The 71,946-nt window shown below is 40.7% G+C and overlaps 2 protein-coding genes across 2 annotated transcripts in view; one reads left to right on the plus strand and one right to left on the minus strand.

Annotated features, from left to right (window-relative positions):
* Window positions 1–3,006: 3,006 nt before the first annotated feature.
* Window positions 3,007–25,920, plus strand: LOC136838848 (RNA-binding protein 48). The gene is made up of 2 exons (XM_067104493.1): window positions 3,007–3,364; window positions 24,674–25,920. The coding sequence occupies exon 2, from the start codon at window positions 24,677–24,679 to the stop codon at window positions 25,541–25,543; it is 867 nt and encodes a 288-aa protein (XP_066960594.1). The 5' UTR covers window positions 3,007–3,364; window positions 24,674–24,676; the 3' UTR covers window positions 25,544–25,920.
* Window positions 25,921–48,256: 22,336 nt separating this feature from the next.
* LOC136838944 (FHIP family protein GI14169-like) overlaps window positions 48,257–71,946 on the minus strand; it is a 152,156-nt gene continuing 128,466 nt past the window's right edge. The window contains exons 11-14 of the mRNA XM_067104639.1: window positions 69,966–70,892; window positions 63,224–63,362; window positions 56,470–56,648; window positions 48,257–48,385 (exon numbers count right to left, since the gene is read on the minus strand). Coding sequence (XP_066960740.1) covers window positions 48,257–48,385; window positions 56,470–56,648; window positions 63,224–63,362; window positions 69,966–70,892 — 1,374 coding nt within the window. The remainder of the gene's footprint in view (window positions 48,386–56,469; window positions 56,649–63,223; window positions 63,363–69,965; window positions 70,893–71,946) is intronic.

Here is a 71,946-nt window from a genome sequence, read left to right on the forward strand (position 1 = left end):
CTAGTTGTGTACCGTTGTTGAAAAACTTTAATTTTTAAAATTTCATGGGTTGTACAATGAAGCTTCCTTAATTCTGACATTTTTTGTGATAAATTTAATCTATTTTAATCTTTTCTTTGTAAATATGTCTTATAGCATTTAATTACTAAATACTTGCTTTTGAAACAGGCAGTATTAAATAGGGAGTAGACTAGTTGGATGAACTTTTGTGATAATTTATTTTCACACTGATTTTAATAATTTTGGGATTGTTTATCATTGTTTGCAAGTGTGGCCAATGTACTAAGTATTTTAATGTGCCCTAGGATTTTGGCAGTTTTAACTGTTACAATTTGGTAATATTTGTCTTGTAAATACCTACTAAAACTAAGCTAATATTTCTGTTACAGAAAGATAGTAATGTATAATTTTTATTGTTGATATTATTGTGCTAATTTTTCCTGAAAATTATTTTTAATTTTCTGCCAACATTGCATTAAACTTCAGAAAACTCTTTCAACATATTGCCTTTGTCTCTCTTTGATGAATAATAAATTGTTGTGACTTTTGCTGAATTTTATTCTTTGAAGAATATATGTGAAGTTAAACAAAGACAATTTTGTATATATAATATTTTGAAGAAACTGTGCAGTCTGCAATATTCTGTTTATTGTCTGGTCTTATCAGATACCATTTGCCACACAGACTGATATATGCAATTTCATGTCATTTTCATTTGCATCTGGTGTATTGTAGATTATAACATTTAAAAATGATATTGTACAGTATATGATTTATGGAATTAGATATATTCTTGGCAGTGTTTTTTCATTAGCCTAACACTATTCATAGATTACAAATTCGTATCTATTCAAAACTGAGGTTGCTTGGATGGTGCAGAACTGTAGTGGTGAGTACTGTACTGTACCATGTCCAAATTTAAGTCATGGTCAAGTTTACAAAATCTTTATAGAACAAAAGAACTTTGATGTCCAAAATATATGAGACAAGCTAACAATGAAGAGAGGGAAGAGGAGACAATTTTGTTTCAAAATGGTTGGCCTTGGAAGAGGCAGAACTTTTGTTACTATGATGATTTACTGGATTGCAACATTCTGGATAGAGTATAAAGATTGCCAGGCACTTAGTAGATGTGACTGTCCCATTACTCAACAGAACAAAAGTGTGATGTGTACTGAAGGAAGTGACTACAATGAGGCAAGTTGTTTCAGCACAAAGCCAGATTCGTACACGGATGATTAATGAGCGTAAAATGTTTCAAGAGCAGTATGAAACGCATCTTTATCTGAAGAAGTGATTAAATGTCAATTATTAATATAATGATGAGATTTCATAAAAAAAACATGAAAATTTGTATACAAAACAGACAGCAGAGACTTCACAATTAGAATTCCTCAACCCAGATCCTTGATCAGTTGCCTTGGCTGGGTTCTTGGAGGATGGCAGCTGAGAAACAATGTCCCAGTTCCCTGATGATGTTAGACATAAAGGACCTGGAAGCCTTGCATCTCATGTTGACCTAACAGATTGCAGTCAGGCCTTTTTTTCTTCTGTTAAAACAGACTTTACATGGAAAATTCTGCTCTTGAAAATTTCATGGAGGATGGAATTGGGTGACGTGCCTCCCCAACAATAAAACTGTAGTACCTCAAGTTGCCAAGGAAGGGATACATGACTGTCAAACCTTACCCTCAGTGTTTTTCCCAATCTCTATAGAGACAATTTATCACTTCATAAAGGTAAGGCATATCTATTTTGGTGGGTCTTCCACAACAGTTCCCTTTTTAACAGGAACAATATTGCTACAATCCTAATTAATTTTATTTTGTATTATGAATGTAAATCCACAACCTTCAACCTCTTGAACATCAATGATTCTCCCTTTACAGTCTTCCTGCTAAACAAAAAATAAAGTTTTATGAGGTAACATAAAGAACGAGATAATTTAAAATAAGGCATGATCCAATCTTGAGAACTCATCAAGCTTCTTAATAATAGAAAGTGAAAATCAAATGGCATCAGGGAAACTACCCTATAAACAAACATTCAACAACTGAAGGGACTTAGACATTTAAAAATAAAACATGATTGATTAAAGCAACTACCAAAAATCAGTGTGGAAATTATCTTGCAACACAGGCTACAGATAACTAAAAATTAAGGAATGGAAGAGGGTACAATGAATGGTGTCCAAGGACCATTCATATTGCCCAATAATGATGAACCATTTAAAAAGATAATTTATCACAACATTGCGCAAGACTGAAAATCTATAATATTCCAAGTAGGAAATATAACGAAACCTCCTTGGTATAAATGTACAAGACTACGGGGAACCTAAACCCTTATGATGCAAAGAATTGCAATACATATGGACTGAAAAAAATAAAGCAACTCCATGGTGCATGCCGTTGTTCAAATGAATACATAACAAAGTGGAATTCTTGTGAACCAGTTTGTTTTAACTGTGGTCGGGATCATTGTGCAAGATCTAAGTGTGCTCACAGAACTAAAATATACTTCATGGAAGAACCAGAATGTCTGGAAGAGAAGTAAACTGAAATTGTGTACAAAACTATATCCCGAAAAAGTAACAGAATTTGTTAAAAAAATCATATAGAGACAAAATAATTACAACACTGAAATAATTTAAAACTATCTTCTTCTATCTGGTAGTTTTAATAATTTCTTAAAGTTCACCGTAGAATACGAAAATGATGATAGTTTAACTTTTTCAGCTGTACAGTATATGCCATAATTCAGATTCATTCACTTTCCTTCTCACTTGAAGTATATATGACGGATTCTGACAAATTAAAAAATGTACATTCATTATTTTCCCTGATATAATTATAAGGTAAAATCTAATGTAAGTTAAGTCCCAGGGAGGGGGTAATAATTAAGGTGATATTAAAATTGTAATCTTTTAGCGAAAGCAGTGTCATATCAAAGAAATTTACTACCAAATCCGTTTTATGTAACTAACAGTGTAGTGTGCCCGCAACTGTGTTTGTGGCGTATCCCCGAGGCCGAGGAATCTGGAAGGGCTAAGTTAAGGAAGACTGAGAGTAAAAATTAAAATAGCCATATTAAAAAAGTCGGAAACGTATCTTCGGAAACTTCTCGTTTGCAGAAGAAAGAATAGACGAGTCATACTGCACTGAATGTGGAAGAAGAGACACGAGAAACTAAAACAATTAAGAAACGAATACTAAAAACTAATAAGAGCTTAGGGGGTGCCGATGCAAAGGAACTAACTCCCTACATATATCCAGCCTCAAGTCAGACTCAGCCGACAGCCACGAATAGAAGTTTGCAGTATTGAGCTAAATTTTATTTCTCGTCTATTGGTAGTGGGTTTTAGGTAAGTTTTAACATTCTAACAATTATATTAAGTCTTATTCGATTTAACCCTAAATGTAGCATTGTTAACACGTTCTTAACTGTAGTCTGGAGTAGCGTATCATATAACGCCTGTAGCCTACTAGGCTAGGGAAGAAAAATGAGTGGATTGCCCAAGTGTAGCCTACTTGTTTACAACCTCAATGTCTTCAGGATTTTGAAATATGATTTTCAGGTCTGATATGTTTAGGCCTAGTGTTTTTGTTTGCTTCTGAGGGTAGGCTAATATCGGTATTTCTACGTAATAGCTCCGCATGAATTAGCCTGTTACCATGGAAATTGATTTTTCCTATACATTTAGTGTTGCTGGTGAAGGAGGTGGTGATGTTTATTGTCGGTCAACTATTATTAACAAACAACTCTACCCAATAATGTTGGGGACCCAGCGGGAACTTGGGGTTTTGGATGGGGAAATACTTTGGGAGAAAACCAGACTGTCATGTTCGTCGTATGGAACGGTTCTGCGCATTCGCAAGTCATTAGGGACCCATACCCCTGTCCAAGAAGGGAATGGATAAGGAAATTTGTTATAAAAGGAACCATACATACCCTAACCTAACCTAACCTAGTAGGCTGTGTTTTGTGGATCCCCCGGACCCCCCGGTGAAGGAGGCTCCACTTTTTACCAGAAGTTCCCCTGTAACTCAGCGCATGCGTGATAGCATTCCAGGCAATAACATATCAGTTCTGAGGTTAATTACAGTCGACCAACAAAAAATAAGGGTAAATTCTTGATAAGTAACCAGAATACTTTAGAAAAAGTCAATTTCCAAGATAATACCCCATGCGGAGTTGTATTCTACCCTAATATCAGTTGCAGATTAGTGGTTTTAGGGATAACAGGCCTAGTGACTATATTCTACCCTGATCCAACCTATGGCTCTGGATCCTGGTAAAACTGAAGGCCTATCACTGCATCCCTATGGCTTGGTAGGTCTAACTACCAGTTTACAGGTAAAACTGGCGCTGTTTTAGTTCTACCCCGTATTTAATACCATCCCCTTGGGGATGAACATAAAAACATAAAATAGATGGTAAATGTCATAAGCTTAAACAAAAGATATAAACATAATAAAAAGCATAACCAAATGCGATAAACATTTTGGGTATCTACTGGCATGAACTGGGCCATGGTAGCAGTCTTCAATTTTACCTGGATCCTTACCTGGACGGTCCTGGTCGTTTCGGCCATAAGTCATTTAGGCTGTAACATCCAAAACGATGTAAGACGTTATGTTTATGGAATTTACCATCATTATTTTATGTTTTACATACATCCCCAAGGGGCTGGTACTAAACATGATGCCCATTTTGCACGTAAACGTGCTTACGGCTGAAATGACCCGACAGTGAGCTTCATTCCCATAGATCCCCCTAACCTAACCTAAGGCACTGTTAATTAAAATAAGTAGCCTAGTAGGGTTAAGAACAAAGCAAAACACTTATTTTCAGGATATGACTCCAGCCAGTTATAAAAATTTTTAAGCTGGTTCTCAATCAAAACATTACTTGTTCCATAGGTTAGGTTAGGGATCCAGTGAGGTGAAGCCTCATCCAGGTAAGGGCCGGACACCTTGGGTTAAGTTAGGGGTAGTTTTTTTTCGTGTGATACCAATTCTGAAAGTTTGGTTATTTTACTTCTTAGGATTACTCAGTATTGTAGTTTTTATGTTGTAATCCTAAGTCTCTGTAACATGCTTAGTACAGTACAAAACTCATACTGTATTCTATTACAAATTTATTGTTGTCAAGATATTTTTCAGATGAAGATATTTTCTTGATTGGATTTGTGGTCATGGCTTCTTTGGTTCAGTTTTGTGCAGTCTTGTTCATTGGATTATATTGGCTGTATTGCAAAATTCCATGCAGAATTTTGTGCTTCTGAGAGAGAGGATATTATTTACCTTTGGGAACATTTAGTATTAAATAATTATTTAGTGTCCCAGGTGCAAGTTTTATGTAAGTAACTTACTAAGTAATTACAGTTTTGGCATCATCAATTGGATTATAACCTGTATTGCAAAATTTGAAAATTTGAGAGTAGTGATTTTTTGTTTTGTTTTTAGTGTTAAATAATTATTTGCCCACCCAGGGGAAGGAGAGAACAACACAGCATTAGAGGCTTAATTTATTTCTAATAACCTGACGAAGGTTGTGAGCAGCAGCTTAAATTTTAGATTTTGTAGGCTTTACCTGTACTGGTTGTTTTCCTGAAATTATCGGTGAAGTATTTTGGGTTCTTTTGGTTGCCTTTTGGCATTTATTTAGTCAGGATTACTTATTCTAGACGAATTTTCAGAATTTTAACTTGTTTTCCCTTTTTGAGACATGGCTTGCTTTTGACAATGTCCGACGCAAGTATGTCTAGCACTCATTATTGCAGTAAGGGCTGCAATACTGGGTTGATTTCTGCCAAATATGATTTGCATACAGTTTGTAGGAGTTGCAGGGATCAAGTGTGTTCATTAGATCTGACTTTTGCTGAATTTGTTGACTGGGACCTTAGACAATGGAAAATTTTGACTTTCACATATCCAAGTTGGAAAGAGATAGGAAAAGGAAAGCGACTGCTAGGAGTGACAAGTCATTAGCCAGCCAGGAATCTTTGGAGTCTTCCTCTGATGTTCCTGTTATTTCTGTCATGTCCCCAATTCCCAGTCCTTCAGCTATACCTGTTCATGTAAGCAGCTCTCATGCTTCCGACCCCAGTGCCATTGCCACCCTAGAAGCGAAATTTGATCATAAGTTTGAGTTGTTGGTGAATTCTATGGCCCAGTTAGGTGATTCAGTTTGTGCGCTTATGGACTGTGAAAAGAGTGCTCATAGTGAAGTGTTAGTGGAGGAGATGGCTGTTTGTCCTGCCAATTCTCGTAGGCGAAGGTCCCAGACACACACCCCACACATGGGAGAAGTCATACCGGAGGACCAAGGTAGGCTGGTAGGTCTACCTACAGGCAGTTTGCACCTCAGTTGCATGTGCAGTCGATTCCCAATGACAGAATGCTGTTGGAAAGGAGTTTTTTTGGATGCACACTGTCTTTCCTCCAGTTCTGAAGCATTGAGTCCTAAATGCAGGTGCCAATGGTGTTTTAAGGATAAATCCAGACCACTGAAAAGGTCTGCAGTGGATGTGTCTAGCACCCCACAGGTGCCTCATAGGAAAGTTAAGGAGACTGAACCCGTATGTAGCTTCTGGGACAACCCAGAGCATTTTTTGTCAGAAGTTTCTCCTGTGAAGTGTCTTATTTCAGAGCCTGAACAGTCTCTAAGTTTAAGCATGCTGTGTTAGAGCACCCATTGGCGCCCGAGCTTCCTTCCACTTCCAAGCACGCTTTAGTGACCGAACGCCGTTCAGCTCCTGCACGCTCCTCCAGACATTCTTTGGCATCTCGAAATGTAGCAGTGCCAATTATTCTTTCAACCTGTAAGACTTACGAAGTGCTGGGCGCCCAGTAGCACCCAGACGTTCAGTAGCGTCCAATCATTCAGTTGCTCCCGAGCACTGTATCTTCCGAGCACCCAGTGGCTCCTGAGCGCTCTGTATCTTCTGAGCGCCCAGTAGCTCCCAAGCGCTCAACTGTGCCTGATCTTCCAGTAGCTCCTGAGCACCCATCGGCGCCAGAACGTCCCTCTTCTCATCATTCAGCGACAGCTTTGTCTCTTGCAGCGCCAACTGTTGTAGATACAGCTCTGGCTCCCATCCAGTAATGACTGGATGACATCTGAGTTTTTTGAAGCCTCAGCCTCCTCCTGCTAGCACTGTAGATGCGCCCTTGTCTCCAGTTTTGTCGGCTGAAGAGGAGGTTCAGGATCCAGAGGAAGAAACTCCTGCTACGGAGTATTCAGCTCTCTTGCGTTTTCTGCTTCAAACTTTTCCTAATTTCTTCTCACCAGTGGCCTCTTCTTCTATGCTTCCACTTTCCAGATGAGTAGTCTGTTGCCAGATCCTCGCACTGCGAGCTGGTGCTTGACACAAGTCTGGCTCCCCAGCTATAGAGCTCCCAGAGCTTCGGGCTTGCCTGCCACCAGCTACAGTCTGGCACCAGCGATAGTTACACCAGCATCCATGAGCTACTACAGCTAGCCTGGCACCAACTCCAGACCGGCACCGGCTACATAGCATTTGAAGTTCTGCAGTACCACAGGACAGTGACTGGCATGTTATGGCAGGAGGAAGCATAGGATTTTCTCCTACTGTCTCTTCACCTTCTAGTGAGGTATAGATTTTTTAGGAGCCAGGAGGTACAAAGTACCTGGAGCACCCACCACTCTCAGATGGGTTGTGGTGTTATTTCAGTATAGGTGACAGTGTTTCTGGTTGTTTTTTACATTGGTACTGCGCCCAAGGCAAGGACACCTTTTAAAGTTTTGCTAGCTATCGGGTAACTCCTTAGCTGCATAACTTCCGCTGATGCTTTGGTAGCCATTGGAGTACTCCTTGGCTACAAAGCTCCCACTTAAGTAGAAGCTCTCCACGGTTTTACTGCCATGCCACTACAGGTTAAGTTGAACGACAACCAGATGCAGTTTTTTATTGCAGGCTCTCTTAACTGTTAAGGGAATGACAAGCATTGTATTCAATGCTAGCAACTTTTCTTTGTCAAATTCATTACGTGACTTAATGTTTTGGAGTAGAACTCTGTCTCCATATGTCCCACCTCCTGCCTATGTGGGATTCAGGTATGTAATTACTTGGTAAGTTACTTATATAAAAATGACATTTTTATAATAAAATAAAGTTGTATATATACTTACCAAGTAATTAAAGTTTTATATATACTTACCAAGTAATTACAGAATTGGAGCCCACCTTCCTCCCCTCTGATGGACATAAAGCATAAAACGAATGACGATTGTCTGCTGAGTTGTTCCTAATATTTCCGCTAGTGGGGCCGGCTGTACCACCTACACAAACTATCGAAGTGCTACCCGCGAAATTTTGAATATAAGCTGCTGTTCATAGTGGAACTATAGCTGTGCAATTACTTGGTAAATATATATAAAACTGTTATAAAAATGTCATATTGCAATACACTCCCTGAACACCTGAATTAGCTCCGTCACTGACCAGCCCAAACTACATCCCCATAGCTTTTACCCACTGGCGGTATTAACCGTCAGCGCACAACGCTAAGCAGGAAAATCTGTCAAATGAGTTACCTGAAGTACCGTTGGCAACACTGCTGCAAGTCCCGCCGAGTGAGGCCGAGATCCTCAATTGCTTTTTGTTCGCCATGCTGTGTGGGTGTGTCCCACATCAGGCGAACTTTTGGTCATTTAGCCCGACCCCCATTCAAGTTTTTGGACATCAGATCATGATTTGGACTGTTTTCAACGCATTTTCTCCTGGATGGATACTTTATTGATGGGATTTGGAACTTCTCTCCCGATTTTGACTTTGGGATCGTACTCGACTGATTGGATAGGTCAAACAAGAAGACGCCGCTGCTCGCTAGCGCCGATATCAACTTCGCGGCATCTTTCGGTTTACAGAGCTTCTCTACTGTTGGAGATGCTGACGCCATCGTCCTTACATCGCCCCGCAAGTTTAGGATGAGTACCCTCAAACACGATCGACATTCTGTTTGTGTTTTATGTAGGAAACAGTGTAGTAGTATCAGTCGATAGGTGGCAGTCTTGGCCGGTAGACTGATGGAAGAATTATTCTGTTAGAGGACAAGTTAGCTGAGTATGTCTAGTCTATTTTTCAAGCTTTATGAGGAAATTAACAGAAACTAGAGATAAGATAGTAGTAATAGTGTTGTAGGATATTTAATCGTTTCTTTTTCAGTCTTCTGCCTGTTCTTAGAACCAGCCCTAACGGTGCCGGGGATCATGGAGAACTGCAAACCTCAAGGTAGGATCTACCGTCCCGGCGTGGAGCAGGCAGTGTTGGTGGCAGATTTCCTTCCATCCAAAAAGCATAAGTTCTAAGGTGGATTAGAATTAGAATCACTAGAAGGGTGTAGGAATTTCTAAGTAGGTATTCAGGAAAGTAGTTGCTGCCTTTTGGTTTAGGTCTCATTCAGACCACCTGCTTTATTTCCTGCTTCGTGCTCTGTGCAAATGGTAAAGGTTCCAGATCCGTGAGGGTCGTTCAGATTTGGTTTCATGTATCTGGTTCTGTCTTTGTTTTTCCTCAATACTCCTCCTGAAGGTTCCTTTTCCTTTGGGGGTTTGTACTCGTCTGTCTCCATGCATGGTGGTAATTCTAAGCATCGAGTTTTACCAATATTCATGATCATGTCTTGTAAAGAATTTTCTGATTTGATAATGTCTATCAAGATTATCAGGGGTTGGGGAACAGGACCAGGCTATTTTCTTCTGACTTTCTGATTTGATAATGCTCATCAAGATTATCAGGTAAATGAAACCAGTCTATTTTCTGAAATCTATGTCCTCTTCGGTCACGGAAATTTCCCTGCTTTTCCCTTTTCTTCTGCCTTCTTCCATTGCCCTTCAACATTCTTTGGTCCGCTTGTTGGGGGCTCAGGGTCTCTCTGCTATGCATCCTTGTTTTCTTGGCTTTTAACTCAGCAGAGCAAGGCTTTCTCTTTGCTTCAACCCTGTATTTTAGAGTTCAGCTACCCCTCTTTCTTCAAGTTAAGGGCGTACTTTTACGGATCCGTCGCTTTATCACCTTTGCAAATCCGGTGGTTTCTCAGGCATCCGGCCCAGTTGTTTTGCTGTTTGCGGAGGCAAGTAACTCCTTATTTCATCTCTTTATGGTTCCTAACTGTAATGTATCCTCCGCATTTGCAGATGTTAATGGCAGTTGCCATTCAGCCACAGCTGCTCAGTGTATCAGCACCATTAGTTAACTCATTGTAATGTATCTCCATGACTTGTGGATGCTAATGCAGTCTGCTATCTCGCTCTGTGCCAGCTGCTCTCAGTGTATCAGCAACGAGTAGTTTCCGTAGCCTTTCCATTCTCCAGATAGTTGGTAAATTACCTCTTCTGTTACCTTCGGTTCGGTACTGTGAATCTCCCCTTCAATACTCCTTTGAGTTTCGGGTCCAGTTGGGACCTTTCTCCATCTGTCCAACATCGGCGCGTACGCCCGGTGGTTACTCCGAAAGTAGCTTTTCCTTCTTCCTCCTCGCTTCTTCTTTCTCAACTTTCCGGCAGGTTTTCTGTCCCTCCGTCTAGGCATCCATGTTGTTCCTGTCTTCAGTTCGGATTCCACTCTCATGCGTTTTTTGATACATCCGATTTGGAGGGTTCGGTGTTGGCGGCCTCTTCTCTCTCAGGAGTGGCGGTCTGCCCAGGTGTTGCTGCGTCATCCCTGTTGTGGTGGCGGGGTTTGCTCAACCTAGGACTTCTTTTGGTGCCCAGTGTGTTCACGCGATTGATACGCCAGGTGTCCTTCACGCACCCAGGTGTAGCAGTTCCCGGGTTTTCGAGTTCGGCGCTTGCTAGGGATCGCCTGCCTCTTCTCTTCTCCGGCTTGGTCGGACCAGAATCGACAATCTCTTCCGCCCGTCGAATCCAGTCCGACAAGGATTGTTCATTTGAAGAAGAGGATCCGTACCGATATTAGTTCTTCCTTCAGCCACGAGAATGAGTATAAGCGATGGTGTAGACTTATCCTCACGATCCTCAATCCAAGGTTCGGAGGAGCGACATCATCATCAAGCAACGATGTTCGAATCACTATATGCGACAGAACCGGTAGTTGTTCAAACAAGATGATATACTCCCTCCGGTCCGGTACTGTCTTACACCTCTTCACTTCGGTGTCAGTAAGGCTGGCATACCAGGTTAACATGTCGCCTGACTATATAACGCTCTTGGGCAGAAGATGTGAGGGGCTTTTGAAGCCCGCCTCACTATCTGACATTTGAGAGGGCCCTCGGTTGGCACCTTTGCGCCTGGGTAACAGTCTTTTTTAGGGAGGAGGATATCTCCTCCATGGCCCATTTCAGCCGCTTTCGCCAGCAGTAGCGCCACAGCAAGCTGCGATTATAGTGTGGCTGTCGTTCACAAGGGGATATGGCCAGTATAACGAACTTGTTGCTCTAACTCATGTTCTGGTTTCGCAAATATGCATCGTTGAAGTACAAAAATGTGGAAATAGAGGGTTCCTGTTTAACAGGGAACAGCTGGTACCCACTTGAAGAAGCCTTTTAGGGAATGTCTTCTCTCTCTCTCTCCCTCATTCCAGGGTCGTGTGTCTCCGCATGCTTTCTTTCATTCTCTTCAGCAGATATACCAGGAATCGCTTGGACTTCCACATCGAGAATGCAGGTATAATCTGAACGATTTTCGCTTGTCAGATCGTCTGTGATAGTCAGAAGAAGCATCTGGACATCCTGTTCTATAGTCTCCCTTCCCTGACGTGTTCATCTGTACTCAGGATGCCCCATATCAAGGTTGGGGAGCAACTTGGAGGAACCCAGCTTCGGGGCCCTGGAGGGATTGGGAACGAGAGGAGTTCATAACCTTCAGGAACCTCAGGGCTGGCAAATGGTGGCCATCAGACGTTTCAGTCCTAGCAACACACAATAGTGGGTCTGCTTTGGAGACATCGCATCCTGCCGTGGTCGTATCTGAGAACTCGGGGGGGAACAAGATCATTAGAACTTAGAGGTGTATACTTCTTCCGCTATCTGGTCTCATTCATTAGGTAATCAGGAACCATGGGTAGGCCAAGACGCCTGTGACTCTAGCCCTTGCTTTGCTCTAACACCCGGCCCGAATTCTAATGCTCCTTACGAAGTTGCGATTCTCCCTCATGCGGAAGATCTTTTAGACAAATGATACCCATTATCATCCAAACTCTGCGTGAGGAATCTTGTTGCGGTGACTCGCCGAAAGAACAGCTGACAGTCCAGACACCTAAAGTTATGTTCAGACAGTGTTTCCTTCCAGCTTCAGAAGTCAAACCGTAGCTTTATCAGGTCAATTTGACATGGGGAAGTCTGTAGTCGTAAGGAAGGTCATTCATCTTAGGCCTACCATAACTGAAATAGCTGGTTTTCTCTTTTATTCCTTCGGAAAGTCAAGATTCTTCCGCTGGTTGTTGCTGCCACTGGCTTCAGTACTTTTGCAGTACTTTTCATTTTCCAAATTTAGCAGTAAGATATTTGACTTGTTGTCTCTCGGCCCTCGTGAGATTTGTCGAAGTTCTAATGTTAAGATAATTGGCATAGGTGTTTTATCTCTGTCTTTCGGCTTAGCTGCAGATAAACAATGGCAGCTTCGGAAGTTTCCTAGGCCAGTTTCCTAGAGGAAATATGCGCTTCTCTTCCGGAAGTCGTGCTGGGCTAAACGATCGCTTCGCTCGCGAGGTTCTTGTCCGTGCGTTCGGTTCCGCATCAGCGGGATATCTTTTATGTCCCATGGTAATTGTAAGGTTGATAACCCGCCCACTCGTACACTTTTGTAAGCTCCGCCGAATACTTCGTCCGCTGTCGGCGAAGCGATTAGCGCTTTCGAGAATGGTTCCTGGTTCCTGGTTCATGTCGCTACTACACTAACAGAAGCTGCGGCACACTCTACCATTTTCGTGGTGCGAGGGTTTATCGCTCACTATTGTGCATTCGGAATATGTCCACTTATCTTCTTTCTAAGGAATGGTTCAGAGTCTTCCATTCTGAGGTAGTTGCTTATGAGTCCGTCTTTGTTTTCTTTCCTTCACTTAAGAGGACGCTCAATTCTCCCCACTGTGTATAGTGGCAAATCTCTCCGTCTAGGGTGCATTTAGTTAGCTGAGGTGGCATTCCTTCGTGCGAAGACTGAAGGTTATTCACTTAGTCCACGCTTAGCGTGCGAAGTCTATTATCTAGGTGCGCCATTTAGCTAAGGTAGTATTCACGTGAGTATGTGTGATTATTAGGTTAACCAGATAGAAAATCTTTTAGGGCTTTAGAATCTACAACAGTGATAGTATAATCACATGAACTTAAGTTCAGAGTATCTAATGATCTCAGTCTTTGATAGTTTTCACTGAAACTTAAGTTCAGAGTATCTTATATCTCTAGTCTTGATAGCTCTCACAAGAGTCCAAAGTGCTGCCCCATGTAGCCTAGGTTGTTTTGTCGGCGCTGGGATACTTCGCCACGCCATGGCCCTTTGCCTAGTCTCCGCAGGGCGTGGAGGGTCAATGCTTGGCACAGTCGCCTCATTCCTCCTTAATGGTGCAGGCTCTGAATACTCACTTGGGAGATGCATCGTTTCTCTTTACGCGAAAGTTATTCTCAGTCTGTGTGTAGCCGCTAACCTCTATCGTAAGCGCTCATTTAGCTAAGGGTACTCTAGTGCGATATCTCAGTTGCACACTTGGAAGTCGGTGTCGTTTTTCACGACTTCTACCTAAAGATGTTCAGTTTTCTTGGAAGAATTTCTCGCTTGTTCCCTTGGCGACGACCAGCTCGATCTTATAATTACATAGTAATGTTTAGGGTGGGGGGAACTATAGGTAATGAATGTAGTCAGGAAATTGGAATTTTAGACTCTCTGCAGTCAGGTTCATAGTGAGAATACAGGGTTTGACGTTAGTACTGTGAAGATAGGCAGATCCAGTGGACAGGTTTGGTATTTCTTAACCTCTTGCTGCGCAGACATCGGCGGCAACGGACGGCGAAGAACTTGAAGATCCTGCACACTCAACTTCTCCTCCATACATGAGAGGCTACAATAGCCACATGGGAGGTTCTTCACCTCCATACATGAGTGTTTGATTAGCCACATGAGGTTCATCGCACTTCCATACATGAGAGTGCTTTGATTAGCCACATGGGGTGTTCATCTGCACTCTCCACACATGAGAGTGCTTTGATTAGCCACATGGGAGGTTCATCGTTCTCCAATAATCATGGGAGGCTGTGATTAGCCACTTCAGTTGGTTTTTATTTTTTTGCTACTCTCTATCCATGAGGAGTTTCCAATACCACATGAGAGGTAGTTTGACTCAGACCCCTCCATAAATGACAGAGTGCTTTTGATTAGCCACATGGAGGTTCATTGTTCTCCACTAATCATGGGAGGCTGTGATTAGCCACATGGTAGGTTGGTTTTCAATTTGCTACTCTCTATCCATGAGGAGGTTTGAATACCACATGAGAGGTAGCTCGACTCAGACCCTCCATAAGTGAGAGTGCTTTGATTAGCTACATGGGAGGCTCCATCGCTCTCACTAATCATGGAGGCCGGGATTAGCCACATGGTAGGTTGGTTTTATTTTGGTTACTCTCTATCCACAGAGGTGATTTGAATACCACATGAGAGGTGTAGCTCAACTCAGACAGTACTCAGACACACTGACGTCGTACTCTCTACAGACATTCTCACCTGCTGAGTGGGATAACCAGGTGGAGGATACATTCATTTATACAGAGTAGGTGAATGAGTTACCTGCTTTCCTGATGCAGGTCATTGAATTAGATTGATCCCACCTCCACTAAATTTGTTAACGGGCTAATTCAGGTGTCTAGGAGTGTAATAGCGAGTTATAATAAATTGGCACACATTTACCCGAACACCTGAATGACTCCCACCCTCCTCCCCACTTCAATTCTTGAATAGCAGATAACGACTGGGGATCTCGGCCTCACTGCTGGGACTTGCAGCAGTGTTAGCCAACAGTACTTCAGGTAACTCATTTGACAAGATTTTCCTGTGCTTGGTAATGCTGATGAAGTTTGTTTACCCACTTAGTGGGTGTGCCATGGGGATGTAGTTCAGCTGGTCAGTGACCAGGCTAATCCAGGTTCAGGCATTACACATTAGTTTTATTATGAAAACTTCATTTTTCGGGACTGACATCAGGAGCACTGGCTGGGAGTGGTAGAGTCCTCCTGGCAACTTTCAGTCGCATGTCTCGGATTTTCGAGTTTTTCCAGCTGCCAAGAATATCTGCTTTTAAATATCTAACTTCCTGGTAGTTACATATATAGCTTTATCCCACTTATCTGCTGTACAAGACGCAGAAATTAAAATTGGCGTAATCACGTATAGATGGTCAGGTACTGGTACCTGAGCGCCTCTACCAGGTAATTTAGAACCATTCCCAATTGTATTGTCCTCAGAAATTCTCGCCGTCAAGTTTCTATCAACACGGAAAATTCGCTCTTACTTTGGTTTGCTTTACTACAATTGGTGAAGTACCCATTACTGCTTGGTTTTTATGATGGCTTTCGCTGATTTTGACGCCCCCTCGATTTTTCTTTTTTCTCATTGTTAGCCCATTTGGTCAGTTTCCGACTGAAACAATTGTTCTTTGTACTTGCTTTTCAAGATGGCTGACCCTAGCAGTTAGAATGTGTGCTAGGGGATGCAAGAACCGCTCTCTACATACTGCTCTTGATCCTCACACAGTTTGTAAGAAATGGTGATCATGTGTGTGCATTTGATGATAGATGCAAGGAGTGTGAAAGTTTGTCTGAGAAAGAGTGAGGAGAGTATGATCACTATGTGAGGCGATTGGAAAAGGACAGAATTAGGAGAGCTAGATCATCCAGTGTCCTTCAGCTAGGTCTTCTGATGTCAGTCCTTTCTAACTTTGTCTGATACTAATATTCTGATCCCACCCAAGGTTATAGTAATCTTGCATCCTCCTGCAGAGTCGGGAGTAGTAACTGGTTTTTAAAGGATATAATGGCTGCTATTTCTGGCCATAGGAGTTTCTGTGCAACCTTTCTTCGGATAGGGAAGTGATGTGGGGCAGTGCATAGTTTGCAACAAAAGTTCGGTGACAGTAGTGCAGTGGAGTGGTGCGTCTGCTCAGGTCTGTCACGCCCCAGCCTCTAGACCTTCCGCTCCCAACCCCTGGGAGAAGGGAACGCGACAGGCTAAGGGAGGTGAGACGTTGAACAACGAGCGGACGCCCTCGAGCGATCTTGTTGACGCATCCCAGGACGCCCTCTCGCTGCAGGAAAGGGCGAGATGAGGACGTGTTCGCTTTTCCTCGGATGACGCAAGACCCAGACGGGTTACGCCAATCACAAGAATCTAGATTTTATCAAGAGACGCAGGTCCCCTTCCCGCCCCAACCTCTTTGCAGCAAATGGAGTTTCAGAGAGATTCCTGTCGAAGAAGACGGGCGCTTTGGCGCCTAAACAGAGGCGTAAGACGATAACTCGTCGGAGGAAGAAGACGATAATATTACTCAGTTCACGCTTCCCGCCCCTCAGAATGGACGGTCGCAAGCCGCGCCACCACCTCTTCTCATCAAAAGATCCCAGCTAGAGTCTCCGGTTGTGGAAGCTCGCAGCCATCTGCCATCTCAAGAAGGAATCTATGATGTCAACAGACCCAAGAGGGTAAGGCAAGAATCAGGACAACAAGACGCTAACAGCCAGCAAGATGCAACCGGCAAGTTGCAGCGCCATAGACGCTTCCATCAACAAGTCAGACGAGTGACGAGGGGACAAGGATCGCGGAAGCCTTCGCAGGTTGACGTGAGCGCGCGACACGCAAGCAGCACTATACACACGCTTCCCCACTGCTCGACATCGAGAAATAGCGGATCCTTGGAAGAGATCTCAAGAGGAAACTCAAGAAATTTCATGCCGCTGACTGAAAAGACTTCTTACTTTTGGCGACTTATTTCCCTTAAATCGCATTTTCAACAGGCCTGCACTCTCGAGTCCTCCCTCAATATTTGATGGTAGACCCCAGAAGTCTTCCTCATTCAAGAAGCATGGAGTGTTGGCCAAATCAGTGAAGAGAGCCTGACACTGAATGATTGATTTTTGAAGAAGAAGAACAAGGAAAGAACTTCTTTCCTCTCCCCGACAAGATTGGCTTCTAGATCCAATGCGGTGGTACGAGACTGGGAAGCCTGTTTGGGAGTTCCTGCCTCCCAAGGACTTCTCCAGACCTCATGACTTCTTCACTTGAGCAGCAGCCACACAAAAGCCAAGTTTCTGTGGTCCACTGGAGTTGACTGGCTTCATGAAAGGCGCCTTCAGAACCATTAAAGTCTTCAGCTTTGATGGACTGGACTCTGGGTAGCTCTTGCAGAGTTTCAGATGAGAAGAATGACACGAATGTACCTTATTGCCTGTTTCTGACAAAGCTGTGAGGGACGGTCGGGCTCGAACTTCTGCCCTTTTCTTACAGCAGGTGTTATCAAGAAACGAAGCTATGCTGTGTCTGCTCTCGTGTCTTCAGGAGTGACTATAGCCTGTGAAATCTGAACTCTTGTGGCGTCTTTATCTAAACAGCCTTTCCTTCAGGCTGGTTAAGGATTTATCAGCAGCCCTTGCACATCAATCACAAGATCTGGATCAATACAAGGACTGCTAGGAAAGTTCCGCAAACCTTTTTTAGCCAGGAAGGACAAGGAAGCTCTCCCACGCATCAGCCCTTCGTGTGGGAGAGCCCTTTCGAGAGGAAGTCAGAGAATGGCTGCTGGAGGACAACTTCATAAGAAACCAAGCAGCAACCGAAATCCAAGAAATGATCATCACAATAACCTCCAGACACAAGTGTGGGAGCTAGGCGTCCCACCTGGCAAGAGTGAGCCAAAGGAAGTGACGGTGGACAGTCGGTTTTGAAGGAAGGATACAAGATTCCCTTCCTAAGGAAGCCCCCTCTTTCACAAGAACTGTTAGAGTTGACAGCTACTTACTGGGAGCAAAGCAGCAGCTCTCAAGAACAGGTGACCCAGATGCTATCAAAAGTAGCAACAGAAGAGGTGGAAGACCTGGCCAGGAGGGTTTTTGGCAACAGACTTTTTCTGTACCCAAGAATCCTCGGTTGAATCAGTTCCCACGTAAAGTCCACTGAACAAGTATCACGTAAAGCAAAGCCGTTTGCCATGGAGAGATTCATGTCAGTCCAGCAGGCACCAGACAGGAAGACTGATGGTTTCAATAGACCCACAGGACGCTGGGTGATTTTCACGTGACTCAATTCACCCAACTACAGAAAAACATTATCTGAGGTTTGTGCATCCTCGACAAACCTTATCAGTTCAGAGCACTTTGTTTTGGGACTAAGACTAAGCCCCTACGCTTTCTCGAGTGGTATCGAATATAGCTTCATTGTTGCATCTAAAAGGGATACGGATTTGATGTACTGACCATTGGCTAATCAGAGCCAGATCAAAGCAAAGTGTCTGAGGATCTACAAGTTAGCAATGAATTTTGACGCGAACAGTTAGGTCTGGTAGTAACGAATAAATCACAGCCAATGCCTTCACAGGACATCATCTACCTGTGATGAGGATTCAGGTCAGGTTTCGGCTTTTCCAGCTCCCAAAACGCATTCTAGATTGGCGAAAGGTGAAGCTCTTCAGGGAGATGGACCTGTCTTCGCGAGGAGTGATGAGTTCGTTAGACCCTCTCCTCGACGAACAATTCGTTTCCATGGGAAGACTACATCTACGTCCACTTCAGTTCCATCTGTCAAGCTATTGGAAAAGAGGCCAAGATCTGAGACGTGGATTCTGATCCTCTGGGAATCAAAAATCATTTGAGTTGCGGAACCCAAAAACTTCAATTAGGCTCTCAACTTCACCAGAAGAACCCCGACCTAGCGTTGTATTCAGGACGCATCGATATGGGATGGGGTGCAACCGCTGTGGAAGTGGCGTAGACTTCAGGCCCAGGAAAACGATCAGAAGAAATGGTATATAAATGTCAAGGAACTGTACATTCATCTTGCAATAGTCCACTTTGTGAGAAGGTTCAGAATAAGATTACAGGTCAACGAGACAACACTGGACAGCCGCTTGGCCTACATCAGGAAACAGGTGGCACTGCTCGATTCCTTACGAGGCAGCAAAAGATCTCCTCTTGTTGTGGCAAACTAACAACTTAACTCTGATCACCTGCTCATAGAGGGAGAGAAGAACGCCAGAGCGGATCTTCTCAGCAGATGGAAGACAGGTTCTCACGACAGAATGGACCTTGGCATCACGATGTGTGCAAAGGCTTTGGAATCTGTGGGGGAGAACCGCCACAGACCTCTTTGCGGCTGACAGAGAACGAAGAGTTACTAGCCTACTGCCTCCAGTCCCAGACCAGAAGCAGTGGCAGTGACGCTTTCCCTCATGAATTGGGAGGGACTATACTCCTTTCCAAAATGTACAGATCTCTCTGGCGTGGTTGTCTGGGTTCGGGAGAGGTATGCATATATGCCAAATGTATAACAACAACAGCGAGATAAAACTATTTCTCCCATTGCAGATATCAAATAAAAACCTTTTTCGCATACGCAGAATTCCAAGTCTATTACTTTAGGTTCACGGATTGATAATGTTTAAGCAATTACAAGAAACGGAATCAGAGTTTATCAATATGGCATCTCATTTGGTGGTGTTGCCAGTACTCACACACGGATCCACGTGGCGCTTAAATCCACGTGGTAAAGCAGCTTAGATTTTCTAGGAGCACCTTCTTCCTCGGTGGTCACGTCATCACGGTATTATTATGTCTGAGGCATTTCGTTTCTACATATACCTTGATTTCTTAACATCGAGGGTAAAGAATAAATTGGTAAGGTGAAATATGAAATAAAGCATAACAGTAAGTTTGGCGTAAGAGAAAATAAACATTCAGATACAGACAAGATCTCTGCCTCTCTCTCTTAAGAAGGTTGATGGGCTAAATTTCTCTTGGAAAGGCAAGATAAAACTGTAGCTCTCGGCCAAGATTTTTGAGAGAGATGAAGCGCTGCAAGGAGTCAGGGGCAGAAATCGGTATCTCGACGAAACTTAACAATCAAAATTACACTGGGCTCAAGTGAAGTCTTATATGGCTAAAAGTTAATACGTCTCAAATCCGGCAGACCTTAAAATTTTATGTGAAGCATCGTATCAATGTCACGAAGGAAATTGGAAGAATGCAGCTAGCACGTGATAGTAAATTCAAAAGAGGATGCCCGGCAAGATGTGGCTGCAGGTTGTTGGACAGTTTTGATTAATAACATAGCTGATAGCCTGATGACTAGTTTTCGAATAAATTATATATAAAAGAGAGTGATTAGGTCATGTGTGGGAAACCTCTCGAAAAACAAACGCACCTTGACTTTTACCTCAGTGGTGTGGAAAGTTTGATTGGAAAAAGTGTCTTTTAAAACCTTAAGATGATCAATGCATTCAAGTATAGATAATAGAGAAGGTAAAGAAGTTTATTTAATTCAGATTAAAAATGAATACAAGAAATATATCACCCATTTCATAGCATTAATTAAATACTTTTAAGTATCTAATTGTGCACAATGATAAATACATCTATACAAGTACTGACAAAATAGATAAGGTGATCATATGTAAAAAAAGCCAGAGATTTAGAAAGAGAGAGAGAGAGCAGTATGGAGAGGAAGGAGATTAAAGTACCTGGAAACAAAAGCCCCAAAAATCTTATAAGTATAGCCTCAGGGTTTTGTCTCGAAGACATTTAAAGGTCTGTCACACACGTGTCAGTAGCCTGTTCGTAAAACTGGCAACAACAGGGCAGATCTTTAAAAAGCCTCTGCCAGAGACTCCATCTGTCAGGGTGTGATGGTATATGCACGCTTTTCCTCCATTCAAGATCCTAGACAGAGCCAGCGAAGGTCTATAGAGTCGAACGACGCCCGCATGACCCCTGATAGTTCCATTTTGGGTCTATGAGACCATGGATCACCGAGATGGAGTGGCTAGTAGACACCCCAGATCGTTACCTTGTCGGAATGATCTACCAGACAGCCACATATAGAATTACCACGTACCTCGCCTCAACCCAACTGCCTTCGCGCGATCATCGAAAAACTGCAAGAGCTGGAAGGGTTTTTCAGGAAGCTGCAAGAGCCATCGCGAGATTTGAGGAGAACGCCCATACCACAAGGTGTACCAATCAAAGTGGGATTTATTCAGGGAATGGTGCAGAAAATAACATTTCCTCTTCCAGTACCTCTCTCTAACCTCAACTGGCAGGATTTTCTTCTTGCATTTGAAAACCATGAAACCTAGCAGTATCTACCATCAAGGGATACACCGCAGCATGCTTAAGCTCCGCTCTTCCGGCTATAGAAATAGCTTGACGTACTTTGCGACAAGACTCACGGATCTTCAAGTAAGGTCTTTTGAGACAGTTAAGAGGAAGGACAACCCAATTCCCTTCTTGGAATTTGGACGTAGTCCTAGTAATTTTTAACCTCGAGCCAGGTTTGAACCTCTCGCATACAAGGCTTTATGGAAGGATTCTACTAAGAAGACCCTTTTCCTGGCTGCTTTGGCTACAGCCAAGAGTGGTAGGAGAACCATGCCTTTAGGCAAGAAAGCAGGGCTTCAATGGGGAAAATGCAGTCTACCATTTCCAACTTGGTTTTCTCGCCAAAACGAAACCCTTTTTCTCAACCATGGCCTTAGATCCTTTTCCCATACCAGGGCTGTCTCATCAGGTGGACAGGAAAAAGAGAGAGGCCTTTGGTCCAGTTAGGCCTCTAAATTTCCATCTACAGAGGACCAGAAACATGAGAGAGGTCAGACAGATCACCTCTGGTGCTCAGTGAAGAAAACCTTCGTTACCCTTTATCAAAGAATGCACCATGCTTTATCAAGGACTTAATAAGGGAAGCTCACTAAGAATGTGGACGAGAAAGCTTCCCAACTCAAAGTCAAAGCACACTAAGTAAGAGAGCTGTGGCGATCATGGCTTATAAGAGACAAACAGGTCTATGAAATCGATTTTGGAAGGGACTTTTACGGGGCGTTTCATCTTCGTGATTTGCGTTACCTGAAAGAAGCATGACCCAATATGAGATCATGTCTTCTGGGTCCGCACGTTGCCTCCGCGCCGTAGCTGGAGAGGGTACTACTGCCTCTACCCTATAACCTTTTTTTTTTTTTGTATTATACTCCTTGCTTTTTCTTGATTTGAACCTGCAGGCTGTTCAGAATGTTGCTGCAACCTCTCCACAGTCTGGGGTTGCAAGTCTGCTAGGTTTTTATGGAGGTGTTATTTAGTGATTTTAGTGGGTCAGGTGGTCAGCTTCCTGTCCATGGCTATGCCAGGATAGCAAGGGTGGTGGTCTAGTCATGTTAAGGTTGAGGACCGTGACAGCCCCATAGAGACTTACAGCCCCCTGGGATGTGTTGCTGGGTCTCTCAAGGAATGCAGGCTATCGAGGCAGGATAATTATGAAGCCAGCTTCCTTATCAGTAAGAAACCAGAGCATGTTGACAGCCATTATTTAGTGTTTAGTAATTACACTAATTCCCAACGGTGTTTTGGTTCTCTAACCCACCACCAATGGTGTCAATAATCATTATATACATATGTAACTACCAGGAAGTTAGATTTTTAAAAATGGTATTTTCATTATAACAAGTTTTTAAATATAGTTACCTGGTAGTTACATATATAAAAGGTCCTCTCCTCCTCCTCTGAGAACAACAGGGGCATGAAATTTCTGAGACAATTGGGTATGGTTCTAAGTACTGGTAGAGGGCGCTCAGTATGGCCACCTGATTCATCTATATCGCGATTGCCACGAATTTTGAATTTCGTCGCGGCGCGCCACTTAATCGGGCGGGATGCTTCATATATGTAACTACCAGGTAAGTATATTTAAAAACTTATTTTATAATGAAAATACCATTTTTAGACACCTTGAGAGTTTTGCCCCCTTTCCCCGCTTTTTGCCTGGGACATCAGTAGTGAGCCTACTCTAGCTTTGGTGCCCACGAGTCATTAGCCAGATTGGCCCGCGTTCGAGTCTCTGGCTGGCCAATGAAGAATTAGAGGAATTTATTTCTGGTGATTGAAATTCATTTCTCGGTATAATGTGGTTGGGATTCCACAATAAGCTGTGTGTCCCGTTGCTAGTAACCAATTGGTTCTTAGCCACGTAAAATAAGTCTAATCCTTTGGGCCAGCCCTAGGAGAGCTGTTAATCAGCTCAGTGGTCTGGTTAAACTAAGGTATACATATTTTGGACAGACCCAATAGGACTTTTACAATGCGTCCTCCAATTTTCCTTCAATTCCAAGGTTTCGGGTATAAGCTTCTTGGCTCTTCACTCTGCTGAAGATTTACATGTTGATAGTTGCTGTTCTTTGCTTTCTGTCAACGGTAAAAGCTACCTTCTTCTCACGGTCTTCTTGCAGTTTTGTTCTTTGTTGAATGACCTTTCCTGTAAGGTGCCAATTCCTGTTTGCCTGGACTTCCGAGCTCCTGGCGTCACTTCCAGTGCCTGATGCATTCGGCTCCAAGCACCTGCACCACCTGGAGCCTTGTCATTCGCTCTAGACCGCTGGCTATTAATACATAAGTTCACACGGCCCAGGTTCTTACGGTTATGGAATTTTTTAAGCCGTTGTAACTTTTCAGAATTTTTCTCTGCGTACAGCTCTTCACATCTTTGTTCGGTACAAGGGTATCATTGAGTTCACGCTAAGCGTGATTAAGTTCAGTTTTTTGTCGAATCTGCATTGATTTTGACGTTTTCACTGGCCTGTCATAAACTCGGCAGAGTTGGCAGCTAGTTTGCAAGGTTGTCTGCGATTCTGCACTTCCTTCTACTAGTTTGCTCTTTTGGCTGGGAGTCTGCACGTCCATCAATGCGAGGCATGCCCACAACGGATAGAGGACGTACCAGGCAGCCTCTTCCTTCAATCTTCATGGCAAATGAATGGATTTTGGAGATACAGGAAGCATCTTTCTAACTCCTTGCCAGATGTTGGCCTCCTGACAGCACAAGTTTTCTGTGGAGTCCTTGTTCCTCTTGCATTTAAATACTTACAGTTGTCTGAACTTGGTCTTTTGGAAAGGAAGTTCCTTCATCCGTGAACCTAGTCCTGGATTTCTTTTCAGTGCTTTGGTTATGGGTTGGGGATCCTTGTTAGGAAATCAGGTTTTTTTCGGGTCGTGGTCCCTGAAAGACAGATCCTTCACTTCCTTCTCATAGAATTGGAACTTTCTTCACATAACTTCAATGCTGGATACTTCTACATGAAAGGCTCTGGTTTGTATGCATAGGAAAATTTTAGATTTTATAGACAAGGTGCATTATGCAGTGTCTTCCTCCCAACTCTGCTAATTGTTTTAAATTCATGTATGTTTCAGAGGTGGTATAAAGATATGAAAACTACACCTAATGACAAAGGGTGCTCCTTTAGTTGCTGGATGATTTTTTACAAACCTTTGTTGTGCAATTCATAACTTTATCTTTTCTTGTAGAAACATAAAATAACCCTGTGTAAAGAATTATGCCTGTATCATTGTAACAAGGAAAGTACACTAATAGGTTTAAATCAGTGTTCCAGGTATGTTTTACTCTTATTCTTACTCTGTATATTTGTTTTTGTGTAGTGAGTCATATTTCAACATTGCAGGACATGATTCGCCCTGATGCTGTGAAAAAGCTTCCTCATCATGAACAACTTGAATTTTGCTATACCAGAGCTAAATACCGTCAAGGGAGAAAGTTGACATCAGTCAAAGTGTACACTGTTAATGATGAGTCTAGATACTTAATTGTCACTGGTGTGCCTGCTGTAAAGATTCTTGAAGAACTGGAAAGGCTGTGCCTCAGATATGGAAATATAGAATTACTTGAAATTCTTCCAGATTATCCTCAACCAAACTTTGAAGAAGCATATCTTCTAAAGTACAAAAATATTAAGAATGCAAGGTTTGCCAAGGTGAAGTTAGATGGAACATCTTTTTATGGAGGAATTTTACATGTATGTTATGCACCAGAGTTGGAATCTTTGGAAGAAACAAGAGAAAAATTGGCAGATCGTCGAAAGAGCATAGCAGCCTTGACTAGATATAAGTTGAATGCTAGTGAAGTTAACAAAGCAAAACAAATGGATAATGTACAGATACATAGGGCTGCAACAAAGCGCTATCTATCCCAGATGAAAGAAGATGTGTCTTGTATGTATAAGAAGCATTTTGACACAGATAAAGCAAGTAAAAGTGTACCTTCTCAAAGTACATGTGAAACTGAAATGCCCTTGAAGTTGTCAGTCAAGACCTCTTGTGACTTAGTGGGAAATATGCATGATAATGACAAATTAATATCCACCAAAGATTCTAAGCAAACTGATACAGTTCCATCTAATGCAGGGAACAGTCCATGTGAACCACAGGCAACTGCCAAATCAGACACCTGTAAAGTGAATCCTACAAGTAAGAAGAAAATAAGAATGTTCAAAAATGCAAAAATATTGTCGTATTCCATTAAAGAGGACAACTGATCGTAGAGTTTGTATTTTAATAGGATTTTCAACCAACACATGAATTTGTTCATTCATTTAACAGTTTGCAATTATGATCTTTACTCAGTTCTGGGTAACTTAGCAGAGAGATGTAACAAATCTTATCCGTTAAGGTCCTGTTTTTATATGGAAAATTTCAGAATGTAAAAATTATACTTTTGGGCAGTACAGTATAACTAAATGTAAGCATGTAAACAGCAGAATCCATGTATGAAAGCTTTGCAAAATTTCTCAGCCCGCAGCCAGTTTACATTTTTGGTGACCCAACTCTGAAATATGATGTAAAATTGGAACTGCCTGTACTCTACTGTATGCAGAAACTCTTTTGCCTAATACATTTTTCTTTTTGTATTGTATTTGCAAATTTTTATTTTTCCCACTTAAAAATGAATTGTTATTGTAAGTTTCAATAGACTTCAGCAAAGTAAATCCCAGAATTTGAATTTGTTTGTGGACATGGGATGGGTAACCCAGTGCATATCTAACCTAAGAACACCAGAAATACAGGAACATGGAGGAGTGGCACTAAACAATAACTGTATGAAATTTAAAATCGTGTTTATATAGCTGTCATTTATGAATGTTTTTTTATGGAAATATAAACCAGAGCCTTATATGTGGAATTGGTTATTGAAATTTGATAATTAGGTAGTTAACTGGTGGTTAAAGGTGGGGGAACACCCTCGCTCACCTGCCATCACCAATCAATTTTTCTTCAGCTGCTGTCAAACGAGAACATCTTGCTGCACCTATGCTAATTGCTAAGTTGGTTACTGCTCTTGCAGAGAAGAGCAAGGCACAAGCTAGAGGCAAGAAAAGCATAGGTGTTTTCTTTCCTCCTCCTCCTCCTCTCTTTCCTACTCTCATCTTTATCTTCCTAATTTGCGCCTTCATCTTCCTCCAGTAGACTATGAGAAGAATTGTAAAGACCGCTGCCAGTCTCATATGGCTCAAGTACGCACCTTTCCCTGTTTGGGGAGGCAAATAATACACTCCACTTGCACATTTTTGCTGTAGGTAGTGTTGGACAGGGTCTCACTGAAAGTGAATTTAGTACACCAGGTTGACCTGTGCTTCTGACAAAAGAATGCTCTCTTTACCCTTGTTCCTCTGCTCCCTAAACACGTGGTAGAGCCAGTTACCGCTTCCCATGCTCAGGGTGTGGTGAGTTTAAGGGATCATCCACCTGCTCTTCTAAACGTGTCGGCCTCATTCTCTGTGTGTGTAAGATTCCCATACTGTAATTTGTATACACACAATGAAAACCATTTAAATTTTTAAAAGTATAAAAAAATATTTAAAACATAATAAATTTTGTTCGAATAAGTAGTGTTCTGTCTAAAGAAAGTTTATAGTGCTAATGCTCATAAGCTTGATGCTGTTCTGTTGGAAAGTAAGGAGGCTATGATTAAAGCATTACAAAAATGGGGAAAATGTGCTGCCTTGAGTTGTTCTCTAGGCTTGAGTCTGATGACAGTATATTGTATTGTCAATCATTCACGATAAGGCAAGGATTTTAGCTCTCACATCAAAGATAATGCTCCAGGATGAAGAATACTGGCCATCAACCACAGAAAAATGGTGCAAATCTACAAAGAAATGGAGGCTTTTCTCTTTGAATTGAACAGCAAAAGTCACCCTGTGTACCTCCATAAGCCACTTGAGATTTATATTCAGGCATTTGTAAGAAACTGTCTTCAATTTGTAATGATTTGCTTTGCCAGGGTGGATTCTGAACAAATCCTGGTGACATTGAGCACCTGTTTAAAATGGACTAGGAGTAGGAGGATTTTTTTTTATTATTTGAGGCAGACAAACTGCCACTGGTGAAAGAGAAATGGATGGAGCATCGTGAGCAGGAGTTGTACCAAGAGTAGCAAGCACAAGAACCTGGACGACAACGCTTCATGATCAAGAAGATGAAGCAGGCATTTGCGCATGTTGACAAAGCCCCATCACCTTTTGAGGAAATGGTTCCCAGTGCTGAATACTTTGCCTAGGCAATGGGGCAATACACATATTGAGTGAAAGAAGAGTAATAGAGTTCAGGACACTTTTGACCTGTCCTTGCTGCATGAAGAAGAAATTCAACCTTCAGTGTTATCTCTACATAGTCCCTTCCTCCTCCTCCTTAAACACTCTCCTCAGCCCATCAAGCACATCATTGTCACCCATCAGGTAGTAACAGTATAGTATGCATAGAATTTTTACATTCTTTAAAATTAATATGTACATTGTGGTTTTCTATAAGGGTTTGCAAAGGATGTCTATGTATTTTTTTATAGGCATTATTTGACTTAGGTTCTTTTTGACTTATGTCATGGGTCATGTGTCTTTGAGGAAACTATATTAATTGTTCATGTGTAAATATAGACCATTGCCTTTTAAATAGGAGTGTCATTAGTGCAAGCTGGACTGGTTGTTAAAATTGCTAACAATGTTGTTAGTGGTAATTATTTGAGGGGGAGAGCAAGGGAATACCCTTCACTCACCTTTTGTCACTAAAGGTCACTTTTTCTTTCCTGCCGGCTGGAAGTAATAAATATTGACATCTCGCGTGCACTATCTCTTCCTGTCATTAAATAATTGGATGAATATTTAGGTTGCTGTCCTTTTTGCTGTACAACCTGTTTTCCGAACCTGTATTTTCTTTGATGTGAAGAAAACATGAACAATGCCCTGCGGGACACATGGGCCATGTTTGTGGTGCTTATGTCTTCTTGTTGTGGTTGACCCCAATAGTACTGCCTATTTTGTAGGGAGAAGTTATTGGTGCATGTCTTCCCCTGCAAGGATGTGTTGGCTTGACTTTCCCTTGGTGGGAGAATTTCAGTTGGAATGGGAGGAAGGCTGAGAGGCATTCACCAGGCTCATCAGGGCTGAATGTACCCCCAATGACTATCATTGTAATTCCTTCTTTTCTCCCTCCTCCTTTCTTATACCACTGTCTACAGAGGTTATAATCTCCTCCCTCCGCCTTGGAAATTGGTGCTTAACTTGAAGTCCTTCACTTGGAGTTCTGTCACCTGCTCTCCTCAGAGGACTACACTGCTGTTGGGTATAGTGCCCCCTTAGTCAGGCTCCATCTCTAGCACCAGCCTCACCTCCTGCCTTAATAGCCTCTGATATTCCAGGTATGAGGCATACATCTGTTTGAGTACCCGCCGAAAAGTATTTCCTGTACTAAACATCCCTGGCAGTCTATCTTTTACTGCCCTTCTGGACATCCCAGCTGTGGAGAAGAAGGTGCTCTGTACTGCGCGTGCTGCTTCTTTCTTGGCTGATGTGAAGAGGGATCCTCCTTTAGTGGTAGTCATCCAAGTTGCTGCTTATATGTTGATGTTTTTAGTTTTTGCCTTGACCACCCAATTGGTGTGTAATACCAGCAAGACCTGAGAGAGGAAAGGGAAGAATTGTTCTAGACCTTCTTCCTTATCATCTTTCTCCTCCTTGGTGAATTCAGTGCTTGGAGTCCATGAAAAGGGGCAACTTCATGCTTTTGATAGGCTTGAAGGATGCATACCTTCAAGTACCCAGGACTCGCGTAAGTTTTTCCACTCTGTCTGCAGTGGGACCATATATAAGTTCAAAGTTTTTTGCTTCAGAAAGGCAACAGCCCACAGGTGTTTACTCAGGTTTTCACCTTGGTGCTGGCTTGGGCCCTCTCGTCAAGGGCTACATGCTGTTTGCATTACCTGGACCACTGGCTAGTCCTGGCACCTTCCAAGATGCACTTGCTCCAAAATAGAGATTGCGAGTTGGGGATTGTATGAGTTGGGAGAAGTCTGCTCTCATTTCCAAGCAGCTAGCAAAGTACCTGGGCATGCTCATAGACTCAGTAGTATTGAGACCCTTACCCTCGGACTCTTGAGTGAGAAAATTCAAGGCAGTAACAGAGCAGTTCTGGCATGGCAAGAACAACCAACTTGGCTTTGGCAGGTGGTCCTGGTCACCGATCATCCTTGAAGAAGCTTGCTCCTCAGAGCCGGATTCACCCACATTCCCTTCGTTGGCAAATGAAGCAAGACTAATCAGCTCTTTTGAACCTCCCTTATCATGTTCTGTTGGTCTGAGATATCAGGGGGGTCTAGAGTGATGGATGATTAACAGAATCATCTTAGCAGAAGTTGTGTTGAACTCTCCTCCTCTGGGAATATAGCTGTTTATGGATGCATCAAAGAAGGGTTGGGGCACACACCTGAAAAGAGTATTAATTTCAGGATTGTTGGCAAAGGACATACCTCTACTGCATATCAGTGTTCTGGAGATGCAGGTAGTGTGATTAGCAGTGCAAGCATTTCAAGATCAGTTGGTAGGTCACCAACTAGTGTTGAAGAGCAGCAACACAACTGTAAGGGTTTTTACATGTCAACAAACGAGGAAGGACAGTGTCTCCTTTCCTCTGTCAGTTAGTAGTGCAGAACCATAAGTGGGCAGTTTGCCACACTGTCAAGCTGTCAGTCAGGTACATGTCTGGCAGACCAGCTCATTTGTCAAAAGTCAGGTTGTGGGTATAGAATGCACTATATATCCCAGCATAGCAGAAAGGCTGTTCGGAGGTGTTTGATGCTTGACCTGTTGGCTACCATGATTGAACAGGAAACTCCCAGTACGTAATCTGTTTTCCAGTGCCTGATCCCTGGTTGGTGATGGGAGATACTTTCCAACACCCTTAAGGTGATTTGGATTTCCTCACTTTCTCACCTTTCAGTTTGATTTGCAGGATATCAACAGTGTTCATTACTCATGGTCTCAGGATGACCTTGATGGCTCCTTGTTGGCCTCAAACTTAGTTATACTAATATTTGCTGACTCTCTTGGCTGTGGCACCAAGAGAGATTCCACCTTGGTCCACTCTTCCATGTCATTCACATGTTTAGAGATGCTGATACCACCAAGCAGAATATTCCCTTCAGCTGCACACGTGGAGGTTATCCGGCATAACTAGCAAGAGAGGCTTTTCTTTTAGGGCTGTGAGAGAGATGGCTGGCTACCTCCATTATTCTTCCACAAATGTGTACCAAGGAAGGTGGACCTTCTTCTGTGATTGGTTTCGTAGAATGGATATCCCTCCAGTTGGAGCATCTGTTGAGCAGATTGCTGCCATCCTCATCCCTCTTCACCAAAACAAACTCCCTTAAATTGTCTCAGTGAAAGGCTATCACTCAGCTTGCTCCAGGTCTTCAGACTGAAGAGTCTAGCAGTTGCAGCATCCCATGTTTCCAGCAAGATAGAGGTGTGAGATTCCTTCCGTAGCTCTTCCAGACCAGGAAGGTACTCCCAGGTGGGCAGAACCAGTCAGTCGGTTCAGAGATTTGCCCAGACTCCCCCCACCAATGGCTAAGTCTCGTATATAAAGAATGAAGGTTTGTATTTATGTTGAAAGAAATAATTTTATATAAGTAAATTACCAAGTAATTACATAGCTCAGTCACCTTGTTTGGATCCTTCCCTTGCTCTGATTCAGCAGTGTCTGGATGAAATTTTTGGGTTTTTGAAGAAACCTCCTTTGTCTGTGAAACCTTCCTAGGAGTTGTCATTGTCACCGGACTCATCTGCGGAAGAGGAATTAGATGTGGAACCAGAAGAGGATTCGACTTCTTTGGCTTTCGCTGCACTGTTGCAGTATCTTTTGCTCAGTTTTCCAGCCTTCTTCTTTCCAGCTGCTCTGCCTTCGCCCCAATCAGCTTTTCAGATGAGTGGTCTCTCCAGTGAGTTGACTAAGTTACCAGAGAGATGGTTCTCTCCACTTCTGCAAAGAAGGCACTAAGCGAGGTTGAAATCTGGCTTTCAGACAAGAGGGAGAAAGGGAAAGCTTGCTTCAGTTATCCTCCTACCAGATTATTGAATAGAAGGTATCAGTGTTATGCTATCGGAGGAAGCTCCTTCCTGGGTGTTCCTGCCTTCTCCCAGGGAGATTTCTCCTGTCTCATTGACTCTTCCCGTAGATTAGCATTTTCTGCCGCCAAGATTATGTCCTCCGCAGCCGAATTACAGTGCACCACTTTATTAAAAATATGTTCAAAGTGTTTGAAGTGGTCAGTATTTTGGACTGGACAGTGGGTGCTCTAGCACGTAAAATTCAAGAATACCCAGTGGTACCTTCGGACTTGTCTATGGACCTGCTTGGAGTTTTCTCGTGCGCCGTTAAAGGGATTTGAGATAATTTCCAGTGAACTGGCCTACCTCTATGCCTTAGGTATTTTGAAAACGAGAGTTCTGCTGCTCTTTCACCTCAAAGGGAGTAACTATGGCTCAGAAATCTGCCCTACCCTTTTCCCCTCTGGTGTGAGAGTGTTTGTTCCCACAGTCTTTGGTGAATAATATTGCTACAGCTTTGCAAAAGAAGTCGACGCAAGATCTTTTAGTGCATTCTTCAAGGCACCCTAAGGAGCTTCCTTCTTTTACCTCTGAGTCATCCTCTCCTTTACAGCCCTTTCGCTTATGTGTGAGCAAGGGAAGGGCTCAGCCAAGAGGGCATGCATGCGAACATGCGTTTCAGAGTAAAGCATGTATGTTATACAGTTTTTCTTTGAAACTTCATTACTTATTCATCATCATGCGAATGACCTGTTTGGTCCCATATAGGCCTAGACCTGGCATTTCATCCTAATTCACAGTCTTCTATGAGAGCTGATTAGTCAGCTCAGTGGTCTGGTTAAACTATTTTAATAATAATAATAATAATACCCCTCGCTCAATCAAGAAGTCCTCTTCCAAGACATCAGCCAAGAAAAGATCCCAGTATCTTCCAAGCCCCAGTAGGTGCCAGGCTCCTTCTCTTTTGGGAGTTTTGGAAGGAGAAAGGGGAATCAGCTTGACTGCTTACCCATAGGCCTCCGGAGGTTTGCAGCTCCTCTCAGAGGAAGTACACTCCCTCCTCGAGACGAGGGCAATAGAAGTAGTCACAGATCCGACTTCAGAGGGGGTTTTACAATCGGCTATTTGTAGTCCCCAAAGCCACAGGAGGATGGAGACCGGTCCTAGATGTAAGCGCACTGAACAACTTTTTGCTAAAGACGAAGTTTCGCATGGAAATGAATCGGTCCATTCTGGCCTCGATTTGTCAGGGAGACTACAGGCAGTCCCCGGTTAACGACGGGCTCGGTTAATGACGATCTGGTTTCATGGCGCTTGTCTAGCGACGAAAATCGGCAATTTTCGGTGCTGAAAATCGCCGATTTCCACTTATCGGCGCCGATAATTGGGTGTTAGTGCCAATACATACCTAACAGAGGCGGCAATAACCGAAAATCAACAATTTTTGGCATTGATAAACCCGAAAATCGCTGAAGAAGCGCCGGAAATCGCCGATTTTCGGTTAGTGGCGATTTTCGGTTATCATCACACCCCCAGAATGGAACCCCCACCGATAACGGAGGACTGCCTGTATGTGGTCTCAATAGATATGCAGGATGTGTACTTCCACATCCTCGCATACTGGGAGTCAAGGTATAATTTAAGATTTGTATTTCAGACCAAATCGCCAGCGTTTCGAGCCTTATGTCGGATAAACCACAGCCCTCGCGTTAACTCAGGTTCTGGCCTCCGGCATCTTGTGGCTTCATCTCACGGGGATAAACATCTCACTTTACCTGGATGACTGGCTCCTTTACTCCCAGGCAAAGGAGCAATGCACAGAAGATCTTCAGAAAACAATTCTGTTAACCCAGGAATTGGGTCTGTTAATCAGTCGTCAGAAGTCCCAAATGACTCCCTCTCAAGAAATAGTATATTTGAGGATGACTCTGAACTCTCGTCTTTTTCAACCTCTTCCGGCCGCAAAGAGAGTAGAATCCTGTCTATGTACAATCAACGAATTTCTCTCCCTTCAGAGCTGCACGGCCAACAAATGGATGAGTCTCCTCGGAACATTGGCCTCGATAGAACAGTTCATTTCACTGGGGAGACTTCATATGAGGGTGCTTCAGTTTTTCCTCAAAGCCAGTTGGGACAGAAAGAAACATCCAGACTCTCATGTTTCCGGTGACCCAGAGCATCAAGGAACACCTGCTTTGGTGGAGATCTGAAAGCAGGTTATTACAAGGAAAGTCACTTTCCCCACAGAACCCAGACCTAAATCCTTTTCCAGACGCCGACATGAGTCATTGCCTCCTGAAGACAGGGAAGTCTCCAGGACATGGCCACAAGATCAGAAGAAATACATATAAATGTGAAAGAACCTGCTGCCATTCACTTGGCCCTGGTGTTTTTTGCCTCAGAGGTGTAATGCATAAACCATAGCAGTTCATTCGCTCAACACTACAAACTGTCATACATCAGCCTAGGGAGGAACTCATTGCTTCACTTTGCAAAGCAGTGAGGGATCTGCTTTTCTGGCCGACCAGAACAGAACAAGCACTTGACAAGATTTTTCCAGGGGAAACTAAATGTGCTGGTAGACCAGCTAATCCCCGAGGCAACCAAGTCATTTCTCACAGAGTGACTTCCTTCATCCTTAGCCTGCCTCGGCTCTTTGAGACTGTGGGAAGACCAAAGTTGGATCTTTTCACAATGTCCAAGAACAATCGCCTGCCTCTTTTTGTTCACAGTACTCAGATCCATTGGCATGAGCAATGGACACATGTTGCAGGACTGGTCTGACAAGGATCTTATGCCTTCCTCCTCTCAGAATGATACGGGAAGTATTGAACAACTCAGTCCCACAAGAATGTGTCAGTGATTCTGATTACCCTTTTGCCCTAAAGGAATGGTTCCTGACCTGTGGTCTTCTGGTAGATTTTCCAAGACTACTTCCTCAAAGACACAATCTTCAAACAATCCATGTCAGAAGATTTACCAAGGTTTGTCTACCTAGCTCTGACTGCTCAGACTGTCAAAAGACTCAGAGCTAAGTGGGTTTTCAGGAGCAGCTGCAGAAGTGATCTTGAGATGTAGACCCCAATCTTTCCTGCAACATTTGCCAGAATAAGTGGTTCATCTGCACTTCCTGGTGCAGAAAGAATGAAGTCTTCGACTAAAACCACTTGACAGAGATCGTAGATTTCATTGTACCTTAGATCTCCAGAGGCTTGGCCCTTCTGGACTATAAATGGCTACAGTGGCTACAGTATGCTTAGTTTGCCCTAGGCACAGAGGCCTTGACTTATCTTAGAATCAAGACATTTCTGATTTAATAGAATTTTTCGAGACTACTGTAGTAAGTGTGAAGGTAAGAGAACCGGTATCCTGGAACCTAGACGTGGTCCTAAAATGGTTGTCTCTTCCTCCTTTCGAGCCTATCAACTCCTCTTCACCAGAGATCTAAATCCAAGAAGATCCTCTTTTTGGTGGCTTTGGTAACAGCTAGGAGGGTTAATGAGCTACAAGCAATTGATAGAAGGATCGGTTTCTCTGGAGGAGACGTGATTTGTTCTTATACGCTAGGATTTCTGACAAAGAATGAGAATCCTTCCAAGCCCTGGCCTCGTTCTTTTAAGGTAAAAAATCTGAGTGAAATTCTAGGACCTAAGGAGGAAGAAAGAGTTTTTTGCCCTGTAAGGGCATTAAAGTTTTACCTGAAGAGAACAGAGAAGTTAAGAGGGCCCTCTGCTAATTTGTAGACTTCAGTTAGGATCCTTCATGTCCTCTTACAAAAAATATGATATCCTTTTCCTTAAGAGAACTCATTAAGGAAGCCCACTCTCATGTGGGAGAAGAGCTTTTACCTTCTCTGAAGGTTAAGACACATGAAATAAGGGCAGCGGCTACATCCTTAGTTTTTAAGCATAAAATTTCTCTTTCAGATATTCTCCAAAGAACTTTTTGGAGATGTAAATCAGTATTTGCATCTCACTAGTTAAGGGATGTGGAAACAGTTTCTAATGAATGCAGGACCCTGTGGAAACAGTTTTTAATGAATGCAGTATTTTGGGTCCTTTATGAGTGGTTGGCATGGTGTTGGGGGAGGGAAAGTAGGAAGCATACTTCCATCCTTTCTCTTCGCCTTGAATTTTGGTGCTGAGTTCTAAGGGAGTATGGGGGTACTATGTACTGGGATGTCCTCCAGTTTTTAATGGTTTGGGAATGTTGTTTTTAATAATTTGGCATAGGTAACAGCTTTGTTATATGGTTGTCTTGTGTTAGTACTGCGCCCTGGGCAGGGGCAATTTTCTGTAACTTACTAGCGCTCGGTGGTGTCCTTCGCTGTAAGTCTCCCTACTGAGTGAGATGATCGCCAACCAGAGGCAGTATCTTCCTGCAGCAGTCAACACCAGGTAAGGAAATAACAAGCATTGTCCCAATGCTAGCAAATTTTCTGTTTTCAAATTCATTACTGTATACAGTGTTTTGAGGATAAAGTAGTCCATGTGTCTCACCTCCTTTCAATGTGGAATCAGCTATGTAATTACTTGGTAAGTCACTTATATAAAAATTACATTTTTATAATAAGATAAAGTTTTATATATACTTACCAAGTAATTACAGAATGGGAGCCCACTCTCCTCTCCTCGCATGGACATACGGCATGCTCAAATTGAAACCATTTGCTCAGTTGTTCCTCTTCTTCCCCGAAAGTGGGTGGGGCTAGACACCTACACCAAAAATAAAAGAATTACTACCGAGAGTTTCAAATTTTAGCTGCTGATATTAGAAATGTTAGCTATGTAATTACTTGGTAAGTATATATAAAACTTTATTTTATTATAAAAACGTCATATTTCCAACATACTAACCTGAAATTCTTTATATGAACGTCCCACCTCAGCCACCCTTCATTCTGGTACCTGGGCCAAAAGGCAAAGTGGAGTGCAGTACAACAGGTGGGCAGGGCTTTCCCTTAACCTGTTAATAGTAACTGCCTTGTCTGAAAGTTAAACAGTCAGTCCAGCTCGCATTCACAAGCTAAATCCTATGTCAAGAATTTCAGGTTAGTATGTTAGGAAAAATACAAATTACTTAAAAATTTGCAATGTTACCAAGTTCAATGACCATTCCAGCTGGCACTGAGGAAACTTCATAAAGGCTCTGGTTTGTATACCTAAGAAAAATACAAATTACCTTAAAGATTTTTTCTTTTTGTTATATCAGATAGGAGTACTGTAATATAAAATGATAGTGCAGTTGTTACTGACCATTGTGATTTCAACCCAAAATTTGTCTGGAAATAAATACTGTAATTCCTAAAAATTTATTGCATCTTTTAATGTATGTTTTAAGTGTTTAAAACATATACTACACAACTATATATAACTATTTAAGATTAACCTTTTCTGGCACAGAGGGATAAGTAGTATATTCAGGACAGATTGAAACTACCACAGGATACTAAAGTACTAAAGCTAGTTAATAGATGAGGGAGAGCTGCTTCAAAAGGCAGGAAGGCCACCTTATTTTTTTGCCATAAACTATTATTTTGACATCTCATTAGCAATGGAACTGTGGAACAATACAGTTTTAGTAACATTATCCTTTGGACACAATTTTCACTAAAAAGATTGTTTGATAGTATTAATTTTTTCTTTACTGTATTTTGGTGACTAATGATATAGGTATAAATATTTTTTATTCTACTTGTTTCCACAATGGTTCAGTGTATAGTCTAGGACAGATACACTTTTCCTTTGTAGCAAATTGTAGCTTACAATGCTGTGTATTCAGGTTGTTCACTGTGCATGTGCTATAGTATCCTGTTGTATTTACATAAAGTCCAAGAATGCTACTCTGTGGAACACAGATGTTTAAGAATGCAAAGGAACTCGACCTGATCAGTTTTATTAGACCTTAGTAGCATTCGCCCATGTCACCTTTATAGGGCAAGATGGATTTATTTGAAAAGGGCAAAGTCACATTGGGCCAAGTGATCAATCCTTAAAGCCATAGATATTCTAAAGAAAGGATTGCCAGAATCACCTTTAATGCCATGACACCGGGAAACCTCAAATTAATCAATCAACTAATCTTCAATCAACTAATCTTTCTGAGAGAGTTTATTTTGACAGCTGATGTTTCAGCATATATGAAGACTGACCCTATTAAGGACTGCATATGCTCATGACGTTTGATTTTATTCATTGCTATATAATTTTATTTTTCTTTGCTGTAATAGGATTACCATTCACCATGCCTTGCCTAATTTCTGAAGTGTCATTAATCTTTCTTATTGCAATACACTCCCTGAACACCTGAATTAGCCCTGGTCACCTACCAGCCCGAACTATATCCCCATAACTCATTACCCACTAAGTGGGTAATTAACTGTCAGCGTTACCAACGCTTACAGGAAAATCTTGTCAAATGAGTTACCTAGCATACCGTTGGCAACGCTGCTGCAAGTCCCGGCTGTGTATGGCCGAGATCCCCAGTTGCTTTTTGTTCTCAGCCCGACCCCCATATTTTGTTTCTTGGAATTTGGATAACGATTTGGACCGATTTATTGCCCCTTCTCTCCTGGATTGTTCTTTTCACCTGGATTTGGATCTTCTCTCCCATCTTGACTTGGCGTGGCTTTGGATTTGAAATGGATAAACTAGATAAGACAGCCCCCTTGGACAGCACCTCGGCTTCCACCTCCGCTACTGCCGTGACGTATGGAGGCCTGCCACTGCTGGAGAAACTGCAGCCCATCGCTCGCGGCACAGCCTGTGCAGCGATGAGTACTTTAAAATGACAGACGTTCAAGCAGCATAACTTCAGGGAAAGTGCAAATGTAATGTCACTCATGATGTGGACGAATGTAGTCATGGTCGATAGGGACAGGATGGAAGATTATCTCAAGTATAGAAATCTTTAGCTTTTGAAGAGCAAGCATAGGGAATTGAAGTGTAGAGACACAGGGTTTTGACAAGGATGCCTTAGAATCAGAATTGTTTTGGAAATGAAAGACAAATTCTGTCAGCCAGTGTCTAGTCTATTTTCAGTTTCATGTCAAAATTAACAGAAATAAAAGATCAGGACAAAAGTAATAGGGAAACAGGATCTAATCGTTCTTTTTCAGCTCCCCTGCCTGTTCCAGAACCAGCCCTAACGGGTGCCAGGGGTCATGGAGAACCGCAAACCTCAAAGGTAGGATCTGCCGGCCCCCCCGGCGCGGAGCAGGCAGTGTCAGCAGCAGATTTCCCCTTTCCCCCTGGTAATGTAAGTCCTAAGGTAAAGTCAAATTTAGGCTTGACTCAGACAAATAGGGATAGAGTGCTAGTAGATAGTCAGGAAGATAAGTTGAAGGTGTGGTCGGAGTCAGGTATGATTAAAGTTGCAGCTCCCTTGCTAGATCCTTGGCAGTGATTCTTTCCAAGTAGGCCTTCAAAATAAAAGGTTGCAGGATCATGAGGATAATTCAAATTTGGTTGCTAGTTCTTCTTGTTCAGATAGATTGGAGAGTATCCCTTCCTCTTCGAAGTTTCCTTTTCCCCCTGGGGACAAACCTTCGTCCCATGCAGAGGCTAATTCTGTAGATCAATGGTTGAACATTGCAGAATATAATGCTGACTTGTTGGGTCTTTCTAAAGGTTACAGATATTTAGTTAGAAATTGTTTCAATATAGGTTTTTCTAACATATTTGAGCATGTCTTGAAAAATCTCCCAGAATTCACGAATGATGCTTTACAAGACTATCGGGGGAACAGAATCAGTCTATTTTCTTTCCTTAAAATCTATGGCCTCTTGTGTATCTACAGACATCTTTTCTCCTATGGCTTCAGCAAAATCTTCATCTATTGCTCTTTCTCAGCCTTCCTAGGTCATTCTTTCGGGAAACTTTAGGTTCTTCTCGCCTATCCGAGCTCTCTACTTACAGCGACGGCCGGGACAATCTCCGCGAAATCTCAAATCTCTCATCCTCCGAGTTGGCTGTTGCAGCAGCTGGCAGTGCGGCTGTCCCTGCTCAATGTCGGCCCAGTAGTTCCACCAATCACCAGAAGCAGATTACTGGTAACTTATCATCCGCAAGCGCTTCAGGTTCTGTACCCCGTAGTTTTCCATGCGAAACTCCTTTGAGCTCCGGTCCGACTGGGACGTTCTCCACCTGTGTGACATCATTGGCAGGGACTCCGGTGGTTACCCCGAGTGTGACTTCTTCTCTCTTCCCTCCTTCAGTACCTTCTTTCTCTACCTTTCTGACAGGTTTCCCTGTTCCTCTGGTTAGGGCGGTTTTAGTAGGTTTGGGTTCGGGTGCGGGTAAGCAGGGTTTTTCCCCCTCCCTAGTTCTTCTTCCGCAAATAGCGGAGTGTCTGCTGCGGTTCCTCATCCGCATGCGACTATGATTCAGCTTAGTCTAGGGGTTGCGGGTGTTGCAGCTTCTTCGCTTACAGATGTGGGCGTGGTTCGCCCAGGTGTGGCTGGCCCAAGCGTGGCGCCACCGTCGTGGGAGAGTGCGGGGTTTGCGCAGCCCTTCTCGGCTGCCCACAACATGATCGCGACTGATCCTCCAGGTGTTTGTCTTGCGCACTCAGGTATTTCGTGTTCCGAGTTGGCGGATCCAGCGTTTTCTAGGAGTCAGTCTCTTTTCCTGTCTCGACTCAGTTGGATCTTTCAGATAAGGATTTCTCTTGCGAGGAAGAGGATCCAGTACCGGAAGCCTGTTCTCCTTCAACAAACAAGAACGAGTACAAGCGGATGGTGGACGTCATTCATGCGCTTTATCCGCAGTCCAAGGCTTCGGAAGAACCTTTTCAACCCAATCAGGCGATGTTCGAGTCGCTGTTTGCGACAAAACCAACGGTTGCGCATACACCAAAGAATCTAGTTTGGTTTGGCTGTGTCGAGCAGGCATTGTGGGAGGCGGACGGTAGGTTAGCGGTATTAATAGGGTCGGGTAAGCAGGATTCTACCTTGCTTCATACTCGGAAGGGGTTTTACAAGGTTGCGGGTAACCCTTCTGCGGGTGTTAGGGCCCCTGTGAATGAATCGGTGGAAGCTCTTCTGTCTAGGGTTCCCTCTTCAGATCGCTTGGTATCTGTCACGGCGAGAGAGGCGGGTATTTTGGAAGACACATTCAGACTTCAGTCGGAGGCCTTATCCCATTCGATGTGGATGTTATCCGGTTTAATGGGGTTCCTTAAACAGGATGGATACTCTCCCTCGGACCCGACGTTGTTCGACAATCTCATCACTTCGGTGTCAATGGGCCTAGCCTATCAGGCGAACATTTCGGCCGGATGTACAACTTTCTTCGGGAAGAAAAGGAGGGACTTCTTTCTGAACCACCTGCCTCCGCATTATCCGGACATTCACAAGAGGGTTCTGTTGAGGGCGCTATTGGTGCTCAGCAACAGTCTTTTCAGGGAAGAAGATGTAGCGTCTATGGTAAATTTTGTTTCCTCTTCATCGGTTGTCGAGTCACAACAAGCAATGATTAGGGTGACAGCGCAGAACGCCAGATCACCTAGAGGCTCGAGGATGACACGCCATCTAAGCGACCTGCTCCAAATCTCCACTAGGTCCCCAAGAGTCCGCCTGCTCCGCCTTCCTCACCTTGCCGATCCGAAACCTCTGTCCTTGAAGAATGGCTTTCAGTAGGAGACATTCCCTTGTCTGCACCAGTAGGAGGTTGCTCTAGCTCCATTCTGGGAAACCTGAAGGAGTGTGGCAAGTGGGGAGAGTTGCAGTGGAGGTGCAGAGGGTACAGAGTCTTTTCACTCTCTCTCCTCTATCCAACTCACTGTTCATCTTCCCAGTTACCCTCTCTATCAGGGAATAACTTTGGCAGTGGAAGTCCGAGCCCTCTTTAGCGTAAGGGAGTAATAAACCCGCCTTCCTCCTCAGGGTTTTACAGTCGGATTTTGTGGCACTGTCGTGGAGGATCTGGAGACCCATAATAGACCTCAGTCTCAACTGGTTCATCATCTCCCCAAAGTTCCATATGGAAACTTCATAGCGGTGCTGGCATTGGTCCGAGAGACGACTGGATTTCAGTGGACCCTTAAGGACGATATCTCCAGGTTCCGTTCATTCAGAATCTCGGAAGTTCCTTCGCTTCTCGGGTCCAACTGGAACATTTCCGGTTCAGAGTCCTGCTTCGGGTCTGACCACAGCACCAGGTTTTACGAGGGTATGTCTCCTATATCAGACATAATGCATCATTGGGGTTTCAGAATGAGGCGCTATCTCGACGATTGGTTAGTTCAGGCTTCGTCAGTAGACGAAGTTTTGAAGGCGAGAGACTTCTTACTAAACTTATGTCAGAAGTTTGGAATTCAAATCAACTTGGAAAAGAGTTCATTAATTCCAGCTCAGACAAAGACGTATTTGGGAATAACAATTCAGACGCGTCTTTTTAGGGCTTTCCCGACGGAGGAACGAGTCTTGGCAATTCTGAGCCAACTGGAAACATTCCTATCAAACAAATCAACCTGTGAGCCTATGGAAGAGCTTGCTGCTGGGCAGAATGGCATCCCTCTCACTCCTAATTCCAGGGTCTCGTCTCTGGATGCATTCTCTTCAGTCATGTCTCAGGAATTGCTGGGACTTTCGGGAAGAGAACGTGTTCATAGTCTGGGACGATTCTTGCCTGAAGGATCTTCGGTGGTGGTCAGAAGAATATCATTTGATCATCGGCGTGAGAGTGGACTCCCCCCTTCCAGACGCTCATCTGTACACAGATGCCTCAGATCAGGGTTGGGGAGCAACCCTGAAGGAATGTCAGGCCAGGGGCCTTTGGATGGGTCTGGATCGGAAGGAGTCCATCAACCACAGAGAACTAAGAGCAGTAGAAGAGGCTCTAGGTTGCTTCGTAGATCAAATAAGCAACAAGACTGTAGCGCTCTTTCGCGACAATGTAACAGCAGTGTCATACCTCGAGAAGGGAGGGGGGGACAAAATTGCAAGAATTAAACCAAATCGCATAGAGAATGAACTGAGAGATGATAAATTCCACTGTGCATTTCCTACAATGTTCTACAGATTGAACTACCCTTATCCTGTGTTTGCCTCCTTAGAGTTAGACATGCAGGGCATCCCAAGATTCAAAACAAGTTTACACCAGTTATCAAGCTGTCATTCATTTCATTCATGATTAAAAAACATGTCTGTGGGTTGAGCAAAGAATTCTGTGTTTCTCTTTCCTGGCTTCATCATCCATGAAAGTGTGGATGAACTTAGATTAATCTAAGAGCCCACTCGTCAAGAATCCAAGAGGCCTCATGACGTTGAGGCATGTTACTGACTCCTCCCTTTCCAGGAGAAAATAGCACCATAGTTGTGAGCTATCTTGCCAATGCCATTCAAAAACAAACTCCAAAGCTTTGTTGACACAAGCTGATATTCTGGAGGAAGTATAGAAAACTGAAAAAGGGCTTAATGATGCTGTTCCTCATCCACAAACAGCCAAAAGCCCTACTTGATACGCAGACTGCCTCACTTCCTTTCTGATGGGTTTATTTAGCTATCAGATTTGGTGTTTACAAAAAGAGAAAGATGAAAAATGTCAAATTTTTATTAATTTGTATTTTTCATAGCCAAACAAACCTGAAGTCTTAACATTAGATAAATCTTTTGGCACCAGCTGGAAACCAGTTAAAAACAATAAAAAAATTGTATATGCAAGGAATCTGTGGCATCTGGCATCTGATACAGTAGAGAGGTGGAAGCTGGTCAGAGACCAGTCTTTCTTCCAACCAGGATAAGACATAAGAGGGGGTGGCTGGTGGGCAGTCAATGTTAAAACCTCAGGTTTATTAGCTATGAAAAAATACAAATTAATTACAAATTTGTCATTTGTTCATATATGGAACAAAACCTTTCGGTATTAACATTAGGATAGACTCACACTTGGAGGGAGGTATGAGAATCCTGAACCGACTGGAGGTTTGGCACACCTGATCACTCTTCCAGAAATTGGTTCTAAGGAAGAGGCTTAAGCCTCTGAGTTGTTAGATATGTGAGTATCTAACACCCAGTCCACTGGGTTAAAATACAATATAACATGAGATAATAACCCTAAACGTGAAGCCCTATTTACAAAAACGCCTCCGTATGCGATGTGTTCGGGAGCTAGCGCCATGAAAAAAAGTTTTTTCAAAAAATCACAGCACGCTTTTTAGTTTTTAAGATTAAGAGTTCATATTTGCTCCTTTTTTCTCATTGCCTGAAGTTTAGTATGTATGAATCAGAAATGAAAAATATCATTATCATATATAAATATTAGAATATATGACAGCTAAAAAAAAACTAAGATATAATTGTATACAAATCGCTGTAAGCAAAACGGTTAAAGCTAATGAGTTAATTTTTTAGTTGTATTGTACACTAAATTATGATGATTTTGGTATATAACAGATTGTAAACGATTAAAGCAACAGAGAAAATATTATCACAAAAAAATGATGCATGAATTCGCAAAGCGCGGACGTAAAAAAAGTTTTTTTCAAAAATTTACCATAAATCGAAATATTGTGCAGAGACTTTCAATTGTTTCAAAATGAAGGAAATTGATTGAATATTACTAGACTGTAAGTTTTTAGTTTACAATTGCATTTTTTTGACCATTTGATCGAGTTAAAGTTGACCAAGGTTGATTTTTTTATATTTATCAAGTATTTATATGAAAATATTTCAAAATGGTAAAAGCTAAAAGCATGATTTATTTTTTTGTATTCACATGAATTTACTTACATTTTGATGTATAACACTTTATGTAATGAATAATATAAAACGTGAAAAAAATTATGACAAGGTGACTCAAGAAATGCTAGGATTTTTAGCGGAGTTCTGGCAGCAGCGGATGGAGGGAAAAAGTTTTTTTCAAAATTCACCATAAATCGAAATATTGTGCCAGAGACTTTCCGTTTGTTGCCAAAATGAAGGTAAAAGGATTGATTGTTTAGAATGTAAGAATTTTGGCTTATGATTGCGTTTTTCGAGCATTTCGATCGAAAGTTAAAGTTGACCGAAGGTTGATTTTTTTTCTATTTACCATTATTTTATGAAAATATTTCAAAATGGTAAAAGCTAAAAAGCATGATTTATTTTTTGTTGTATTCTACATGAAATTGTGTACATTTTGATGTATAACACTTATGTAACGAATAATATAAAACAGCGAAAAATTACGACAATGTGACTCAAGAAATGCTAGGATTTTTATGCGGAGCGAAAGAAAAGTTTTTAAAAAATTCACCATAAATCGAAATACAGCGGAGACTTTCCAATTGTTGCAGAATAAAGGTAAATGATTGATTGTTACTAGAATGTAAGAATTTTGGCTTACGATTCCGTTTTTCGAGCATTTCGGTCGAAGTCAAAATTGACCGAATGTTAAAATTTTGTCAGTTATCGTGATTTAAATGAAAATATTTCAAAACTGTTAAAAGCTAAAGAATGATTTATTTTTGTTGTATTCTACATGAAATTGCGCACACTTTGATGTATAACACTTTATGTAATGAATAATATAAAACAGCGAAAAATTACAACAAGGTGACTCAAGAAATGCCAGGATTTTCAGCAAAGGAAAAAGTTTTTTCAAAATTTACGGATGCCCTCAGACACCCCGATGCTTCCTAGGGGTCAAAAGGCACGGGATGTGGTCCTCGGTTGCCTTCGTCACACGGGCGAACAACACGGCGCTGAGATGCTGGGTCACTTTGTCTGCTGGGTCCTTCTCCAGCATCCCAGTCTAAAACTCGCCTCACACGCCACTACCGACAGGCAGTATGCGCTTTCACAGTCCTGACGGGCTTTGAGACATCTCTGCAACCTCCTGTTGCAGCACAACACGCAAACACTCGCCAAAGTTCTGCAAAACACGGATGCGTCAAAAATCGCTCAAGACGTCCGACGCTGATGCTGTCTTGGTACGCGAAGGAGGGAATACATGCGCCGTCTGGGTGACGCTTATAAACAAAACAACAGCTGATCCGTGAACTCCCAGCATCCTCAAAGTAGTGATTTGAAAACCTTCCACAAACTAGGCCTATAATTATTTTTCCGCGAATATTTTAAAAAAGCATTTTTAGTCGACGTATGGTACATCCACTTGACATCCAACAGACAATTTTTCGTCGACGATGGTACGTCCATTAGGCATTTAAGGCATTGCATATATGGGAAGTCAAAGAGAACTATATGTGTTCAAGCAACAAACCATGTCAGCCCATACGAGTTTGTCACCACTCCTCATTCCCTTGCTAGGAGAGAGAAGTAAAGGCTACTGAGACACATATTTGTATGTTGTATAGAACATATAAATGCTGCAACAGCATGACTGCAACACTCACCTGCATTGAGCCAGTTCTGGCATATGATGTGTACAGTGAACCCTCGCTACTTCGCGGTTCAACTATCGCGGATTCACGACTTCGTGGATTTTTTCCATTACGTATGTATATTATAAGAGAAAATATATAGCGGATTTTCCGGAAATTTCAAAAATAGTCGCGATATATGAAGACCCAAATATTTCATTAATTCCATTAATAATTATTAATATCTGCTAGTACTGTTGGTTCATTGCATTATGACATATAATTCAGTACAAAATGAAGTTAAACAAAAAGATGCTTCACTGCATCGCGGATTTTTCAGAAATATTCATCGAAAAATTAAAATTAAAAAGTACCACCATATCGGGCAGCCATATTGCGGAAAAACAGCGATGTTTCATCATGTTACGTGAGAAGAACGGCTTAAGTAGACCGACGCTACAAGGACTGGAAGCTTCAGATATACCCACAGGCACTCGGACAAGGCATGTGAGTGGTACATAAGAGAATATCTTATCACTGTTGATGTTTCATCTTAAATCACTGTAAAATAATTAAAACTGAATTTCACACGTAAGCAACTCAAGGATACTGTATACAGTCTCGTCCCAAGCTACTGTGCTGTACAGTACACACCATCTCTCTCTCTCTCTCTCTCTCTCTCTCTCTCTCTCTCTCTCTCTCTCTCTCTCTCTCTCTCTCTCTCTCTCTCAATGAAATATGAATTACTGTATCATAAACTTTTATGTACAGAATTAAAAATAATTTCATTGACAAAATTTGTTTTCTTTTAGCAACTAAAAATTATTTTCCTAATTCTTTCGTTAGTAGAGCAGCTTCAGTCAGCTGATTCTCAAAACGTAAACATTACAAATATGGGATGATCTTTTTTTTTATGCATATTACTGTGATAGGAGATCAAAATAGTAATACAGGCACTCAGGGACAAGGCACGTGAGTGGTACATAAGAGAATATCTTATCACTGTTGATGTTTCATCTAAATCACTGTAAAATAATTAAACCGAATTTCATACATAAGCAACTCAAGGATACTGTATACTCTCATCACCAGCTTGTCAAGACTTAGTCAAGACTTAGTCTCGTCCCAAGCTACTGTGCTGTACAGTACACACATTTCTCTCTCTCTCTCTCTCTCTCAATGAAATATGAATTACTGTATCATAATCTTTTATGTACAGAATTAAAAATAATTTCATTGATAAATTTGTTTCTTTTGGCAACTAAAAAATTATTTTCCTAATTTTGTCGTAGTAGTGAGCAGCTTCAGTCAGCTGATTCTCAGAACGTAAACATTACAAATATGGGACGATCTTTTTATGCATATTACTGTGATAGGAGATCAAAATAGTAATACAGTGTTTAAGTGCATAGGAAGTGTTTATAACAGTGTGGGAAAGGCTATACAGTAAAGCCTTTAAATATATACCATGTATATACAGTATATGCCTCCCTAGGGGGGGCCAATGCTACTTCATGGGAATTTCACTTATCGCCGGGGGGTTCTGGCCCCCATTATCCGCGATGAGACGAGGGATCACTGTATATTCTTCAAACAGCTCATTAGGTAGAGAAGAAAGGAAAAGGGAAAGAAAAGAGACCAGTCATCTCACTCATTCTCTCTTCCACACTATCATCTTAGGCAAGATACAAAACTATCCTGCCAGGGCACTGGATGAGCTACACAATTTATTGAGTAGCCACCTGAGGACCCAAGGAAAAAGTTTCAAATGATCTGTGGGCAGTGTCCTTCAGGTAGAAGGAAGTGAAAGTGGTCTGACGAAGCCAAGAACCAGCATTCAAAATCCTATGAACAGACAGTTCTTCTTAAATGCTAGAGAGGAACTTATTCCTCTGATGTAATGTGCTTTTGCATGCTCAGTACTGGTGACAGAACCTGACAATAAGGAGTAGGCTTGAGTAATAACCTCATGTAGCCAAAATGAAATGGTATTCTTGACACTTTTTCTTGGCTTGCCTGTGCTAACAAAAAGTCTACAACACCTAGGTCTTAGGTGATGAGTCCTTTTTGGTAACAATGCAGTAACTCTGACAGGGCAGAGCTTTAACTCCCCGAGGATCGTTGTTAACAAAATCCCTAAGGGGAAGGAATAGAAAATGAGGCAAACCGTTATTGTGAACCGAGGATTTTGAGTCTTAGTCACGAATTCTGGGACAAATTAAAGCTACGACCCCCAAACCCTGATGTGTTTTACGTCATAATCTAGACCATGGAGCTCTCCAACTCTTTTCAAGGAAGCAAAGGCCAGGAGAAAACTGTTTTCAAAGTCAGTTCCCTGTCTGATGATTGACGATTGGCTTGAATGGAGCTTGAGTGAGACTACTCAGCACCAGAGTTAGTTCCCCACGAGGGAAGCTTGAGGTCCCTAGTGAACAAGATTGCTCAAAGCTCTTGAACAACATAGTGATGTCCACATCTTTCAGATGGAGAACTAATCCTAAGGCAGCCCTGTAGCCTTTGATGGCAGAAACAGAAAGACTTTCTCTGTTCTGAGAAAGATCACAAAGTCCTCTATCTGTTGAGCAGATGTTCCGAATGGAGAGAAACCCGGTCAATGACACCAATCACAGCAGGTGACCCACTTGCCGATACACGGCAGACAAAGGTCTCTTGGGGTAGCTGGACATCTGAGCCACTGCTCTGCAAGAAAAACCTCTCACTGTTAGAGATATTGGATAATCTCCAGCCGTCAAGAGATAGGGACCCTACCAATTGGTGGTACCTCTCTATGTTGGCAGAGATTGTGCCAAAGGGGAATCTCTCTCAGACTGGTGAGAGAAGAGACAGCAGATCGGGAAACCACTCTGCTTGGGGCCACAAAGGAGCTTCTAGAGCCATTCTGAGATTCTTGGAACCCATCACCTGTTCAGACATGACGGATCAGGCAGAACGGAGGGAAGGCGAAACTTCCAGATTGTCTCAAGGATGTTGAAGGGGTGTCCTCTGCCCCAGTAAATGGATCTGGGACCACTGAACAACAGACTTCTAGCTTCTGTTTAACCTTGTAGCGAAGAGGTCTAACAGCCTGTCCACTATGTCCTGATGCAAAGACCACTCCGTTACCTAGAACTTGTCCCTGACGACTCAGCTTATCAGCCACTACACCTTTTGCCCAGAATGTACCTGGCCATGAGCTCCACCGAGTTTTTGATCATCCATTGGTGCAATTCGACTGTTTTCGAGTGAAGTTGGCATGACACCCACCCCTGCTGTTTGTTCATACAGTATACACTATCACCATAGTGTTGTCCGACATCAGAATGATAGAGTGACCTACCACTCTCTCCTGAAACTCCTGAACTGAGAGCCCACACCCCCAAGCCCGGAGCTCTTCCAGATGAGTACCCCAACCTTCGGAGGATGTGCCCGAGAAGAGGAGAAGATCCGGAGGGGGGGTAAATGAAGAGGAACTCCCACTGTCAAACAGTCAGGTTCTGTTGTCCAACCACCACAGGAGGTCGCTTCACCTCTGCCAACAGAGGGACCTGGAGCTGAGGGGCGCTTCTGCTGGGTACCAAAACTCCTTTAGTCTCCATTGCAGTGATCGAGTATGTAGATGCCCATGAGGATCCAGCTCTCTAGAGAAGTCAAGAGGCCTAGAACTACTTGCCGCTGGTGAGATGATGCTCCTCCCTCAAAAAGGAAGGACAATGCTACCACACCTGAACTTTTCTACCCTCTGGTCCGACGGAAAACTCCTCGATGAGGCTGTATCTATCATCATTCCTAGGTACACAATCCTCTGGCTGGGAAGAAGATTGTATTTTTTCCAGATTTATCACGATACCTAGGTTGTGACAAAACTGGAGAAGACGGTCCCTGTCCTGAAACAGCCTTTCCGGGAACTTGCTAAGACCAACCAATCGTTGAGATATCTCAATAGGCAAATCCCTGAGCATGAGCCCATGTCGACACTAGGGTAAAGACTTTTGTGAACCCTTTGGAGCTGTTGTCAGTCTGAAGCAAAGGACTTTGAACTGGAACACTTGCTCCCAAGACTGAAGTGGAGGAACTTCCTGAATGAAGGGTGGACAGGAATCTGAAAGTAGACGTCAAGTCTATAGTCAGCATGAAGTGGTTGTTTCTCATGGCAGCTAAGACTGTCCAGGGTGTCTCCATTCTCAACTTCGTCTTCCTGAAGAAGTGGATCAGAGCCGAGAGATCTATCACTGGTCTCCAATCGCCAGTGGCTCTTGGTACCAGGAAAACTCAACTGCAGAACCCTGGAAAGGGACGATTTACTTTTCTACTGCCCCCTTGTCCATCATCTTTCTCACTTCCTCCTGGAGAGCTAAGTGCTTCGAGAGCTTTGGGTGCAAGTCAGGTGTAGGAGAGGACGATCTGAGAGGAGGGAAGTTGAAAGGAGTAGATATCCTACCCAAAGGACATCTAATACCCACGGTTCCGCTCCACGCATCTGCCACATAGCCCAATCGTTTGCCAGGCATCCCCCCACCGGTGGCAACAGGTGGGGAATGGCGCGCGATCTACCAACGTCTTCCCCTGCCTCTGCCCCTACTCCCTCCCTGGTTTGAAGGGCAAGACTGAAAGGGATGTTGCTGAGGTTGCTTCTTTGGTGCCGGAGCTGGCTGAGAATCCTCAGTTGAAGCCGAAAGCCTGATGACTTCCTGGCAGGGGACTGCCTACTCTGCCCTGGGGCGGATGGGCGAGACCAAGCTGAAGACTTAGTCACTGCCTGTTGATAATTCGATCATTATTGTCAGCCCGCAGTCTGTGGATCGCAGTGTCCAACTGTTCCCTAGGCAGGAGAAGCTGGGATTCTAGGAGATCTCCATTTCACAAGGACAGCAAAGAGTCCACATCAACTGACTGAGCCACTTTAGTGAGAGCTGCATCTTGTCTCACCAGTAGTAAGTTAGCCCACAAGTTTGTATTCCAATGGCCTAGATACGATATGGTCTTAGCACCAGATTGTAGTAATCTGATGAAAGACGGACTATCGAACATTTCTCTCACAGAATGTGATGAAGAAATCCTAGCTACTGCTGATGACCACAAATCTAGCCATGAGACAGTCTAAAAGGCAGAAGAAGCAGTCGACTCCAAGGTAGATGCCTCCTGAAAGGTTTGAGAAGGACCTCAAGCCCTAACTTGATCCAGGGTTAACCCAGGCTTCAACTGAACGACATCCAAGTTGATCTGTCTACTCATCAGAGGTACGAGACTTGTTGAAAATACTTCCTATGACGAACAAGTGGAGGGAAGAAGCTTGAATGACTTATTGGAACGAGAGAATTATCCCGCCCTGAAACCAAAGAATCCACATGCCGTGAAGATCGACTTAGTATGCCCAGAGCAAGGCAACTCAAGATGTCCTTACATCCTTCTTTTGGTCTTCGAAGGCCTCTATGCCTGTACCTCTCTTGAAAAACAGAGTCCAGTTTGTCCATCATAGTCTGTACAAAAGCATCCGATGGAATGGCGACTGCATATAATGATGTCATGGTAGCAGCTGGCTATGACGTCAGGGGAGCGGTCAGAGAAATGACGCCACGGATACTGTCGTCACAGGGAGAGATGACACGGAGTGACATCATGGGAGCAGACGAGTCTGCCCCAGAGTCAATGGAATTGCTGGCAAGGGAAATGTCAACCCAAGGTGATGTGTGGTCAGTACTGATGGCGTCCCGCCAGGGGTGGCATCACACGAGACCCAAAGTAGTGGAGGCGGGGGGGGGGATAGGTGTGAGGACATGAAATGGGACAACAGGCCTTCCAGAGAGGGTACCCCTGGTAGACCTAGGGAGGCCCATACAGACAACAACTTTACACATCGGAGCCTGAAACAAAGGAACAAGATGGCGCTGCCTCCTCTCTCCCTGATGGAGCAATATCTCCCCCCCAACCCCTAAGAAAGACAGGGCAGCAATATACATAAAATCACTTTGACCAACTCCTGATGCCTCCAAAGACAAATCAATGGAAGAAAAGGAAAGAGAAAAGGCATCAATGGATGACAAAGCAGTTGGAATAAGTCTGGATGAAGGGGAAGTAGAAGCGTCCACTTGAGGAGAAGGAAATCCTTCCCAAGTGGGAAGCTCCGACTTCCTTTTGGGCTCCTTCTTCTTGGAGAACTTCTTTCACTGCTCAACAGGACAGAAAAAACAACCTGGGCATGGATTTGTGATATTACAAAAATTGGAACGACACCTACTGCAAGTTGTATGGGGTCTGTCTCAGAGGAAGCCAGGAAGCCCAAACATGGGAACCCTGGAAAGCTGGGACACATGCGTTGATGACTCACGGACTTCTTAGGCTGATTAGAGGAATCCACAATAAAACCACAATACACACACACACACACACACACACCTAAAAACACAATACAACCAGAGAAAGGAATCACGGGCTTAAGACAAAACCGGCTTGGGGGAGCAGAGCAAAAAGTGAACGTCCGCTCTCCAAGGTGGTTTGAAGAAAGACTGATATGTTATGAGGTTATAGCCAGGTCTCTGGCCCGATTCCACTCTCTTCTATGTATCAGATGCCAGATACCACAGATTCCTTGCATAAACAATTTTTTATTGTTTTTAATGATTTACAGCTGGCGCCAGAAGATTTATCCTAATGTTAAGACCGAAGGTTTGTTCTTAATATGAACAATGTTGCATTTTTTCCGTGGTAGAAGTGTACTCTTCTGTACTGACAAGGAAGGATTTAGCGGAAGATTCCTTGGCTGTAAACTTGTCTCAGTCCTTTAAACCTTGCCTTGTCCATGATATGCCCAAAGCCACCCTACATTCCTGGACGACCTTCATCCAAACGTGAAGGTAATCTTATCTACCACCAAACACAATCGTAATCATTTAGCCAATGGACCAAGGAGCAATAGTGACACTTAAAAAAATATCTTTGTTACACTTTTCAGTAGGCACTGAACATGACCAATGATGACAAACCTTGCACCAGTTTTGTAGTGTCTACAATATTTATTTATAAGGTCATTAAGAACATTGATTTTTGCAAGGTGTGAGGTTATGGTTTCCAACATGAATGGGGCTTGGAAGAACCTGCGCGCCCCAATATGTCTTCAACTTAAGTGAGTTTGAGGTCATTCAAGAGTCCAAAGACAATGTCAGCAACTTAGCAAACATCAGTAACCTTTATCTTCAAAGGGACAACTTGTTGAACTCCTGCTATCTGACTTGAAAGAGTTCACTAATGAGGATCTCACTGAACTGCAAGCTCAGAGAAGGGAGAAAAAAAATAGGAGTTCAAGAACTAAAGCAGTTCATGACAAAATTGACAGCAAAAATATCTGCTTTATTTGAGGAAGGTTTGGCAGTGTTTGAAGAACAGGAAAATGTAGAATGGTACATCAAGGTGGTAGCAACCATTCAAGAGGCAGTGCAATGTTACCATCTCAACCCGAATATCACTACATAGTTATTCAAGAGGTCTGATAAACATGCCTTGTCATAAATCTGAACCAGTGGCTTAGACATCAGATGTTACATCTAGCCCCATCCTATTACTGACGACCCATCTCCCACTGGATCCTCCTCTTCTTTTCCCATCAAATAGCACAATAAATGTAATAACTATTTAAGAGAGAGAGAGAGAGAGAGAGAGAGAGAGAGAGAGAGAGAGAGAGAGAGAGAGAGAGAGAGAGAGAGAGAGAGAGAGAGAGAGAGAGAGAGAGAGAGAGAGAGAGAGAGAGAGAGAGAGAGAGAGAGAGAGAGAGAGAGAGAGAGAGAGAGAGAGAGAGAGACTGAACAAAATAAAAAATTAAATCTTAGTTGCTGGTATTAAATTGCACTCAAAGTCTAAAACAAAAATATAACTTTTAATGCAGGTCATCAACTGAGAAAGATACCAACTGGCTATTTCATAAGAGTAGCATTACTAGTGACAATGGAACTCACAGGATATAGAAATTTGACTTCATATTTTCAATTCCACTTCCTTAAGGAAAGATTAAAGCTTTTGTCTATTAGAATGTAATTCACATATAAAGACAAAATTGTCTTTAAAGAAAACTTTATTACCATACAGTGCTAGACTAAATGACGGGCCTAACTACTAACAATGTTTGATGCCTCTCGTAATTTTGTCAGAATAAATTTCATAGATTTATTAGGTAATAGACTTTTTCAAGGTAATATTAAAGATTTTAATTTATTATAAACTTTACTCCACGTACATAGAGGAAATTGTTTTCCTAGAAAACTGCATTATTGTACAGTGCTAGGCTATACAACATAAGTTAACTACAGTAGTATAATGCTGGATGCCTTGGCTACCTTTTTTGTGGAATTTGAGAACAAAACAAGCTTTTGGAACAGAACTTATTTGTACACAGGGACCTACTGTATCAGAATCATGGACAAAGTCAGGGTGTAAGTTCACCATGTCTATCAAAGGATGGTAGACAGAAAGAAACATTATTTCAGAATCAGGATCAATTTTACAAGGATGCAGCTGCAGAGCAGTCTACAAGAATTTTCACCTCAATGTCAGGACAGACCATTTGATGAACTAAACCCTACCCTCACTATGTTCACCTCTGACAATACAGGATTTACCTCTTGCCATACTTGAATGCTTTCTCTTGATTTATGAACTGCTGCAGTTTGTTTTTCAGATGAACTTTCACTGACACACTGCTTCTTTCAAGGTTGCACCTGAAGGCATGGCCATTTAAGTGGGACACTTTGTTTATGCTTCAAGTATTTCTTTGGTTTATGCATTTTATAATATAAAATCTAACATTTACAGCAAAAAAGTATGCACACTCAAAACAATAGTTTCACTCATAATAGTGTTGTCACGATACAAATGCAAACAAAGAAAACAAGATTGCTGGAGAGAATATGAAATTGCAAGTGAGGGCAAAGGTTCCTAGGTATCTACTTGTAGTATGAAACACTTCAAGGATATGACACTCAAGAGAAGCTACTCATGCAAAAGTAATGAAGAAACCATACAGCATTTAAAACCCCAAAAGCATTTAAAATGACAAAACTTAAATTAATTTGTATTTTTCATAACTAACAAACCTCGGTCTCCAATGTAAGGGGAGAATTCTCTAGCGCTTGCTGGAGTCCCATTAAAAATAGTACAAGGAGTTTGGTGGCAACGGGAGTCAGCCATTATGGTGGTAGAAGAAGGGAGCAGTGCGACCTACCTTACCCCAGCTATGCATTAGCTCTGCAGTTTCCTTCCAGCCCAGGTAAAAGGATGAGGGGTGGCTTGAGGTGGGCCATATAAGTTAAAACCGCACGTTTGTCAGTTATGAAAAATACAAATTGATTTAAGATCTGTCATTTGTTCATATACAGAACAAACCTTTGGTCTTAACATAAAGGGAAACGTATTTTTGGAGGGAGGATCAAGAAAGCCTCGAATCGAAAGTGTCTGAACTTGATAAAACCACCTGAAAATTAGTTACCCCAATATGCTAAAGAATCATCTCTAGTTCTCAAATTTTTGACATATCTAAAAATATATGGTTAAGGGGTACTTTACAAAATCAAACTGTTGCTTGTGCTGCTCTGAAAAGCAAAAGGATGTATGGATGATTTTGCCTAGCCACCCAGCTTTGGGTAAGGAAGACCCATCTCCTCAAGGGTTAGGGTTGGAAGTGAACACAAAGGAAGTGGCAGCGGAGACAGCTCTTAAAGTAAGTCACTCAACTAACATGGCTCTTGTATGGATGGGGTGCAGGCACATCCTCTAACACCTTTGTAGAAAATCAAACAGAAAAAATGGAAGAGCTTGGAAAGGATGATCAGGAGATCCAGGAAGAGGGGTAGGAGGATAGGGAATACTATGGGGTGATCAACAAGAACACTTCCTCACTATTTATGCCTAACTGTTCCTAAACTACCTATTCCACATCAGGAAAAACATCTTCAGTGAGATGTTTTCTATTCCTATCTGTTTCTTTCCTGTTGCTACACAAGGGTATGATCTTCCATGCCACATGTTTTACATATACACATTGAAGATTGTGTGTTCTATCATGCTTAATCAAAGAAAATATTTCCACAATGATTATTATTATATATCTAGCTTCACAAAATGGCTTACTTGACAACTAACACATTCTGCACAAACGAAAAGGTAGAATTACAAAATTTCCTTGTGAAACACAAAACTATTATAATATACTTCCAAACAAGCCAAGTATACTACCAGTGATATGAACACTATGGTGGCAAAAAGGAACCAAGGTACAGAAAATGGAGTGACTGTCTTTACTTACCAGAAAGAAGGTAAATAGGAAGATAAAATAGACCAGTAAACCATGTTCAACCCTTCCTTTCTTTTTTACTTTTTCCTAAACTGCTAAGTGTGCCTGTGGCTGAAAACTTATTGCTATATGATATTAAATAAGATTCAAAGAAATGAGTTTTTCCATATAAGGCCATCACTCACATACTGAGTTCCATCCTACCAGTCCCCAAGTCTCACTTTTCTTGTCCAGACAATTAGAATCTTTTCCTCTTTTACCTTTTCCAGTTAGGGTAGCTGGTCTCTTTTACATGATTAATGGGTTTCATAAAACTGAATAAATTTGTATTACAATATTTTGTGATGAAAAAGTGTAACTTTTTTTAAAAATTAAGTTTTTTAAAACAGGATTCATTTATTTTCCATACAAATCCATTACTTATAATTTACATTTTGACACAATTTCTTTTTTAATAAATACAAATTTAAAACTAATATTTCTTTCCATACTGACACTAAATACTGACCTGCACCAGTGATCGCACAGATGGCTGGAAGACAATAGATGCATCAAGCAATAATGACGCTAAAAGAGGCGTTGGATATGAAGCTAATCGACTTACTATAGTTGTGACCAGGAGGTTTACATGAATACTTGATGACAACATCTGATCAATACGTAACATTAAGGCTTCTAAGAAAGGACCTGCAATAAAATGAAATAATATAGTACATACTGAAAAAGCAATCTAAGAAAATGTAAACACACCAAAATAAAGCAACGACTTATACAAACCATTATTAATGACGTTAACACTGATGTTATCTAAATGTACAACCTAGAAGCTGAAAGGAGATCATATCCTTTGTGAAAAACCATGGACCCCAAAAACTGGTTGCTTAGATTTCAATTTCAGAAATTTATCGTAATAATACTTTTTGAACGTAAAAACCTTGGTATTAGAAAATCTTCTATAAAAAGTTTTGTAAAATGAAAAAACCATTTGAAGTTTAGGTTAATTACCAGGCCTGTTAACTGTTTCATTAATGATATTAATGTTGCACTAAACCACCCGTATTCGCGTTCTCACGATTTGCGGACTCACCTATTCACAGATTTCTTTGTGGAACATATATACACATTACTTGTGGAATATTCGCCCATTCGCGGTATTTTTCACTGAGAAATATTTACCAATTACTGTATTTTCATATCATTTTCATGGTTAAATGCATTTTTTGTGATAAAACTATTAAAATACTCAGGTATAAGCATTTTTTTTTTTTTTTGTGTTTGAACTATCAAAATAGGCAGTTCTAAGTGTTTTTAGAGGGGTTTTAAGTATTCGCGGATTTTAGCTATCCATGGGGTGTGTGGTTCACATCCCCTGCAAATATGGGGGGTTTACTGTATTCCCAATTAGATTTTATATGAGCTACATGATACAGTAGAAAACAAGTCAGAATATAACTTATTAAAAATAACAAAACAAAAGGCCAAGAAGTCTTACTGATTTTGTGCTGGAAACTAGATTTTAATACACTTTAAACAACACTGCCACATGATCATCTTATTTTTATCTTGTGGCATTATATAAAATACAGGCAGTCCCCAGTTAACGCTGGGCTTGGTTAACCCATAAATGCCGACTGGACGTATCGTAAGTCGACTAAAATCGTCTGTCGGGTGACGAGTGGACGACCACCGTCGTTGATTACAAAAATTTCAACTTCGGTCAACTTTGACTCGACCTAAAATGGTCGAAAAACGCAATTGTAAGCTAAAACTCTTACATTCTAGTAATATTCAATCATTTACCTTCATTTTGCAATAAATTGCAAGCCTCTAGCACAATATTTCAATTTAGGGTGAATTTTTGAAAAAACTTTTTCCTTACATCCGTGTGTGGTAACTCAGCCGAACATCTCAGAAATTCTTTCGTCACTTTGTCGTAATGTTTGCACCGTTTTATATTAGTCGTTACATAAAGTTTTATATATGAAAATGTTCACAATTTCATGTAGAATACAACAATAAATAACTCATGGTTGTAGCTTTTATGAGTTTTGAAATATTTTCATATAAATCACGATAAATAGAAAAAATTCGACCTTCGGTCAACTTTAACTCGACCGAAATGGTCAAAAACTGCAATTGTAAGCTAAAACACTTACAGTCTAGTAATATTCAATCAATTACCTTCATTTTGCAAGTGTCTCTAGCACAATATTTCGATTTATGGTGAATTTTTGAAAAAAACTTTTTTTTATGTCCGCGCGTTACAAATTCATGCATCATTTTGTGATAACATTTTCTCTGTGTTGCTTTGATCGTTTTACAATTTGTTATATACCAAAATCATCACAATTTAGTGTACAATAGAAAGAAAAAAAATTAACTCATTAGCTTTAACTGTTTTGCTCACATTGCGATTTGTATACAATTATATATGAAATTTTTTTTTCGTGCTGTCATATATTTCAATATTTATATATGATGATATTTTTTTTTCATTTCTGATGGCTGCATACTAAACTTCAGGCAATGACAAAAAAAAGGAGCCAAAATGAATTCTAATCTTAAAAACTAAGCGTGCTGTGATTTTTTGAAAAAAATTTTTTCCGCTTCAGCGCTAACTCCCGAACACCGCTGGCATACGGCAGACACTTTTGTAAATAGAGGCTCGGCGTTTAAGGGTTAACAGCGATCCAGTTTTATGGTGCTTGTCTAGCGACAAAAATCGGCAATTTTCGGTGCTGAAAATTGCCCATTTCCGCTTATTGGTGCCGATAATTGGGTATTGGTGTCGATACATACCTAACAGAGGCGCTGATAACCGAATATAGGTGCTTTTCAGTGCCAATAACCCCCGAAAATCCCTGAAAAAACACAGAAAATCGCCGATTTTCGGTTATCATCACACCCTCAGAAACGGAACCCCACCGATAACTGGGGACTGCCTGTATCTTTATGTCAAACAATGAAATACACCATACCACAAATAATACTGTTAGTACAATCAAAACTATAGATTTGATAGTTTTGCTTTAAAAACAATTTTTTCAAATTCAATAAAAACACATGGAAAAAACACTAATCTCTACTGATGCAAATTACGGTCCTTATGTTGCTGACTTGTATTTACACTTTCATGAATCAAAATTGTTAACCACTAAACAATATGGATGGGAAATTTAGATGTGTTTGTAGCTATAATCTACTTTCACTGAATAATATGGATATAGGCAGTCTCTGGTTTACAATGGATCCGGCTTACGACGTCCCGAGGTTACGCCACTTTTCAAATATATTCATCAGAAATTATTTCCCGGTTTATGACGCATGTTCCAGGGCTACAACGCATCATACGCCGATCTGACGGAAGAAATATGGCTCCCAATGGCAGAATAATAAAAATTTGGAGGTTTTTTGGATGAAAAACTCAATAAAAATGCAGTTTACATCATTTCCAATACACCCAAAGCATTATAAGTAAGGTTTTCTTAGGATTTTTGACAATTTTCGAAAATATTTTGGTTTATGACGCGGTGTAAAAACGGAACTCCCGTCGTAAACCAGGGACTGCCTGTATTCTATTTCATATTAATTCTATATATTTCATAGTTCTTGAGATCTCTATTCTCATAATAATGATCAACATATGTATGCTCTTTTTACATAAGCAACATTCAAGTCTACAAGTTTTTAATTAAAATATATGATAAAAATCTTTAATTTTCCAGGAGCTTAATATACCAACTAGTACGAATTTTGGTGTGATTTGGTCACAATTCTGCAAATTTGCTAATGTTTGCATAGAAAGCAGGAATTTTCCATCTAATTTTCAATTTTTTCAAGATTTCCCCATGTTACCTGGAAAATATTTGATATAAAACCAATTAATCATATTAGGCCCTCAATCAAGGCCTGGGATATACAAAAGGCTTACATTATTTGTTCACTAAGAAAAAAGCAACAGTAGCACTCTCCCACAACACTAGTACCATTTGGAAACCTTAGCACCATTCAACAACTATCTGAGCTGTCATCAGCTAAACTCGTGCCAGCTTGTTTTCCTGAGCAATATTCTTTGGGCTTTCTCTTTTTAATGACATTTGACTCTGATGTTAATCAGTTCCAGATTTTATCAGTACTTTTTCTTATTGGTAATGAGATGGAAAGAAATAGTTAAGGTATGAAATATTTCCACCTTAGCATGTTTTAAAATGGTAACTACCTGCAGGTATTTACAGATCTTTTTCTCATGTACAGTATACAGGCGACCGCCGGTATTCGTGGGGGTTAGGTACCAGAAATACCAGGTGAATACCGAAAATCTGTGGTATACTGAAACCCCATCTAAAACTGCTTATAACTGCCTATTTCAATAGTTCAAACACCAAATCTACCTTAAACTATCATCATAAAACACTTTAATATTTTAATATAATTTCAATATCACTAATATTTTAATAAAATTTCAATATCACTTCAATACTTCAATACATATCATTTCTGATCGGCATAGCCATAAGGAGATGAGAAAACCAGTTTAGGCACTGTCCAGTAGCCATCTGGAGGTTCACTATATGTAATAAGGTACCTAATATGGGAGGGTTTATAACAAGGTCCCTCCTCTATACAGAGGGGAAGAAAACTGGTTTATTACCAGCCAAAGCTCAAAAACCTGTTTCTTTCCACTAAGTCTCTCTCTCTCTCTCTCTCTCTCTCTCTAAGCTATTATTTAATCTTATTATTATTTGAAAATTAGAACTTATAATATTATCTGCATTATTACAGGTAGTATTATTACTGTACTATTATTACTTAATGTTATTACTTAAAATTTTGATTATCATTTAATCTTATTAATCTTAATATTAATATCTGAAAATTAGTAAATAATTTTTTATCCAAAAACATGTATTTAGTCATGAAAATAACCTGAGAATACAGTAATTAGTGAATATTGCTCTACGAAAAAATCCGCAAATTACAGAATTTTCCATTTTTTATTGAAAAATATGTTCCACAGAAAAATCTGTGAATAACTGGAGCTGCAAATACTGAACTGCAAATAAGCAGGGGTCCACTGTATCTTACTCTTGAACGAGGGTGAAATTTAAACAACAATTTTTCCAATATTTTGAGTACAGTATTTATGTTTTACTGCTTGACATTAACTAAAATACTGCTCAGCTAGTTAATTAGCACAGGTAGGTTTTAATCTGCATTAACCTCCTTTCTTGTACTTTACACCAAGGGATGGGATAGTTGCTAGTCTTAATACCTCAAACAACATATGAATATTATCTGGTTTTATATTTGTATATTCCTGTGTTTTCTTGAATAGTATCAATAATAATACTGGTTTGCAATCCTGTTATTTTTACTTCCACTTATCTAGAGTTAACAATCAGGTGTGCTAGTATGATGAAGGTTGTACTTTTTCATTTATCTGGATTTAAATGATTTATGTTGTATCTTAGGCATCCATTAGTGATATTTTATTCCTAGTCTTCTTTACCTGTAGTTTTTACCTATATAGGTTAAACATCTTAATTTGTAGTGTAATGCATCCTTGCTTATCAAGGCAAGCAAAACTCCAAAGACTCCTCTAAAATCAAAATCCCTCCTGGCACCACAAACTCCCTAATCGTGCAGAAGGAATGAGCAATCCTGTTAAGCTAAAGCAAAAAAGTGACTTGTACATAATTTCTGCCTCAGCTTGGACAAAGAACCTTGCCAGTATCAAGAGCTCACCTATTAAAAGGTCAAACCAGGAAAAATACTGTATCCTTTTGCAAGCAATAGCTGACACAACTGTCTCACAACACCAAAAGTCATCAGTAGAAAAATTACAAGCGAATATAAAAATAACAAAATGGTACCTTGTTTAGATTAACTGAAGTGCCTGCTAATGAAGCAGAAGTTAAAATAAGAACAACTGAGGTGGCAGAAGATACCACCAACAGTAAAATCTAAAGACAATACAGGTAGAAAAAATAAATTAAGAGGGGAAAAGGGAAGGAAGGAATAAAATGAGTCTGATGCAACAGGTTCAACAATACAGTATACAGAACAACATTATCATCAGAACTAAAACAAAAAACATCTGAATTCTTACCATACCATTTTATTGTTATTCTCTTTAAATTAAGAGCTAAGGCTAAGCTAACCTTCCTTCCATTAGTGACAAAGGAGACATCGATAACTGATAAAACAATTTACACTTTCAGTAACGACCCCAAGTGCCTAACCAATAAAGATGGATGGGAGGCAGGTTTCACAGGGCACACAACCACCTCACCACAAGTACCAACCCTAACAGCTTCCAGAGTAAGACTAACAACCTATCTAATTTAGATTTTTCCTAAACCAATTGGGGATCATAAGGTGGGGCTGAGATTGCAGAGTCACGTCTAGGTAGAGGAGGCGGCATGAGAGAGTAGGGGACAAAGATGGGTAATTAGATGATGAAACCTGAAATGAAGAAGGAAGGGAAGTAACATGTCTAATCAACTGTTTCCTCTAAATTAAGTCTCTCCTTTTTCTATACATAAGGAATTACAGTATAATTATTTGATCACTCTCTACAATTCATACTTAGTTAACATCACATTCCTTACTCCTACAACTGGAAGAAACACTGTGCCTAACACACACTATTAAACACTGGGCATATCTAATTATATAAAATACAATCTGTTAATGCAAAAAATTCTGCACAACTTGATGTTTCTGTTTCTCAAGCATCCTCATGGAACAAAAACATCACAATATCATGAAGAAAGCAGCCAACAGCAACTAGTGATTCCCTGACAACCATCCTGCCCTATGAGAAGAATTCTGATGAGAACTAAAACATTTACAACACACCTGGTGGGGAACAGGTGAACTGGACAGTCATCTGGGTCTTTTTACTTTAATGCTAACCACACCTGCTGGCACAAAGATGTAGCTGTCTTTAACAGTATGTAAGAATCATCCAAATAAGATATTTTCAAATTTATTTTTTCATACAAATCCATTATTTTTACAGTTTTATCCTGACCCTGCTGTCTGTCACAGCTTGCTCAAATTATACAATATGAGATCAAGTTTGCTATCTCGGACCTAAGGTTGCCTGTGTTCATGTGCCATCTACTGGGAGTATTATCAGGATTTTTCTACAAATGAACAACCTGTTTTAAAGGTTATGGGTTTGTATGAAAAATAAATTTTGTTTTAAATAAATTATACTTTTACCATAGTTTTAATGACAAAACACTCCTTTTTACCTATTGTAGGACGTGACTGGGAAGAATCTGAGAATCCAGGGTTCTTTTCTAGTATTTCAGAAGGAGTGGATTCGTGACTTTGCCAAGGGTGGCTGTCCAAGTCATTTTCATCACTTCCCACCAGTTCTAAACAATACACCTGACAAGAAAATAAGTATCATTAATAGATCACACCATACAACATGTAAAAATATTAACCTAATTTACATACTGTAGAGCTTACAATATTTGACCGTTCAAAAAGTTTTCCATCATGAAAAAATGCTGAAAAAATTAATCTAAATGTAAATACATCTTACTTTTTTCTTAACAATGAAGTAAGTTAGGTCAGCTATATCACTGGTCCCTAAATTTCTATTTGTCATCACTTAGGTATAGCAGCTAAATAAAGAAATTTTCCCCCATTGCTTTCAAACTACACAGAGGATGAAACTTGCATTAAAAAGGCTGTATGACAACATTTAAAAATTTCAGAACCTCAGCAATAAGATAGCTTTTTCATTCACAGAGTTGGATGCAAAATGAGTTCTCTCCACTCTCTCCAATTGAACAAACTTTCATCCTGAACTTCCATGATGTATAGGTCTTAATTTTGCCCCTTTTTACATATTTTCCTAGGCTTTTTGACAGGCTTTTGTCCTTCCTATTCTACATCAAACACTTTTCTAGCAGTTTATCCCTCCTGTATTACATGTAAAAACAATTTCAGTCTCTTTTCCAATCACTTTTTCATTCTTACTATACTCACTGAACACTGTCTATGAATCCGAGAATTGTATGGGCCCACCCTTTTAAAATCACCACTTTCTTTCGGCCGTTTCTGCAGCAGAGAGTTATACATGCCTTATGCTTGCATTATTAAATCATTGCTCTGTCTCCTGATGGGATATTTTCTATGTACCAGCCTTTTTCCATTCCAATATGGATGTTGATCCTTGTTCTTACTACCCTCTCAACATCTGATTCCCAGTCCATAGCGTCACCAAGGTAACAAATGTTCTGTCTTTTCTTAGATCTGCCCATCTACCACAGGGTTTAGCACTTTCCTCTCTTCCCCATTAACTCAACTTAATCATTTTTAGCCTTGAAATTCCTATTCCATGTAAATTTTGACATGTGGCTGGACAAATGACCAATGGACATTTGGCCGAACGGACATTTCACTGACAGACATTTCAACAAACGGACGTTTCACCAAACGGATATCTGACCGAATGGACATTTCACCATATGTAGTATTTTAATAAATTCTAAAGCTTCATGATCTTAAATAACTAACTGGCACAAATACTAAAAGCTTTGAACAGACTTGACAGTCATTGCATTTCTTGAACCATTATGCCAAATGTAGTCAAATCCTTGTATTTTTTCTCCACAAGCACTGCCCAAATGGAAAAAGCATCCATATTCATGTTGGGAAACATTCTGTGATGCTATTAAGAGCTGCCTATCATAGTTAATGGTAACTCTAAAAAGGATTAAGATCTGGTATTACTTGTTAAGAGCTGCCTTATCATAGTTAATGGTAACTGAAAAGGATTAAGATCTGGTATTACTTGTTAAGAACTGCCTTATCATAGTTAATGGCAACTGAAAAAGGATTAAGATCTGGTATTACTTGCTTCAGGGTGTTAAAAATCAAGTCGCAAGTTGCTTGGATTTTGTTCCTGGCGATGCAGTGTACTAAGGGAACTTTATGGCTCTAATCCAGCATAAAAGGCACTATATATATATATATATAACTGAAAGTTTAATGGCAGAGAATAAAAAGTTCTATCACACAACCAGTGGTCTTTGAAAGCAAGAAGCTGTTTATTTTGAGGTGTTGATAGAATTAGCAGGTTGCCACTTTCATGGATCACAAAAGCTCTTCCTTCACTTGATTTCCTTAAGTCGTCAATTAGAATGTCCCAGTCTGGTGCCGTACATTGTCTACACACCATTCTTGCCAGAGTTTCTTGTTTAGAAAGAGTACATGCTGGCCCTTTCTTTATTTTTCTGTACTGTTTTCAAGGACAGGTTGCATCCAGAATCAAGCATATGTGAATGATTACTTGCTTCTCCTCGAATAGCTTCGTCTTCTCTTTTTAGTCACCCTTCACAACTTACTTTGCATTCACATTGCCAGTATGTTACATCGTCTTGTCTTTTTGTTTATCAATGGTGTAGGCAAATCCATCAAGCAAAAGTTTTCTTTATCTTCTTGTTTCTTTTAAGATCAAGGAATTCATACCCTCTTGTCATTGGTATTAATTCCATGATCTTAAAAGAAACAAAAATGTTATTCACATTAGGCAACACCACTACTTTTACAAGGTTTTAACATTTCAAAAATAACTAACTATTACAAAAATAACTAATTTATCATAGGTGATAGTATACACATCACAAAATAATCTTGAAAGAGAGCAACAGTAGTGTAAATACAAGTAAAACATAACGAAACAAAATGCTGAGAAACATCAGCTTACCTTTACAACTTCTGGTTAGCGACTGTATGAGCATCCAGGTAAGCTGGCTAGTGTTCCTAAGAAGCTCAAACAAGCAACCAACGACTAGGTAAGGTGCAATTGGGAAAATTAATGCTGATTGTTTCTGGATAATGAAGACTGTTTCTTACTATTAATGGTACGTTAATGATTTGTGACATATTGCTAAAATTTGCAAATTGTCTGTCTAGTCATTCGCTTTTCGGTCAAATGTCCATTTGGTCAGGTATCCATTCAGCAAAATGCCCGTTCAACAAAATGTCCTTTGGTGGAATGTAGGTCATTCGCTTTTCAGTCAAATGTCCATTTGGTCAGGTATCAATTCAGTGAAATGTCTGTTCAACCAAATGTCCTTTGGTGGAATGTCTGTCAGCCAAATGTCCATTGGCCTTCCAACTGGAAACCATTTTGAAATCCTATTAATCTCCTGTGATACAATCTGTTACCCTTAATAAACTGTACCAAGTTCACCCCATATACCTGTCTTACAAAAACCACATGGCACCTTTTATATATGTAGTTTTCCTTTAATAATTATATATTAAACAAGTTTTGTTATGCATATATTGATTTTTAATTCTCTCCTCTCCATTCCAATTTTCCATCTTTCATGTATTTCTACAACCTCTTCCATGCATTCTGATCTGAACACCACATCATCTGTGTTCAACAAACACAATGGCTTTCCCTTCTACAAGTGACTGTTTTTTCTCTTTCTCAATCCTTCCCTTCCTTTTCATCAATCCTTCCCTTCCTTTTCAGTCTTTTTCTCCAGGCTGAAAGTACACTCTGTTGCTATGCCTTCAACTTGAGCTTTATAGTTTACAAGAAATCTTTTTTCCAGCCTTTTTTCTTGGTTTCAATTTCATTTTTTCTTTCATAGGCCCTTCTCCTTACTGGGACTCACTTCTGTAACAGTTTCTTGTTTCTTTTTTTTTATTTCCGACCCAGTGGCTAGAGAGGACCGAGTGATATCAGCAGCAACTGCTTGCTTCCACCCTGTTAATAAATCTTGTTCCCTTTTTTCGTTTTCTTCTCTGCAGAAGTGTTATATGAGTTAAGAGTTACCAAGGAGCAAGAGGCCATGCCATCACAAGGACAACATAATCTAAAATAAAAAAGCAAACACCTTTCTAACTTCCTCTATTTTACTTATAAGTACCAAAGGGCTTAGGGTTAATCCTTGAAGCGCACCAAACTTTATAACAAATTCTTTCAACGCACCTGCCACAACTGTGCTCTTATTTATTATTTTATGTACAATAACATTTATATCTCACTTTTTTCTGGTACCCTCAGCCTTCATAATGGTCATCTAATAGTTTGCTTTTATATTTTATCAAATGTCTTCCAAAGATCCATACATATAAGTTATATTATCTTTTTATGGTAACCGTCCTGTAGTTGCCTCATTACAAAAACTGCTTCTGTTATTGAACTCTGGCAAGAAGCTAGCCAACAATTATCAATTTCAAACATTCTTCTAATTTCCTCCAGCATATTATTCAGTATTTCCATTGCATGATCACGTAATTTTATTTCTCTATTTCTGTATCGAAGAGTATTCCAATTACTTTCAGTATATTACTGTTATACTATTTTCTTAATCTTTTGGTAATACCTGTTCCTTCATCAGGTGTTTATGCATTTATTGGTTCCTCTATCATGACAACCACCTCCAGCTTGTAATCATTCTCTTCATTCAAATTATTTACAAAATACTGCAGACCCTCAATTGTTTTAGCCCTTTTTAACTTTATTATTTAATTTTCTTTTTTTACTGTATAGGCTTCAACACATTCACATGTTTTCCATCTTCTCTTATCTTCTTTGCTATCTTGAATAAAACCCATTTTCTTTGTCCTCCTCCCTGCCTGTTCTCTGCCAGAGCTTTAGGGCTTTATTCTTTTCTTAAGTTACCCTTTTTACATTTTTATTCCACCATCATGTCTCCCTTTTCCTCCATCTCTTCCCTGACGTTGCAATGCCTAGGATTTCTGCTACCTTTTGCATGTCTTTTTCCAACAGTTTTTAACCAACCACTTTTTGATACTTTTTATAGTAAGACATCCACAAAAAAGAAAATGGGTGGGTGCCAAAAACATAATTTATAGCCAGTTCCATAATTCAGTTTCACACATCACCTAGACCAGAGAGTAAGCAATATATTTAATCTTGACAGCTTGAAGCCCTAGTGATCCACTGGAGCTAAAAGTAGAATTGCTACCTCTTTTCACCACTTAGTAATTTTCACAACTCTTCAAAACTGCAAATGTGTCAGAGAAGCAACAACAAAAACTCATCATTATTCCACCAAGAAATTAAGAAAACTGGTGAAAAAAGTACAGTATTTATGGTACTGTATATGAAAGTTAAGAAAGAGTGCTACAAAACTCTTTAAGGGACCAAGCCAGTAAATGAATGTAAACAGGAAAATTGTTTTAAATAGTTCTTATTGCTATGTTTAGCATTTGAAAACTAAATATGAAGTACTAGATCAAAATTCACCATTGTTTTGTATTTATGGGTGTTTTCCTAAATCCAACCTGAAAAACTGGAGCATTAGACTTGAATTTGGTCAGTACATTAGCTTGTTATAATAAAAGAAAATAACTTTTATGGTTCAAGTACCATCAATTATGACAAATGGCTCAGTTTCTCAACAGATATCTGATGAACAAAAAATTTTGAGGTAAAAGCAATGCATCAGCCTATGTTCAAACTCCTCCAATTTTAGAAAGATGTACAGTATTACTACACAACTTATATTACAATGTCCTTACTCATTTTTTCAAAGAATTTCACCAAACCTTTATAAACATCTGGCATACCGCCTTCAGTATTTGACTGCTTATATAGAACATCCTTTTTATATATCTTAAAGGATCCCAATATGGGGCCATTTTTTCAATGAGGTAAAATGTTTAAAATTGTGAACATTAGATGGGCCTCGACCTTATTAATTAATTTATTAATTTCATTCAAGCAGAGCCGTTAGTATAGCCAGAGTAACAATTTGAATTTTATTTTATTTAAAGGGGACAAAAATGAACAGGTTGCAAATGGGTTTCCAAGTTAAAACTGGCATATCCGATATTCTTCCTAGTATAAATAACATTCATAACCTAATAAACAAAATTTTCCTTCTTAACCTGAATGACAACCCCCATCAAAAAAATTTTCAGGTTCTATCATTTAAAAACATGCTGTCTCAAATTTGGCACACCTACCCAATTGAGATCCTTTAATTTTGTTAGGCCTGACAGTGTTGCTGCACTTTATCTATCCCTTATTTACACTGCAGTGCTACAATTGTTCCTTACTGACTTTCCAATGTATGCAAAACTACCAAGATGTGAAGAATGACTGAGTTTACTGCAGCGACTGCAGTGAAAAATAAGGTACAATAAAGTATTAGGTGTAAATGACAGCACTCTGCCTACAGTGTGTGATATTAATTGAACATTTAATCTAGTCCTAAGACTAGTAGTTCATTGCCAACAAAGAGCCAGAATATGCTACTTACAGTTTTTTTTATATGACTATGAAAAATACAATTAAAATGACACACATGATAGAAGGCAACTTAAGACTATAAGGTAATAAAGTAGTAAACACTTTCCCATGACAACTGAATAGAATTAGAAAACTCACCTCATATCATAAGTCATATGTGTTAATCAGAAAAAATGATGAATGTTGAGTTGTTTACAGTAGTAAGCCACCTCTACAGGAGTTAAAAGATTTTACTGCTGCCTGGTTGAAAATCTAATAATAATAAAAGCCTAATAGGGCAGTTCACTAAAACTAACTGTAGTAAAAAGCATGGTATCCAATTAGTTGGTACTTCATTTTGGAGAAGGCCTATTTACAAGAAAAGCAGCAGACTGCGGTTTGCACAAAATACGCCAATTACTCAATAAAATTCACTACAGAATTGTTTATTTTAAGCATAAAGAGGTGAAATTTCAGTTGTATTTGTAGGAAGATAGATATGGCAACCATTCAATTAAAAACTATTAGTGGGAGCTAAGGTCATTAAATAAGCTACCAATCAATCACACACTCATTTAAAACCTGCACACTACTTGAGAAGATTCACTCATTCCTAGTCATTTAAGAATGCATAACAAGGTTACAACATACCAAGGACACTCAAAGCAAGCATTAAGAAGAAAAAGAAAACTACTAATATCTTGATATTTGAAAGGATTGTCAACAGGTAAAATCACCCTTAATAAATAAGCTCTTACTTGATTATGTGCTTCCGATGAGCTAACATCATATATTTTAAATGCAGTAAAAGCTTGCTCAATTTCACACATAGTCTCTTCCAATTCACATAACTCAGTTGGTGTCTGGGATCTCTGCAAAGTATCAATGAATTCTTTATATTCTTCAGAGGTATTGACTGTAGTACTCCTCCTTGACTCAGGCTCTCCTGGTGATCCCCGCAGAGAACCTCCATCAAGACTGACTGATACCTGACGGGCTGCTTGATTTCGGGGGGACCCCTGAGCACTGTGGACTGGAGAATTATCCCTAGAAGCTTTGATGTTGAAACTTTCATAGCCACTACTTTCCCCTAACGAGTCTAAATTCTCTTCTTCACCAGCTACCCTTTCAACTCCTCTAACACTATGATGATGTGGTGGATGAGGCAACCTTACTGGCTGATTTTCATGATCACAATCACCATTAACCACCGGATTTGCTTCACTTCTATTAGTTCTTTCCTTTGTCACACAACCCACAGGAAAGCTAGCACTACGAACTTTAGTTTCAGCTTGTGGTGTATCTGACGACTGCATAGCTACTGGATCCGAATGAGCACGAGCTTTAGGGTACAACATAGGAGGGTTTACACGTGCTGCATCTAACATTTCCTGGGCCTGACTTGGAGTTGGATAAAGGCCATCATATTTCCAAGTCCAACAAGCACACGCTGCAGTACCAGCTTTGATTTTCACCCGTGCTTCTTGAAGGTAATCAGAGTAAGTTGAAGCTTGGTCTGAATGCATATACTCGCTATCTGAAGAGCATGATGATGCATTAGAGAGAGATCTGTGATGGCGTGGCACTGATAGAGCTGTAGGAGAGGGTTGTGGAGTGGACGTAGTAGATGGCGGTAAAACTGGAGACGATTCCCTGGCTATTTCTGGTTTATGAGAAGTTTCAGCCTAAAAAAACAAAAAATATTACAATACTGAAAATTTTATAAATGATAAACAACATTTAGGAACTGAAAAATTTAAACAACTCTATTAAAACTTTCATAATAACTCATAACTATATGCCTTGTTTTCTATCAAGGCAGAAAGGAAGAAAGGAACACTGAAATGCAGGGTTTCATGGATTTTACTCCACCTTTTCACAACAGAAACATCTGGCATTCTTATGCTAAGCTAAAGGTTTTTTAATTCAACTGAACAACATAACAAGTTAAACAACTAGGCAAATCAAAAGTTTTGCACTGCAGTATTAACAGACTAATGTCCAAACAGATATGGTGTCACTGTTTTTGAATCAGTACTTAGGTGTTGATGTACTTATTTGGTTTTATCTTTTCAAACTTGCATCTGACACTACTGCAATGAATCTTAAAAAGACCCCAGTATTATGTCTATGCTTGAAATGTCTTTATACTGTCATCATTTTAAATTCCTATCAAAGAGTTTTCTTAAGATCTGTCGATACCTTGATAACCTCCAATCCAGCAATCCAAAGTAAAGGAATTCGCATACATTGGTACAGTATTTCCTCTATGGCTGGGAATAATCTTAGCAGTTCTGTATAATCTTTATGTAAGAACAGTATGCAGGTTAGCCATGTACTGCATGGTTAGTGAAAGACTGAAGAGAATTTATTTTAAAAATTGAAAGTGCATTGTTTGACTTATAAATATTGACTTATACTAAACATTATGCTTTTATTACAAAAACAATTTATACAAACCCCAACAACCATATATATACACTCTTTATTTCCCTGGACATGAAAAAATCCAGGCCATGTCACACTTTTTCTTTTGTCAAGATTGTGAGACTCTTCTGTACATTATATATATATATATATATATATATATATATATATATATATATATATATATATATATATATATATATATATATATATATATATATATATATATATATATATATATATATATATATATATATATATATATATATGTATATATATATGTATATATATGTATATATATATATATATATA

The sequence above is a fragment of the Macrobrachium rosenbergii genome, chromosome 5 (genome assembly GCF_040412425.1).
Source record: "Macrobrachium rosenbergii isolate ZJJX-2024 chromosome 5, ASM4041242v1, whole genome shotgun sequence".
Lineage (NCBI taxonomy): Eukaryota > Metazoa > Arthropoda > Malacostraca > Decapoda > Palaemonidae > Macrobrachium > Macrobrachium rosenbergii.

Bases quoted from the DNA above. Each gene is read 5' to 3' on its own strand.
- LOC136838848 (XM_067104493.1), top strand. From the start codon at position 24,677: ATGATTCGCCCTGATGCTGTGAAAAAGCTTCCTCATCATGAACAACTT.